Source organism: Triticum urartu, chromosome 3A, assembly GCF_056163025.1.
Source record: "Triticum urartu cultivar PI428250 chromosome 3A, HENAU_Tu73, whole genome shotgun sequence".
NCBI lineage: Eukaryota > Viridiplantae > Streptophyta > Magnoliopsida > Poales > Poaceae > Triticum > Triticum urartu.
Window position 1 is genome coordinate 500,554,150 of NC_141875.1, and position 71,790 is coordinate 500,625,939.

At 45.6% G+C, this 71,790-nt stretch overlaps 4 protein-coding genes and 1 non-coding gene across 6 annotated transcripts; 2 read left to right on the forward strand and 3 right to left on the reverse strand.

Moving 5' to 3' along the window:
- Positions 1–35,439: 35,439 nt before the first annotated feature.
- On the forward strand, positions 35,440–36,781 carry LOC125544645 (6-phosphogluconate dehydrogenase family protein). The gene has a single exon (XM_048708386.2). It carries the CDS (start codon positions 35,497–35,499, stop codon positions 36,523–36,525), a length of 1,029 nt encoding a protein of 342 aa, XP_048564343.1. The 5' UTR covers positions 35,440–35,496; the 3' UTR covers positions 36,526–36,781.
- A 10,801-nt stretch (positions 36,782–47,582) lies between these two features.
- Positions 47,583–49,569, forward strand: LOC125544646 (tRNA/rRNA methyltransferase (SpoU) family protein). The gene has a single exon (XM_048708387.2). The coding sequence runs from the start codon at positions 47,708–47,710 to the stop codon at positions 49,481–49,483; it is 1,776 nt and encodes a 591-aa protein (XP_048564344.1). The 5' UTR covers positions 47,583–47,707; the 3' UTR covers positions 49,484–49,569.
- Positions 49,570–56,068: 6,499 nt separating this feature from the next.
- On the reverse strand, positions 56,069–59,189 carry LOC125544647 (auxin-responsive protein IAA6). 2 transcript variants are annotated; one of them, XM_048708389.2, is made up of 7 exons: positions 58,965–59,189; positions 58,060–58,444; positions 57,782–57,959; positions 56,924–57,186; positions 56,654–56,801; positions 56,493–56,556; positions 56,069–56,374 (listed from the first exon to the last, which is right to left on the reverse strand). In XM_048708389.2, the coding sequence occupies exons 2-7, from the start codon at positions 58,394–58,396 to the stop codon at positions 56,339–56,341; spliced, it is 1,026 nt and encodes a 341-aa protein (XP_048564346.1). In that variant the 5' UTR covers positions 58,397–58,444; positions 58,965–59,189; the 3' UTR covers positions 56,069–56,338. The 2 variants fall into 2 exon arrangements, with proteins under 2 accessions (XP_048564346.1, XP_048564345.1); XM_048708388.2 differs by having other exon boundaries at positions 58,060–58,453.
- A 5,167-nt stretch (positions 59,190–64,356) lies between these two features.
- LOC125546910 (uncharacterized) lies at positions 64,357–70,706 on the reverse strand. Its single transcript, XM_048711004.2, has 2 exons — positions 70,022–70,706; positions 64,357–64,917 (listed from the first exon to the last, which is right to left on the reverse strand). The coding sequence occupies exons 1-2, from the start codon at positions 70,670–70,672 to the stop codon at positions 64,357–64,359; spliced, it is 1,212 nt and encodes a 403-aa protein (XP_048566961.2). The 5' UTR covers positions 70,673–70,706.
- On the reverse strand, positions 69,070–69,204 carry LOC125549702 (small nucleolar RNA Z247). The gene has a single exon (XR_015600062.1). It is a non-coding gene; the product is annotated as a small nucleolar RNA Z247 (small nucleolar RNA).
- Positions 70,707–71,790: the final 1,084 nt, after the last annotated feature.

Consider the following 71,790-nt stretch of genomic DNA (forward strand, 5'->3'; position numbering starts at 1 on the left):
CTAGAGAGTTCTTGAGGGTGACTCCGCCAACATACTTCACTCTTATCATCTTGGCAAGGACAAGTGCAAACAACTTCCACATATTGCACTAGTTCAAGGAGTCACAAACCCTCTGGTTGGTAAGACAAGGGACAAGGTAACCTAATGCTTTCATGGACATCATCCAATGTGAACATCACTCTATATCTGTGGATATCCTTGTTTGTTCCTTGAGGGACTAACCCGTGTAGGTATTGAAAGTGCAACTCACTCCAAAGGATTGCTCCGAATGATCTACATCAACATTGAGCATCTACATCTTCAACACCTACATGAAGTCATCATCGACAAAACCCAAGGTTAGTTCATCCCTCTTAGGGGGGATATCACATCTAAGGGGAGCTTTACTCTAATCAATTGAGCTAAAGCAACTCTAATGATGTGAGCACAACAATGCTTTATGTAAAAGTGGCAACCCCACTTGTGCTTAAACGATGAGTATGATTATGATCAAATGTTCTCATTTGACTCCTAAGTCAATATACTCATATATAGATGACCTAGTCATCGCCAAATTGCTTGATAGATGCTAAAGTGATTGTGCATGCTTTGTCACATATTTCATTTGTCATTTTATTGTGTGAGCATGTTGGATGCATATTTTACTCATTTGAGGACATCCATTTGTTGCTTTGATTCCTTGCCTTTTTCTCTTTTACCAAATGGATGGGCAAGAATGCCTAAGAACTCCCTCTAGCTATCTATACTTTTCACGTCTCAAACTCTATTCATGCTACATCACAAAGTTTGATCAAGTCAGATTTGAACCACTCTGTGTGAGGAGCACTTGGAGTCCTTGATTCGTCATAGACTTAAACTTCCAAAACCTCTTTGTGCATTTTGGTACGACCGAGTCATCCATTTCGGTCACACCGAGATCACTAAGTTGATCTAGGTTTTCAATCTCGGTGCAACCGATTAGAACTTTTCGGTCACACCGAGTTGCAATAATCGCTTGCGATTCTGCATCTCGGTGCCACCGAGTTGTTCCACTCGGTCACACCGACATGGTCGGGATATATAAACCCACGGGTGAGATTTTGGAAATTTCTTTGAAACCTCTCAGCCCGCGCGTGTCCTGCTCTACTGCCTCGGGTATTCGGATCATCCTCTCGTCGCCAGCGACTTCCCACCGCTGGTTTCCATCGCCGTCAACGGATTTCTGCCCCTCCGTTGCCTCCGTAGTGAACTCCGCCGAATTAGGGTATGAGTTCGACCCTTTGTGCTATTCTTTTAACTCCAATTCATAGCACATTGCATTGCCATGATCATGACCACGTATGCAATCAATCTATCCACTGAAAACATCCTTTAGATTAGATTGGATTTGAAAATTTAGGGTTAGGTCTCCGCCGAACTCATCTCGGACCGACCAAATTGTAGAAATCGGTCTCACCGATTTGGCTTAGGCCATTGCAGTTGCACTTTTGGTCTGACCGAAAACTGCAAATCGGTGTGACCGAGTCCGATTCTTTGTGAAACCCTAGCAGTCTCGGTGCCACCGAACTATGACTCAGTCTGACCGAGTTCACTAGTTTAGGTTCCAAAAGCTGCTTCGGTATCACCAAGTTTACAAATCGGTAGCTCCGAAATGCTTTATGTGAAGAACTAAAACTAAGTTTTTAAGTCATCCTTTTTGCAAAAACTCTGCACTTTGTGATGCTCATCCACTCTACCTCATCTATATCTATTCACAGGGTCTGCTGTCAGTAAGTTTCCAGAGATGTCTGATCAAAGTGACAGTCAGAACAGGTCTGAGGAACATGTGCAGATGAGTGAGGGCTCAGATCCCTCTAGCACTTCTGATGATGGCAGCAGGAGTACACCAAGTAACTTGCCCAAAGCAGCCACCAGGTCAAGGGAGAAGAAAACCTCTGATTTTGAAGATGAGGATTATGTGGCTGTTGAGGAGGAAGTCAGCTCCAAGAAGAAGGGGTTGAAGAAGGAGTATGGCACAGTTGCATCAACTAAGCCTGGCTTGCACAAGATGGCCCCTGCCAAGAGGGTGCCAACCTTAAAGGTGAGAGCCTCAACTGCTGAAACCTCCAAACCAACTAAAGAGGTTGTTGGAGAAGGAAAGAAGAGGAAGGAAAGGGTCAAGAAGACCACTTCCAGAGTGCTTGGTAGATCCTCCATTATGAAAGATCCAGAGGAAGAGGGGGAGGAAGAGGATGCTGCACCAGCTCCCAAGTCTCAGAAGCTTATGGGAGATGCAATTAAGTCAGGGGCTGCTCCATCTAAGCCCAAATCTGCTCCCAAGGTTGCTGCTTAGAAAACCCCGAAACCCAAGAGAAACACCAGGAGTATACCTGCTGAGGAGAAGAACAAGGCCCCAGTGCCTGAAGCTGAAGAAGAGGAAGATGATTCTCTTGTTTTGAGGAAGTTGAAGCCCAAAATTCCTGACCACAATGATGCCCATCCAGTCGCTGAGGACATGCACATCAGGAAAGATGCAGGACTGAGATTGTGGTGACAGTCTGATCCCTATGTTGTTAGGAGGAGGACTGCAGTTGACTACATGTTCTATACAAAGGAACAACAAGACTTCTATGAGACGATTTTGCTTGACAAGAAGCCCATTGTGTGTGACATGAAATGGGTGGATTGGGAATACATCCAGGAGAATGAAGATCACTTCCCAGGAGTATATGATAGCTTTAAGGCATGTGGAGTAGATGAGTTCGTTGGACAAAAGCTCACAAAATGGAATGATGAGCTGATCATGCAGTTTTACTCCACTGCCCACTTCTATCCAGATGGAAGGATAGTATGGATGTCTGAGGGTACTAGGTACCAGTCCACAGTTGAAGAATGGGCCAAGCTAATCAATGCCCCCGAAGAACATGAAGATGACTTGGATGTGTATGCCACCAAGAAGAAAGACCACAACTCCATGGCAAACATGTACAAAGAGATCCTTGATAAGGCTTTGGAAACACACAAGCTTGGATCTGTACACTTCTTGTTGTCTGGTCTGCCTACCATTAACTGGATCTTAAGGCACACATTGCTACCCAAGTCAGGAGATCACAAGATGATCATAGGACACTCCATCAACATGCTGCAAATCTTTGATGTCCCTCAGAAGTTCAAAGTTATGAGTTTGATTGTAGAAACGATCAAGAGGACTGTTGCTGATCAAAAGAGGAGTTGTGGGTATGCTCCACATATTCAGGAGCTCATCAATTCTAAGATGGGCACAGAAATTTATTTGCTGGACAAGGAGCATCTACCCTTACGCCCTGAATTTGAAGACAACACTGTTGTGATTAATGAGGAGGAACCATCATCAGCTCAAGTCCAGGAGAAGAGAGCCAAGGCAAAGGCTGAGAAAACTGCAAGGATGCCAAGTGCAGAAGAAGCATCTCAAGTTTTCCTGAAGAGCAAGCAAGATCAATTAGGCTATCTGATTCGAGCTACACTGGGGATTGAGAAGGGCTTGTCCACCCTGACTCAAAATCAGGATTGCGGAGACAAAATTCTATGATCTTGATCTGAAGGTGACTGAGATTCAGACTGCAGTTGAGCAGCTTTAGGAGGAAGCAGAGGAGAGGAAAGGAAAGGCAACTACTGATGCTTTTCACCATGTGCCACGAGGTCCAAGATCTGCTACAGTGCCAGTTTCAGATGCTAGAGCTATAGTGTCAGCACCAGCAGCTACAGCTCCAGTGCCACCTCCAGCTCCGACTCCACCTCCATCAGCTCCAACTACATCATCGGAAGCCTTTGTTCTTGGAGTTCTCTCTACACCACCTCCCGAAGACCAAGCCTGAGAGATGTATAGCACTATGCATTTTCGAGCTTTTTGGTAACTTGTTGCCAAAGGGGGGGAATATGTATAGATCATAGGCTTCGAGAGAGAGTGTCTTATTTTTTATCTCTCTTGCCTTTGGTTGAACTTTTTTGTGTGTGCTTGTGTGAGATACTTTATGTCCTTGTGAGATACTTATGTGATCATGTGGTTGATCATATGCTACCTTAATGCTTAGTTGGATGATACTATCTTTTATATCTCATATATGATCATTCACTTGCTTGGTGATGAGTGCATGCTTTTAATTTATATCATTTTGAGCGCTCCACCAAGATGTATGTGACATGGAAGAATAACCCATGATCCTAATTGATTGTGCATTCGCATTCAAAAGCAAATTTTAAATAATGCACAAATTTAGGGGGGGGGGCTCTTGCTTATCACATACTTCTCAAAGCGACGATGTATTCCAATCTTATTATCCTTTGTCGAAGCTTTGATCTATATGTTGTCATCAATTACCAAAAAGGGGGAGATTGAAAGTGCAACTATCCCTGGGTAGTTTTGGTAATTCCTAACAACATATAGCTCATTGGGCTAATGCTATTTCAAGATAAATATTTCAAGAAAGCTCAATGATTGGCATGGCATGGATTAGAAAGTGGACCCCTCAAAATGCTAAGGACAAAAGATTGGCTCAAGCTCAAAGCACAAGATTCTACATTTTACTTTTAGTGATCGAAGATCACATTTAGTCCATAGGAAAAGACAATACTATTAAAAGGGGATGAGGTGTTACTTAATGAGTTACTTGCTCAAAATGCTTAGTGATATGCTCCAAAAACCCTCAACTACTTTCTCATATTCACATATGTCCCAAACCAAAAGTTAAACTCGGCCCCACCGAAATCTTCTATCTGGCGCCACCGAGTTCACTTGACATAGACACTGCCACAAACCCTAGTCACTTCGGTCTCACCGAGATGGGATTGCAACCTCTCTGTTTCCCTTCGTAACGTTTCGGTCTAACTGAGATGAGCGATCGGTCCCACTAAGATTGCAATGCAAACTCTCTGTTTCCCCTTCATAACATTTCGGTCTAACCGAGATGAATGAATCGGTCCCACCGAGTTTGCCTGACCAACTCTCTGTTTGCCTATTACCAAAATCGGTCCTACCGAGTTTTTGTAATCGGTCTCACCGAGATTACATTATGCCCTAACCCTAATGGAATCAGTTCCACCGAGTTGACATGTCGGTCCCACCGAAAATCCTGACGTTCACATTTTGAACTAAATCGGTCTGACCGAGTTTTATAATTCGGTCCCACCGAGTTTGGTGATTTGTGTGTAATGGTAAGATTTTGTGTGGAGGCTATATATACCCCTCCACCCACTCTTCATTCGTGAGGAGAGCCATCAGAATATGCCTACACTTCCAACATACATTTTCTGAGAGAGAACCACCTACACTTGTGTTGAGGTCAAGATATTCCATTGCAACCACATAAATCTTGATCTCTAGCCTTCCCCAAGTTGATTTCCACTCAAATTATCTTTCTTCCTAATCCAATCCTATGAGAGAGAGTTGAGTGTTGGGGAGACTATCATTTGAAGCACAAGAGCAAGGAGTTCATCATCAACACACCATCTATTACCTTTTGGAGAGTGGTGTCTCCTAGATTGGTTAGGTGTCACTTGGGAGCCTCTGTCAAGATTGTGGAGTTGAACCAAGGAGTTTGTATGGGCAAGGAGATCACCTACTTCGTGAAGATCTACCCTAGTGAGGCAAGTCCTTCGTGGGCGATGGCCATGGTGGGATAGACAAGGTTGCTTCTTCGTGGACCCTTCGTGGGTGGAGCCCTTCGTGGACTCACGCAACCGTTACCCTTCGTGGGTTGAAGTCTCCATCAACGTGGATGTACGATAGCACCACCTATCGGAACCATGCCAAAAATATCCGTGTCTACATTGCGTTTTCTTCCTCCAAACTCCTCCATTTACCTTCATATGCAATTGTTTTACATTCCACTACTATACTCTTAGAATTGCATGTGTAGGTTGATTACTTGTATTGTGCTAAGTTGCTAAAATCTGCTAAGACTTAAAATTGGAAAAAGGCTAGATTTTTATTTGGTCAAGTAGTCTAATCACCCCCCCCCCCCTCTAGACATACTTTCGATCCTACACCCCTCCCTAGTCCAATTCGGACTCCCTATGGTAGGGGGCGCGGCCAGCCCTTGTGGGCTGCCTCCCCTCTCCCCTATGGCCCATGTAGGCCCAATACTTCCCCGAGGGGGGTCCAGTAACCTCTCGGTGCTCCAAAAAATACCCGAACCATTCCTGTGTCTGAATACTATCGTCCAATATATCAATCTTTACCTCTTGACCATTTTGAGACTCCTTGTCATGTCCGTGATCCTATCCAGGACTTCGAACAAATTTCGGTCACCAAAACACATAACTCATAATACAAATCGTCATCGAACGTTAAGCGTGCGGACCCTATGGGTTCGAGAACTATGTAGACATGACTAAGACACATCTCTGGTCAATAACCAATAGCGGAACCTGGATGCTCATATTGGTTCCTACATATTCTATGAAGATCTTTATCGGTCAAACCGCAATAACAACATACGTTATTCCCTTTGTCATCGGCATGTTACTTGCCCGAGATTCGATTGTCGGTATCCTCATACCTAGTTCAATCTCGCTACTAGCAGGTCTCTTTAATCATTCCATAATGCATCATCCCACAACTAACTCATTAGTCACATTGCTTGCAAGGCTTATAGTGATGTGCATTACCGAGAGGGCCCAAAGATACCTCTCCGATACTCGGAGTGACAAATCCTAATCTCGATCTATGACAACCCAACAAACACCTTCGGAGACACCTATAGAGCATCTTTATAATCACCCAGTTACGATGTGACGTTTGATAGCACACAAAGTGTTCCTTCAGTATTCGGGAGTTGCATAATCTCATAGTGTGAGGAATATGTATAAGTCATGAAGAAAGCAATAGCAATAAAACTTAACGATCATTATTCTAAGCTAACGGATGGATCTTGTCCATCACATCATTCTCTAATGATGTGATCCCGTTCATCAAATGACAACACATGTCTATGGTTAGGAAACTTAACCATCTTTGATTAATGAGCTAGTCAAGTAGAGGCGTACTAGGGACACTTTGTTTTGTCTATGTATCCACACATGTATCAAGTTTCTGGTTAATACAATTCTAGCATGAATAATAAACATTTATCATGATATAAGGAAATATAAATAACAATTTTATTATTGCCTCTAGGGCATATTTCCTTCACTCACGCCATGAATGTCGCTACTGGGGTGAAGGAGAACATCCAGCTCATGAGGGGGCTTTACATGGTCGCTGATATCCAATACCTTCATTATCGTGAGGCATGTGGAAGTGCAAGAGGGACTACGAGGAATCACAGAAGTACAAGGAATGGAAGTTCATGTTTGAGAAAGCAAATATTGCACATGAGAATTGGTAGTAAATAAAAAAGTCAACGATGTGCCAAAATGCTATTATGGAGATGTGAATTGTGATCCATGCCTTTGTACATAGCAGTCGGTCCAGTCACTTGTAAGTGCCAGTTTGTTCGTTGCACCATCTTATTTCGCGCCATAATTTACACTTATGTTTTATGTGGAGAGACAAAATTTTGTTAATTCATCTCAGAACCATTTTTTGTTCATAGCCGGTTGGCTTAAGAATGTTTGATTATTTTGTTAAACATCAAATTAAGAAATGCATCAACTTCTTGCTATAATTTACATTGCTACATTGTGTAGTTGTGATGTGTTTAATGATGAAAACAAGTGTATGGGCATATCTCTATGAAACCACAAATACATCAGGCCTAACTTGGTTGTGTATACTTTCCTTGACATCAAAAGCACTTGCTCCAGAAAAAAAAGGAAGCACTTGCGCCATCACATGGTGTGCGCTGTATGTGCACACTTACAATTGAAAGATTTTCTAAAGTTTTACCTCATACTAATTGCAATAGTTTTGTTAACAATGTTTGCACTGAACCTGACTTGAGAACATGACTTTCTTTTAGCTTGTTGATAGTGGTTTCCATTCCAACCTGACCACCCTGAAAAGACAATCATTTTTGATGTTTTTCCATGTCAATTAGTTGTACATATAGAGAGTATTACCATACAATATAATTTAAATTTGAACAAAAAAATCTTATGATTTTTCTATTTATAATAGAGACGTGTTTTTCACGTGCAAGCTTACTAGTGTTAAAAATGATAATTGTTTTCGTGAGCGCAAAAGTTTCTGTTTTTCAGCAAGATCAAATCAACTATCACCATAGGCTATCCCATGGGTCTTACTTGGCACAAACACTAATTAAAACACAAAATCACATCTAACCAGAGGCTAGATGAAATATTTATTGCAAAACAGAACCTAAAAGGCAAAAACTAAAATAAAGTTGGGTTGCCTCCCAACAAGCGCTATTGTTTAACGCCCCTAGCTAGGCATAAAACACGAATATATCTAGGTGATCTTTGGCATGCAATCCATAAGTGGCTCTCATAATAGATTCATAAGGCAATTTAATTTTATTTCTTGGAAAGTGTTCCATGCCTTTCCTAGACGGAAATTGAAATGTAATGTTTCCTTCTTTCATATCATTAATTGCACCAATCGTTCTAAGGACAGGTCTACAAGGAATAATAGGACATGTAGGATTGCAATCTATATCAAGAACAATGAAATCCACGGGCACATAATTCATATTTGCAACAATAAGAACATCATTAATTCTTCCCATAGGTTTCTTAATAGTGGATTCCGCAAGATGCAAATTTAAGGAACAATCATCAAATTCACGGAAACGTAACACATCACATAAAGTTTTCGGAATCGTGGGAACACTAGCACCCAAATCACACAAAGCATAGCATTCATAATCTTTAATTTTAATCTTAATAGTAGGTTCCCACTCATCATAAAGTTTTCTAGGGATAGAAACTTCCAATTCAAGCTTTTCTTCAAAAGATTGCATCATAGCATCAACGATATGTTTAGTACGAGCTTTGTTTTGATTATAAGCATGAGGAGAATTCAAAATGGATTGCAACAAGGAAATACAATCTATTAAATAAAAATTATCATAATTAAAGTCCTTGAAATCCAAAAGAGTGGGTTCATTTCTACTTAAAGTTTTGACCTCTCCAATCACACTTTTATCAATTTTTGCATCAAGATCTAAAAACTCTGAATCATTGGGACGCCTTCTAACTAAAGTTGACTCATCTCCAGTCCCATATTTATCAAGATTTACATTGGAAAACAAAGATTCAATAGGAGTCATATCAATTACTTTAAGATCTTCATCATTATTTTCACGGAAACTAGAAGAACACGCTTTTATAAACCAATTTTTCTTAGTACGCATCTTAGCGGTTCTTTCTTTGCACTCATCAATGGAAATTCTCATGTCTTTGAGAGACTCATTTATATCATGCTTCATTGGAATAGATCTAAGTTCCAAAGAATCAACATCAAGAGAAATTATATCCACGTTCCTAGCCAAGTCATCGACCTTATGCAATTTTTCTTCAATCCAAGCATTGAAATTCTTTTGCAAACTTATAAATTCTTTAACGCTATTCTCAAAATCAGAGGGCATATTATTATAATTTCCATAAGAATTTTTGTAGGAATTACCATAATTATTAGAGGAATTACTAGGAAACGGCCTAGGAAAATTACCTCTATACACGTTATTACCAAAATTGTTCCTACCAACAAAATTCACATCCAAAGGTTCATTATTGTTTTCAATCAAAGTAGACAAAGGCATATAATTAGGATCAATAGGAGCACTCTTATTAGCAAAAAATTTCATAAGCTCATCCATCTTTCCACTCAAAACATTAATCTCTTCAATTGCATGCACTTTTTTACTAGTGGAAGATCTTTCGGTATGCCATTGAGAATAATTAACCATAATATTATCTAGGAGTTTAGTAGCTTCTCCTAAGGTAATTTCCATAAAAGTGCCTCCCGCGGCCGAATCTAAAAGATTTCTAGAAGCAAAATTCAATCCAGCATAAAAATTTTGTATAATCATCCACAAATTCAAACCATGAGTAGGGCAATTTCTAATCATCAATTTCATCATCTCCCAAGATTGTGAAACATGTTCATGATCAAGTTGCTTAAAATTCATAATATCGTTCCTAAGGCAGATGATCTTAGCGGGAGGAAAATACTTGGAAATAAAAGCATCTTTACACTTGTTCCATGAATCAATACTATTTTTAGGAAAAGATGAAAACCAAGTTTTAGCATGATCTTGAAGTGAGAACGGAAATAGATTCAATTTATCAATATCATTATCCACATATTTTTTTCTTTTGCATACCACACAAATCAATGGAATTATTAAGATGACATGTGGCATCTTCATTGGGAAGGCCGGAAAATTGATCTTTCATAACAAGATTCAGCAAAGCGGTATTAATTTCGCAAGATTCTGCATTAGCATCGGGAGCAATCGGAGTACTAATAAAATGATTGTTGTTGGCATTGGAAAAGTCACACAATTTAGTATTATCTTGAGCCATCGTGACAAAGCAAGCAATCCAACACACGAGCACACAAAAAGCAAGCGAAGAAGACGAACGGGAGAGGGGTGGAGAAAAGGCGAGTCTTTTCGAAAATCGTTTTAGAAGTGGGGGAGAGGAAGACGAGAGGCGAATGGCGAATAATGTAATGTGAGGGATGAGAGTTTATGATGGGTACTTGGTATGTCTTGGCTTGGCGTAGATCTCCCTGGGAACGGCGCCAGAAATCTTTCCTGCTACCTCTTGAGCTTGCGTTGGTTTTTCCCTTGAAGAGGAAAGGGTGATGCAGCAAAGTAGAGTAAGTATTTCCCTCAATTTTGAGAACCAAGGTATCAATCCAGTAGGAGACAACACGCAAGCCACCGAATACCTGCACAAACAAACACCAACTTGCACCCAACACGATAAAGAGGTTGTCAATCCCTTCACGGTTATTTGCACGTAAGATCTGATAGAGATGGATAAACGACAAAGTAATATTTTTGGTTTATGGAACGGAAAGTAAAAGATTGCAAAGAAAGTAAATCGGAAGCTAAAATTGTAGATCGGAAACTTATAAGATGGAAAATAGACCCGGGGGCCATAGGTTTCACTAGAGGCTTCTCTCAAGAAATGAATTATTACGGTGGGTGAACAAATTACTGCCGAGCAATTGATAGAAAAGCGCAAAGTTATGACGATATCTAAGGCAATGAACATGAACATAGGCATCACGTCCGTGTCAAGTAGACCGAAACGATTTTGCGTCTACTACTATTACTCCACACATTGACCGCTATCTAGCATGCATCTAGAGTATTAAGTTCATAAAGAATGGAGTAACGCCTTAAGAAAGATGACATGATGTAGAGGAATTAACTCAAGCAAGCTGATGAAAACCCCATCTTTTTATCCTCGATGGCAACAATACAATACATGCCTTGCTACCCCTACTGTCACTGGGAAAGGACACCGCAAGATTGAAACCAAAGCTAAGCACTTCTCCCATTGCAAGAAAAACCAATCTAGTTGTCCAAACCAAATTGATAGTTCGAAGATACTTGCAAAGATATCAAATCATGCATATAAGAATTCAGAGAAGATTCAAATAATATTCATAGATAAGGAGATCATAAATCCACAATTCATCGGATCTCGGCAAACACACCGCAAAAGAGTATTACATCGAATAGATCTCCAAGAACATCGAGGAGAGCTTTGTATTGAGAATCAAAGAGAGAGAAGAAGCCATCTAGCTACTAGCTATGGACCCGTAGGTCTGTGGTAAACTACTCACGCTTCATCGGAGAGGCAATGGTGTTGATGTAGAAGCCCTCCGTGATCAAATCCCCCTCCGGCGGGATGCGGGAAAAGGTCCCTAGATGGGATCTCATGGGTACAGAAGGTTGCAGCAGTGGAAAAGTGGTTTCGTGGCTCCCTTGGAAGTTTTTGGGGTATATGAGTATATATAGGAGGAAGATCTAGGTCAGGGGGTCACCGAGGGGCCCGCGTGGTTGGGGCGCGCCCTACCCCCTAGGCGCGCCCTGCACCCTTGTGGCTGCCTCGTGGCTCTTCTGACTTGCACTCCAAGTCTCCTTGGTGTCTTCTGGTCCAAGAAAAATCATCGCGAAAGTTTTATTCCGTTTGGACTCCATTTGGTATTCCTTTTCTGCGAAACTCTAAAACAAGGAAAAAACAGAAACTGGCACTGGGCTCTAGGTTAATAGGTTAGTCCCAAAAATCATATAAAATAGCATATTAATGCATATAAAACATCCAAAACAGATAATATAGTAGCATGGAACAATAAAAAATTATAGATACATTGGAGACATATCAATGATCAATGTCGCACACTCACTCTACCTTCGGGATTAGTGTTGAACCTAAATAAATGTTATTTGGTGTTTGCGTTGAGCATGAATATGATTAGATCATGTTTATTGCAATATGTTTATTCATTTAAGTTAGAGAATAATTGTTGTTCTGTTTACATGAATAAAACCTTCGTCTCTGGTCATACACCCAATGTGAATGGTTTATTGAATCTCGATCATAGTGATACACATATTCATAATATTGATGCCAAAAGATGCAAAGTTGATAATGATAGTGCAACATACTTGTGGCACTGCCGTTTAGGTCATATTGGTGTAAAGCGCATGAAGAAACTCCGTGAAAATGGACTTTTGGAATCACTTGATTATGAATCATTTGATACTTGCGAACCATGCCTCATGGGCAAGATGACTAAAACTCCGTTCTTAGGAACAATGCTAATGACTTATTGGAAATAATACATACCGATGTATGCGGTCCGATGAGTGTTGAGGCTCACGGCGGGTATCTTTTTTTTCTGACCTTCACAGATGATTTGAGCAGATATGGGTATATCTACTTAATGAAACACAAGTCTGGAACATTTGAAAAGTATAAATAATTTCAGAGTGAAGTAGAGAATCATCGTAACAAGAAAATAAAGTTTCTATGATCTGATCGCAGAGGCGAATATTTGAGTTACGAGTTTGGCCTTCATTTAAAAAAATGTGGAATAGTTTCACAACTCACGCCACCTGGAACACCACAATGTAATGGTGTGTCTGAACGTCGTAACCATACTTTATTATATATGGTGTGATCTATGATGTCTATTACCGATTTGCCACTATCATTTTGGGGTTATGCATTAGAGACAGTTGCATTCACGTTAAATAGGGCATCGAATAAATCCATTGAGATGACACCGTATGAACTGTGGTTTGGCAAGAAACCTAAGCTGTCATTTCTAAAAGTTTGGGGTTGCGACACTTATGTCAAAAGGCTTCAACCTGATAAGCTCAAACCCAAATCGGAGAAGTGTGTCTTCATAGGATACCCTAAAGAAACAATTGGGTACACCTTCTACCATAAATACGAAGGCAAGATCTTTGTTGCCAAGAATGGATACTTTCTAGAGAAGGAGTTTCTCTTGAAAGAAGTGAGTGGGAGGAAAGTAGAACTTGATGAGGTAATTTTAACTTCTCTCGAATTGGAAAGTAGCTCATCAAAGAAATCTGTTCCTGTGATGCCTACACCAACAAGAGAGAAAGCTAATGATAATGATCATGAAACTTTAGATCAAGTTACTACTAAACCTCGTAGGTCAACCAGAGCATGATCCACACTAGAGTGGTACAGTAATCCTGTTCTGGAAGTCATGTTACTAGACCATGATGAACCTATGAACTGTGAAGAAGCTATGATGAGCCCAGATTCCTATAAATGGCTTGAGGCCATGAAATCTAAGATAGGATCCATGTATGAGAACAAAGTGTGCACTTTGGTGGACTTGCCTGATGATCAGCGAGCCATAGAGAATAAATGGATCTTCAAGAATAAGACTGACGCTGATGGTATCGGGTACATATAGGGTCACCGGAAAGGGTCCCAAGCACCCCGGCAAAGATATGGGCTTAATGGGCCAAGGGAGGGACATACCAGCCCACAAGGGGCTGGTGCGCCCCTCCACCAGCCCTAGGGAAAGGAAAGGGGGGATGGCAAGTCCCTCCTTCCTTCCCCTCCTCAAGGGAGAAAGGAAAAGGGGGGCGCCACCTCCCCCTTCCTTCCCCTGGTGCCTATACAAGGAAGGGGGTGAACCAGGGAAGGATCCCAAGTGGGATTCGGCCCCACTTGGGGCGCCCCTTGGCCTCTCCCCTCTCCCTCCTACCTATATACATGAGGAGGGGGTGCCTAGAACACACAACATCAATGGTTAGCCGTGTGCGGCGCCCCTCCACAGTTTACACCCTCAGTCATATTCTCGCGGTGCTTAGGCGAAGCCCTGCGCGGATCACTTCATCATCATCGTCATCATGCCGTCATGATGATGAAACTCATCTACTACCTTGACACCTTGCTAGATCAAGAAGGCGAGGGACGTCACCGAGCTGAACGTGTGCAGAACTCGGAGGTGTCATACGTTCGATACTCGATCGGTGGAGCGCGAAGAAAGTTCGACTACATCAACCGCGTTGTGAAACGCTTCCGCTTATGGTCTATGAGGGTACGTAAACACACTCCCCCCTTGTTGCTATGCATCTCCTAGGTAGATCTTGCGTGAGCATAGGAAGTTTTTCGAAATTGCATGCTACATTTCCCAACAACAGCAACTAAGCACTAGTCCACCCACATATCAAATTATCAAAGTAGTGAACACAAATCAAACCAACATAATGAAAGTAACTAGATGAAATTCCCGTGTACCCTCAAGAACGCTTTGCTTATCATAAGATATCGTTTTGGCCTATCCTTTGCCTCAAAAGGATTGGGATACCTTGCTGCACTTTTGTTACCATTACCATTACTTGCTCGTTACAAATTATCTTGCTGTCAAACTACTCATTACTTATAATTTCAGTACTTGCAGAGAATACCTTGCTGAAAACTACTTGTCATTTCCTTCTGCTCCTCGTTGGGTTCGACATTCTTATCGAAAGGACTATGATTGATCCCCTATACTTGTGGGTCATCAAGACTCTTTTCTGGTGCCATTGTCGGGGAGTGAAGCGCTCTTGGTAAGTGTAAATCGGTAAGGAAAAATTATTACTACGTGCTGAAATTTATTGTCACTTGTTACTATGGGACACCTGAGAGTCTGACCCAGACCTTCTCCGATGGTATCCCCGTTGGCTCAGGTTTTTTGCATTCGTCAAACTCAAGAATGCACTTACTCCCAGGCACCTTACTCGGCCCACACTTCAGCAGGTGATTAAGATCCTCCCTACTAGGGAACTCCACTCTAAAAACCTGATCCTCCGACCTGACAGGTGACCAGTGAAAAGACTTACAAACTAGCCGTCCGAGCTGCCGACACACCTGTTCATCTGTCAAAGTCCCCTAAGTACCTTGACCAGACCAAACTTCGAGCTCTCCAAAGCAGGGTCACCAATATCGTGCGTGGAGTCTCAAACAACACTAGACCATGATGGCGCGCGTTGATGCGCCCGTCCATTTACCCAATAGGTTGATACGCATTTCTATAAATACATGGAGGCGTGAAATAACCGAATTCCATTTTCTAGTGAAAGTTTTAAAGTTCTGATTCAATTCATCATTCAAACTAAAACAATGGTCATCTGATCTTATATTTTTCAAGTTATTTTTAATGTAGATCACAAAAAATCAATTGGAAAAAATGCTTCTAAAGAAAAATGTGTTCACTTGCTACTGGATGGCCTAATGATCCACCTAGCTAGATGGTGAGAACATTTTAAGAACAATATCTATTTACTTTCACATACTTCAAACATGCTAAAATATTCATGCAAAACATTATGGAAATTCATGTGCACAAATCTTTGAATAACAAGTAAATCTATACTAAAAGGTCTCATAGTGACCTAAACTGAATTCATTCTATAAGAGAGACATGGATCAAGAATGAAAAACCTTGTCTATAGTCTTCTCTTGTTTGTAATACCCTGGTTGAACGTCAAAGAGAGATCAGAGACAGGCTGTTTGGAACTTCTTGATGCCTCCTGTGTTAGCTCCTTCCCTATTTTTGGCGGAGAGAGATCATGATGAACATTATTAATTAGAGGGGCATGCTCTCCTTATGAAGTTATGATACGACAATGAAGTATGGAGAAGTGCCTATAGAACCCTTTAATATAGTTCTTGTATGTAAATATGTTGGTAACTAAGTTCCTGTAGATCCATAATCTGCTATGTTGATAGACCAGAGGTACTCAGTCTGGAAGAACATTGCCAACCAGTAGGTCTTACAAAAGAACCAAATACAACATAGAAGTTCAGAGATATTTCTTACTTGTGCCTGCAAAATTAGAGCTAACAAATGTTCACACCATCTATAACCAGAGCAATTCTTACATAAGAATTGTTGGTGCATTTTATAACGCCTGGTGAATGCCACTTTGTTTCATCAGCCAAAAATACCTGCATATCCTCGTCCTTTCAATGGGTAGAAAGATATTGACTACAGAGACAATTATTGATTAGATGGACTACTTAGCTCCTTCAGTTGCGAGGTGTTTCACCAACCATTATTTGGGTCATGAACTTTAATGATCAGTTACTCCTTTTTCTGTAGCCATACAAATTAGCATGTCTTCTCATCTTGGTATCCTACAGATCAAATATAGGTGCTTGCATAAATAACGAGGAGGACAAACACATAAACCATCAAAACTAAATCATCAAAATTGAGGAAAAAAGGCGAAAAACACATAAATGACTCATTGATGGGCAAATCCACAAACGCAGGGTGGGTGAGCTAGGTTGAAGATGATATGGTGATTCACAATTTCCGGCAGAGTTGCTTTACACTACATCTAGATCGGAAATATGAAACAAGAATGCAGATCATAAACCCAAGAAACAAGATCTAAAACTGATTTACTTTTAGTAGACCTCAGAAATTCCACGAACAGCTCTTGCACCCTTTCGATTACCATTTTGTTAGGACTTTATAGTCGCTCATCATCCTGCAACTACCAAGAAACGCCCCCAAAAATCCAAATTAAAACTGGGCATCCAAAGTTTGTACCCTCAAGCCTGGCCGACTTCCAGGGAGTGCCCCCCACCCACTTGGAGGTAGCCGCCTTTCGACACCGATCATGTTGGTGCTGCCGTCGATCAAATTGGAGCATCGCGATGGACCTCGGAGGCGACAAAAGCAGTAGTGGTGATGCATCTAGGTTTCACCATAGCTCGTGATCAGGGGGATGGTGTGTTGCGCGTGAAGGTGGGCATGATGGGAATTGGGGCCGGGAAGTGAAGGCAGCGGCGGAAGGAGAGGCAGGATCTCACCGATGGTGGCGGCGCAACTAGGGTTAGTCCCCTTTGCATCGCCAGATCGATAGAGATGAGGAACCGACGAAAGAAGAGAAGCTCTGCAGCAGCGAGGAGGACAAGAGGTGACGAGGACATACTTGAAAAGTGAGGGGAGCAGCGAGGATGGTGGTGGCGGTGCCACAGGTTCGTTTCCCAAGTCGGGAAAGGATGATGTGATAATACGACCACTTAGGGGAGCTTGACGAAGGGTGGTCGACTAACGAACTGTCACCTACCCAAGGGAACCACGCAAAGCTCTACTATGCTTCCTGATGGGACGGTTCCTTTGGCCCAATCAACCAGAAACCAACAATTTTTCTCTCGGAGTAGCTTCCCCCAGGACAGTAGGCCCAGGAAACGCCAAAGGTGGCGCACCGATCAAATCTGACGGCCAGGAATAGTTCGATCGAGAGAATAGATGGCCAGAAACGCAAATCGCTGAGAGGGCTCGCTTTAGGCTCGGTTATACTGTCCTTAATAAGCTTGTTGTTGCAGACACCGTAAATGGTCACCACATGCTTAGGTACCAAAAGCAGCAGACAATCATCAGATGAGTGTACAGGCTTCAGACAAATTCACATAACACCGCCGTGCAATCAATCACAAAGTGACTTGGCACACCGCAACAATAACAAGTCATCTTTTCTTTCTTACGGGCCGCCTTATTAGCCCGCACATTATCAGCTTTGTCGCTCCCTTTGTCACTCATCCCATCTCTGTCATCAGTAGGTGTCGCGGCTGGAACAAACACCGTCGCCAATGCCTTAACCGTCACACTGCTGCCTCGGGCAGAGGATGATGTCTACTATACAACCTTCTTCTTGTAGACGTTGTTGGGCCTCCAAGTGCAGAGGTTTGTAGGACAGTAGCAAATTTCCCTCAAGTGGATGACCTAAGGTTTATCAATTCGTGGGAGGCATAGGATGAAGATGCTCTCAAACAACCCTGCAACCAAACAGCAAAGAGTCTCTTGTGTCCCACAATGGTAAATTGTATAGGTGCACTAGTTCGGCGAAGAGATGGTGATACAAGTGCAATATGGATAGTAGATAATGGTTTTTGTAATCTGAAAATATAAAAATAGCAAGGTAACTAATGATAAAAGTGAGCACAAACGGTATGGCAATGCTAGGAAACAAGGCCTAGGGTTCATACTTTCACTAGTGCAAGTTCTCTCAACAATAATAACACAATTGGATCATATAACTATCCCTCAACATGCAACAAAGAGTCACTCCAAAGTCACTGATAGCAGAGAACAAACGAAGAGATTATGGTAGGGTACGAAACCACCTCAAAGTTATCCTTTCTGATCGATCTATTCAAGAGTCCGTAGTAAAATAACACGAAGCTATTCTTTCCATTCAATCTATCATAGAGTTTATACTAGAATAACACCTTAAGACACAAATCAACCAAAACCCTAATGTCACCTAGATACTCCAATGTCACCTCAAGTATCCGTGGGTATGATTATACGATATGCATCACATAATCTCAGATTCATCTATTCAACCAACACAAAGAACTTCAAAGAGTTCCCCAAAGTTTCTACCAGAGAATCACGACGAAAACATGTGCCAACCCCTATGCATAAGTTCATGAGGTCACGGAACTCGCAAGTTGATCACCAAAACATACATCAAGTGGATCACATGATATCCCATTGTGACCACATATAAGCATGTGCAAGACATACATCAAGTGTTCTCAAATCCTTAAAGACTCAATCCAATAAGATAACTTCAAAGGGAAAACTCAATCCATCACAAGAGAGTAGAGGGGGAGAAACATCATAAGATCCAACTATAATAGCAAAGCTCGCGATACATCAAGACCGTACCACCTCAAGAACATGAGAGAGAGAGAGAGAGATCAAACACATAGCTACTGATACATACCCTTAGCCCCGAGGGTGGACTACTCTCTCCTCATCATGGAGAGCACCGGGATGATGAAGATGGCAACCGGAGAGGGATTCCCCCCTCCGGCAGGGTGCCGAAACGGGTCTAGATTGGTTTTTGGTGGCTACAGAGGCTTCTGGCGGCGGAACTCCCGATCTATTCTGTTCCTTGATGTTTTTAGGGTATATGGACATATATAGGCGAAAGAAGTCGGTCAGGGGAGCCATGAGGGGCCCACGAGGGTGGGGCGTGCCCAGGGGGTAGGGCGCGCCTCCCTGCCTCGTGGCTTCCTCGAAGCTTCCCTAACGTCTACTCCAAGTCTCCTGGGTTGCTTCCGTTCCAAAAATAACTCTCCTGAAGGTTTCATTCCATTTGGACTCCATTTGATACTCATTTTCTTCGAAACACTAAAATAGGCAAGAAAACAGCAATTTGGGCTGGGCCTCCGGTTAATAGGTTAGTCCCAAAAATAATATAGAAGTGTATAATAAAGCCCATAAACATCCAAAATGGGTAATATAATAGCATGGAACAATCAAAAATTATAGATACGTTGGAGACGTATCAAGCATCCCCAAGCATAATTCCTGCTCGCCCTCGAGTAGGTAAATGATAAAAACAGAATTTTTGATGTGGAATGCTACCTAACATATTTCTCAACGTAATCTTCTTTATTGTGGCAAGAATATTCAGATCCATAAGATTCAAGACAAAAGTTTAATATTGACATAAAAATAATAATACTTCAAGCATACTAACAAAGTAATCATGTCTTCTCAAAATAACATGGCCAAAGAAAGTTATCCCTACAAAATCATATAGTCTGGCTATGCTCTATCTTCATCACACAAAATATTTAAATCATGCAGAACCCCGATGACAAGTCAAGCAATTGTTTCATACTTTTGATGTTCTCAAAATTTTTCAATCTTCACGCAATACATGAGCGTGAGCCATGGACATAGCACTGTGGTGGAATAGAATGGTGGTTGTGGAGAAGACAAAAAGGAGAAGATAGTCTCACATCAACTAGGCGTATCAACGGGCTATGGAGATGCCCATCAATAGATATCAATGTGAGTGAGTAGGGATTGCCATGCAACGGATGCACTAGAGCTATAAGTGTATGAAATCTCAAAAGGAAACTTAGTGGGTGTGCATCCAACTCGCTTGCTCACGAAGACCTAGGGCATTTTGACGAAGCCCATCATTGGAATATACAAGCCAAGTTCTATAATGAAAGATTACCACTAGTATATGAAAGTGACAACATAGGAGACTCCCTATCATGAAGATCATGGTGCTACTTTAAAGCACAAGTGTGGTAAAAGGATAGTAGCATTGCCCCTTCTCTCTTTTTCTCTCATTTTTTGCCTTCTTTTTTGGCCTTTTTTTCTTTTTTTTCGTCCGGAGTCTCATCCCGACTTGTGGGGGAATCATAGTCTCCATCATCCTTTCCTCACTTGGGACAATGCTCTAATAATGATGACCATCACACTTTTATTTACTTACAACTCAAGAATTACAACTCAATACTTAGAACAAAATATGACTCTATATGAATGCCTCCGGCGGTGTACCGGGATGTGCAATGACTCATGAGAGACATGTATGAAAGAATTATGAACGGTGGCTTTGCCACAAATATGATGTCAACTACATGATCATGCAAAGCAATGTGACAATGATGGAGCGTGTCATAATAAACGGAATGGTGGAAAGTTGCATGGCAATATATCTTGGAATGGCTATGGAAATGCCATAATAGGTAGGTATGGTGGCTGTTTTGAGGAAGGTAAATGGTGGGTTTATGGTACCGACGAAAGTTGCGCGGTACTAGAGAGGCTAGCAATGGTGGAAGGGTGAGAGTGCGTATAATCCATGGACTCAACATTAGTCATAAAGAACTCACATACTTATTGCAAAAATCTATTAGTCATTGAAACAAAGTACTATGCGCATGCTCCTAGGGGGATAGATTGGTAGAAAAAGACCATCGCTCGTGCCGACCGCCACTCATAAGGAAGACAATCAATAAATAAATCATGCTCCGACTTCATCACATAACGGTTCACCATACGTGCATGCTACGGGAATCACAAACTTTAACACAAGTATCTCTCAAATTCACAACTACTCAACTAGCATGACTCTAATATTACCACCTTTATATCTCAAGATAATTATCAAGTATCAAACTTCTTATAGTATTCAATGCACTCTATATGAAAGTTTTTATTATACCCATCTTGGATGCCTATCATATTAGGACTAGTTTCATAACCAAAGAAAATTGCCATGCTGTTCTAAAAGACTCTCAAAATAATATAAGTGAAGCATGAGAGATCAATTATTTCTATAAAATAGAACCACCACCGTGCTCTAAAAAGATATAAGTGAAGCACTAGAGCAAATGACAAACTACTCCGAAAGATATAAGTGAAGATCAATGAGTAGTCGAATAATTATGCAACTATGTGAAGACTCCCTAACATTTAACAATTTCAGATCTTGGTATTTCATTCAAACAGCAAGCAAAATAAAATAAAATAAAATGACGCTCCAAGCAAAACACATATCATGTGGCGAATAAAACTATAGCTCCAAGTAAAGTTACCGATGAACGAAGACGAAAGAGGGGATGCCATCCGGGGCATCCCCAAGCTTAGGCTCTTGGTTGTCCTTGAATATTACCTTGGGGTGCCTTTGGCATCCCCAAGCTTAGGCCCTTGCCACTCCTTATTCCATAGTCCATCGAATCTTTACCCAAAACTTCAAAACTTCACAACACAAAACTAAATAGAAAACTCGTAAGCTCCGTTAGTATAAGAAAATAAATCACCACTTAGGTACTGTTGTGTACTCATTCCAAATTCATATTGATGTAATATCTACTGTATTCCAACTCATCTATGGTTCATACCCTCTGATACTACTCATAGATTCATCAAAATAAGCAAACAACACATAGAAAACAGAATCTGTCAAAAACAGAACAGTTTGTAGTAATCTGTGGATTTCGAATACTTTTGGAACCCCAAAAATTATAAAATAAATTTCTGTACGTGAGGAATTTATCTATTAATCATCTGCAAAAATAATTAACTAAATAGCACTCTCCATTAAAAAATGGCAGCAAATATCGTGAGCGCTAAAGTTTCTGTTTTTTACAGCAAGATCGCAAAGACTTTCCCCAAGTCTTCCCAAAGGTTCTACTTGGCACAAACACTAATTAAAATCATAAAACCACATCTAAACAGAGTCTAGATGAATTATTTATTACTAAACAGGAACAAAAAGAAAGGAACAAAAATAAACTTGGGTTGCCTCCCAACAAGCGCTATTGTTTAACGCCCCTAGCTAGGCACGATGATTCAATGATGCTCACATAAAAGATAAGAATTGTAACATAAAGAGAGAATCATGAAGAATATGACTATCACATTTAAGTCTAACCCACTTCCTATGCATAGGGATTTTGTGAGCAAACAACTTGTGGGAACCATAATCAACTAGCATAGGAGGGCAAAACAAGCATAACTTCAAAATTTTAAGCACATAGAGAGGAAACTTGATATTATTGCAATTTCTACAAGTATATGTTCCTTCCTCATAGTAATTTTTAGTAGCATCATGAATGAATTCAACAATATAACCAGCACCTAAAGCATTATTTTCATGATCTACAAGCATAGAAAATTTACTACTCTCCACATAAGGAAGATTCTTCTCATTCGGAATAGTGGGAGTATCATAAGAAACTCGAATACTATAAATTGTTTCCACATTAAAAGAGTAAGGTTCATAAAAAGGGTAATCATAATCATGAAAAGTTTTAATATAATCATCACTACTTTTTATAGCATACGTGTCATCACAATAATCATCATAAGTAGCAACTTTGTTCTCATCATAATCAATTGAAACCTCTTCCAAGATAGTGGAATCATTACTAAATAAAGTCATGACCTCTCCAAATCCACTTTCATAATTGTCAAAATAAGATTCAACATCCTCCAAAATAGTGGGATCATTACTTCCTAAAGTTGACACTCTTCCAAACCCACGTTCATCAATATAACCATCATAAATAGGAGGCATGCTATCATCATGATAAATTTGCTCATCAAAACTTGGGAGACTAAAAATATCATCTTCATCAAAAGTAGCATCCCCAAGCTTGGGACAAACATTAATTGCAGAAAATACATTCTCAAACATGTCATTCTCATCAAACATAGCATCCCCAAGCTTGGGCCTTTTCATATCATAAGCATAATCACTCTCATCATTAATAGTATGGATAGCACCAATAGTATAGCAATTATCATCATCACAATGAGTAATAGGGGCAACATCATTTGGGAGGGATACCTTTTCACCTTTACTTCTCCGTCTTTTCTTTTTCTTCTTCACATTATGTGTGGGTTCAATCCCCTTTTTGGAGCTCCTTATTGATGAGATTGGTTTAATAGAAGGCTCCTCCTCGTTACCTGATTCATCATAAGAAATAATAGGAGGATATTGGGAAGCCTCTTCCCTTTCATTAGTATTCTCTTCATCCTCTATTTGTTTTCTTTTCTTTATGTAATTGACAATATAAGGATTTTCAATGCAATTCACCGCGCAATACATAAAAAATTCTTCTAGATCAATATCGAGGAATTTCTCAAGGTTATATTCTGGAATATGCTTAGTTATACGTTTCATTTCTTCATAACCCAAAAGCAAACTAAGTTCATTATGATGTGCAAGGGAAATCAAATCATCACAATTTTTGGACACGATACGATCATGAAACAATTTGCATTTGAGATTTAAATGACCATGTTCATTGCAAAGTTCACAAGTATGGTGAAGAAATTTTAAATTTTCAGCACAAACATCTAGTCTCTCTTGCAACCATTTAGTTTCTAAATACTTATGCCTCTTGCAAAATCTACCTTCCCTATTTGGTATGTACTTGCAAACTCTATGCACTGCACAAAAGTTGACATGCTTATAAGAGACATTTTCATCATGACTGGTGCAATCATCATTAGTACTATGGATATTCAAGGAGTTCATATTAACAACATTTAAATCATGCTCATCATTCATAGATTTAGTGCCAAACATTTTATAGACTTCTTCTTCTAGCATTTGAGCACAATTTTCCTCTCCATCATTCTCACGAAAGATATTCAAAAGATGAAGCGTATAAGGCAAACTCAATTCCATTTTTTGTAGTTTTATTTTATAAACTAAACTAGTGATAAAACAAGAAACAAAAAGATTCGATTGCAAGATCTAAAGATATACCTTCAAGCGCTAACCTCCCCAGCAACGGCGCCAGAAAAGAGCTTGATGTCTACTACACAACCTTCTTCTTGTAGACGTTGTTGGGCCTCCAAGTGCAGAGGTTTGTAGGACAGTAGCAAATTTCCCTCAAGTGGATGACCTAAGGTTTATCAATCCGTGGGAGGCGTAGGATGAAGATGGTCTCTCCCAAACAACCCTGCAACCAAATAGCAAAGAGTCTCTTGTGTCCCCAACACACCCAATACAATGGTAAATTGTATAGGTGCACTAGTTTGATGAAGAGATGGTGATACAAGGCAATATGGATAGTAGATAATGGTTTTTGTAATCTGAAAATATAAAAACAGCAAGGTAACTAATGGTAAAAGTGAGCGTAAACGGTATTGCAATGCTAGGAAACAAGGCCTAGGGTTCATACTTTCACTAGTGCAAGTCCTCTCAACAATAATAACATAATTGGATCACATAACTATCCCTCAACATGCAACAAAGAGTCACTCCAAAGTCACTAATAGCGGAGAACAAACGAAGAGATTATGGTAGGGTACGAAACCACCTCAAAGTTATTCTTTCCAATCAATCCGTTGGGCTATTCCTATAAGTGTCACAAACAGCCCTAGAGTTCGTACTAGAATAACACATTAAGACACAAATCAACCAAAACCCTAATGTCACCTAGATACTCCAATGTCACCTCAAGTATCCGTGGGTATGATTATATGATAGGCATCACACAATCTCAGATTCATCTATTCAACCAACACATAGAACCTCAAAGAGTGCCCCAAAGTTTCTACCGGAGAATCATGACGAAAACGTGTGCCAACCCCTATGCATAGGTTCATGGGCGGAACCCGCAAGTTGATCACCAAAACATACATCAAGTGAATCACGTGATATCCCATTGTCACCACAGATACGCACGACAAGACATACATCAAGTGTTCTCAAATCTTTAAATACTCAATCCGATAAGATAATTTCAAAGGGAAAACTCAATCTATTACAAGAGAGTAGAGGGGGGAGAAAACATCATAAGATCCAACTATAATAGCAAAGCTCGCGATACATCAAGATCGTATCACCTCAAGAACACGAGAGAGAGAGAGAGAGAGATATCAAACACATAGCTACTGGTACATACCCTCAGCCCCGAGGGAGAACTACTCCCTCCTCGTCATGGAGAGCACCGAGGTGATGAAGATGGCCACCAGAGAGGGATTGCCCCCTCCGGCAGGGTGCCGAAACGGGTCTAGATTGGTTTTCGGTGGCTTCTGGCGGCAGAACTCCCGATCTATTGTGCTCCCCGATCGTTTTAGGGTATATGGATATATATATAGGAGGAAGAAGTACGTTAGGGGAGCCACGAGGGTGGAGGATGCGCCCAGGGGGGTGGGCGCGCCCCCTATCTCGTGGCTTCCTCAAAGCTTCCTTGACGTGGACTCCAAGTCTCCCGGGTTGCTTTCCTTCCAAAAATAAGTTCCGTGAAGTTTCAGGTCAATTGGACTCCGTTTGATTTTCCTTTTCTGCGATACTCTAAAACAAGGAAAAAAACAGAAACTGGCACTGGCACCGGGCTCTGGGTTAATAGGTTAGTCCCAAAAATTATATAAAATAGCATATAAATGCATATAAAACATCCAAGGCTGATAATATAATAGCATGGAACAATCAAAAATTATAGATACGTTGGAGACATATCAGCATCCCCAAGCTTAATTCCCGCTCGTCCTCGAGTAGGTAAATGATAAAAACAGAATTTTTGATGTGGAATGCTACCTAACATATTCATCATGTATTTCTCTTTATTGTAGCAAGAATGTTCAGATCCATAAGATTCAAGACAAAAGTTTAATATTGACATAGAAATAATAATATTTCAAGCATACTAACTAAGCAATCATGTCTTCTCTAAATAACATGGCCAAAGAAAGTTCATCCCTACAAAATCATATAGTTTAGTCATGCTCCATTTTCGCCACACAAGAATGCTCTCATCATGCACAACCCCGATGACAAGCCAAGCAATTGTTTCATACTTTAGTAATCTCAAACTTTTTTCATCTTTCACGCAACACATGAGCGTGAGCCATGGATATAGCACTATGGGTGGAATAGAATATAATGAGGGGGTTATGTGGAGAAGACAAAAAGGAGAAAGTCTTACATCGACGCAGCTAATCAATGGGCTAGGGAGATGCCCATCAATTGATGTCAATGCAAGGAGTAGGGATTGCCATGCAATGGATGCACTAGAGCTATAAATGTATGAAAGCTCAACAAAAGAAACTAAGTGGGTGTGCATCCAACTTGCTTGCTCACGAAGACCTAGGGCACTTGAGGAGGCCAATTGTTGGAATATACAAGCCAAGTTCTATAATGAAAAATTCCCACTAGTATATGAAAGTGACAAAACAAAAGACTCTCTATCATGAAGATTATGGTGCTACTTTGAAGCACAAGTGTGGAAAAAGGATAGTAGCATTGTCCCTTCTTTATATATATTTTTATTTGGCCTTTTTTTATTTGGCCTTTCTCTTTTTTTATTTGGGACAATGCTCTATGAATGATGATCATCAGACTTCTATTTATTTACAACTCAATGATTACAACTCGATACTTAGAACAAGATATGACTCTATATGAATGCCTCCGGCGGTGTACCGGGATATGCAATGAACCAAGAGTGACATGTATGAAAGAATTATGAACGGTGGCTTTGCCACAAATACTATGTCAACTACATGATCATGCTAAGCAATATGACAATGATGAATGTGTCATGATGAACGGAATGGTGGAAAGTTGCATGGCAATATATCTCGGAATGGCTATGGAAATGCCATAATAGGTAGGTATGGTGGCTGTTTTGAGGAAGATATAAGGAGGTTTGTGTGTGAAAGAGCGTATCATATCACGGGGTTTGGATGCACCGGTGAAGTTTGCACCAACTCTCAATGTAAGAAAGGGCAATGCATGGTATCGAAGAGGCTAGCAATGATGGAAGGGTGAGAGTGCATATAATCCATGGAATCAACATTAGTCATAAAGAACTCACATACTTATTGCAAAAATCTACAAGTCATCAAAAACCAAAGCACTACGCACATGCTCCTAGGGGGATAGATTGGTAGGAAAAGACCATCGCTTGTCCCCGACCGCCACTCATAAGGAAGACAATCAAATAACACCTCATGTTTCAAATTTGTTAGACAACGTTTACCATATGTGCATGCTACGGGACTTGCAGACTTCAACACAAGCATTTCTCAAATTCACAACTACTCAACTAGCATGACTTTGATATTATTACCTCCATATCTCAAAACAATCATCAAGTATCAAACTTCTCTTAGTATTCAATGCACTTATATGAAAGTTTTTATTATATCCCTCTTGGATGCCCATCATATTAGGACTAGTTTCATAACCAAAGCAAATTACCATGTTGTTTAGGACTCTCAAAATAATATAAGTGAATCATGAGAGTTCATCTATTTCTATAAAATAAAACCACCACCATGCTCTAAAAGGATATAAGTGAAGCATTAGAGCAAATGACAAACTACTCCGAAAGATATAAGTGAAGATCAATGAGTAGTCGAATAATTATGCAACTATGTGAAGACTCTCTAACATTTAATAATTTCAGATCTTGGTATTTTATTCAAACAGCAAGCAAAACAAAATGAAATGAAATGACGCTCCAAGCAAAACACATATCATGTGGCGAATAAAAATATAGCTACAAGTAAAGTTACCGGTGAACGAAGACGAAAGAGGAGATGCCTTCCGGGGCATCCCCAAGCTTAGGCTCTTGGTTGTCCTTGAATATTACCTTGGGGTGCCTTGGGCATCCCCAAGCTTAGGCTCTTGCCACTCCTTATTCCATAGTCCATCGAATCTTTACCCAAAACTTGAAAACTTCACAACACAAAACTTAACAGAAAACTCGTAAGCTCCGTTAGTATAAGAAAATAAATCACCACTTATGTACTGTTGTGAACTCATTATAAATTCATATTGGTGTAATATCTACTGTATTCCAACTTATCTATGGTTCATACCCTCCGATACTACTCATAGATTCATCAAAATAAGCAAACAACACATCGAAAACAGAATCTGTGAAAAACAGAATAGTCTGTAGTAATTTGGACCAAACGTATACTTCTGTAACTCATAAAATTCTCAAATAAATTTCTGGACGTGAGGAATTTATCTATTAATCATCTGCAAAAATAATTAACTAAATAGCACTCTCCAATAAAAAAATTGCAGCAATTCTCGTGAGCGCTAAAGTTTCTGTTTTTTATAGTATGATCGCAAAGACTTTCCCCAAGTCTTCCCAAAGGTTCTACTTGGCACAAACACTAATTAAGAGAATAAAACCACATCTAAACAGAGGATAGATGAATTATTTATTACTAAACAGGAGCAAAAATCAAGTAACAAAAATGAAGTTGGGTTGCCTCCCAACAAGCGCTATCGTTTAACGCCCCTAGCTAGGCATGATGATTTCAATGATGCTCACATAAAAGATAAGGATTGAAACATAAAGAGAGCATCATGAAGAATATGACTAACACATTTAAGTCTAACCCACTTCCTGTGCATAGGGATTTTATGAGCAAACAACTTATGGGAACAATAATCAACTAGCATAGGAAGGCAAAACAAACATAACTTTAAAACTTTAAGCACATAGAGATGAAACTTGATATTATTGCAATTCCTACAAGCATATATTCCTCCCTCATAATAATTTTCAGTAGCATCATTAATGAATTCAACAATATAACCAACACCTAAAGTATTATTTTCATGATCTACAAGCATAGAAAATTTACTACTCTACACATAAGCAAGATTCTTCTCATTCGGACTAGTGGGAGTATCATAAAAGACTCGAATACTATAAATTGTTTCCACATTAAAAGAGTAATGTTCAGAAAAGGGTAATCATAATCATGACAAGTTTTACAAATATAATCACTACTTTTTATAGCATAAGTATCATCACAATAATCATCATAGGTAGGAGGCATGCTATCATCATTATAAATTTGCATATCAAAACTTGGGAGACTAAAAATATCGTCATTAAACATAGCTTCCCCAAGCTTGGGACAAACATTAATTGCAGATAATATATTCTCAAAAACATCATCTTCATCAAACATAGCATCCCCAAGCTTGGGACTTTTCATATCATAAGCATAATCACTCTCATCATTAATAGTATGGACAACACCAATAGTATAGCAATTATCATATTCTTCCAAGCAAGTGCCAAAAAGATTTTCAAGATCATAAGAAGTATCATTATCTTCCACAATTATATTTCCATGAGGCACAATAGTAATAGGAGCAACATTATTTGGGAGAGATATCTTTTTACCTCTCTTCCTTTTTCTTTTCTTCTTCTTCACCACATCATGTGTGGGTTCAATCCTCTTTTTGGAGCTCCTTATTAATGAGATTGGTTGAATAGGAGGCTCCTCCTCGTTACCTGATTCATCATAAGAAATAATAGAAGGGTATTGGGAAGTCTCTTCCCTTTTGTTAGTATTATCTTCATCCTATATTTGTTTTCTTTTCTTTATGTAATTGACAATATAAGGATTTTCAATGCAATTCACCGCACAATACATATAAATTTCCTCTAGATCAAAACCAAGAAGTTTATAACGGGCAAATTCTGGAAGATAGTTAGTTATACGTTTCATTTCTTCATAACCCATAAGCAAACTAAGTTCATTATGATGTGCAAGAGAAATCAAATCATCACAATTTTTGGACATGATTAGATCATGAAACAATTTGCATCGGATAGCTAATTGACCCTGTTCATTGCAAAGTCCACAAGTACGGCCAAGAAAATTTAAATTTTCAGCACAATCATCTAGCCTTTCTTGCAACAATTTAGTTTCTAAGTACTTATGCCTCTTGCAATATCTATATTCCCTATTTGGTGTGTACTTACAAACCCAATGCACTCCACAAAAATTGACATGTTTATAGGAGACATTTTCATCATAAGTAGTGCAATCATCATTAGTACCATGGATATTCAGGAGTTCATACTAACAACATTGCAATCATGCTCATCATTCAAAGATTTAGTGCCAAACATTTTAATGCATTCTTCTTCTAACACTTTGGCACAATTTTCCTTTCCATCATACTCACGAAAGATATTAAAAAGATGAAGCGTATGAGGCAAACTCAATTCCATATTTTTTTAGTTTTCCTTTATAAACTAAACTAGTGCTAAAACAAGAAACAAAATGATTCGATGCAAGATCTAAAGATATACCTTCAAGCTCTAACCTCCCCGGCAACGGCGCCGGAAAAGAGCTTGATGTCTACTATACAACATTCTTCTTGTAGACGTTGTTGGGCCTCCAAGTGCAGAGGTTTGTAGGACAGTAGCAAATTTCCCTCAAGTGGATGACCTAAGGTTTATCAATCTGTAGGAGGCGTAGGATGAAGATGGTCTCTCTCAAGCAACCCTGCAACCAAATAACAAAGAGTCTCTTGTGTCCCCAACACACCCAATACAATGGTAAATTGTATAGGTGCACTAGTTCGGCGAAGAGATAGTGATACAAGTGGTATATGGATAGTAGATAAAGGTTTTTGTAATCTGAAATTATAAAAACAGCAAGGTAACTAATGGTAAAAGTGAGCGTAAACGGTATTGCAATGCTAGGAAACAAGGCCTAGGGTTCATACTTTCACTAGTGCAAGTCCTCTCAACAGTAATAACATAATTGGATCACATAACTATCCCTCAACATGCAACAAAGAGTCACTCCAAAGTCACTAATAGCGGAGAACAAACGAAGAGATTATGGTAGGGTACGAAACCACCTCAAAGTTATTCTTTCCAATCAATCTGTTGGGCTATTCCTATAAGTGTCACAAACAGCCCTAGAGTTCGTACTAGAATAACACCTTAATACACAAATCAACCAAAACCCTAATGTCACCTAGATACTCCAATGTCACCTCAAGTATCCGTGGGTATGATTATACGATATGCATCACACAATCTCAGATTCATCTATTCAACCAACACATAGAACCTCAAAGAGTGCCCCAAAGTTTCTACCGGAGAATCACGACGAAAACGTGTGCCAACCCCTATGCATAGGTTCATGGGCGGAACCCGCAAGTTGATCACCAAAACATACATCAAGTGAATCACGTGATATCCCATTGTCACCACAGATACGCACGTCAAGACATACATCAAGTGTTCTCAAATCTTTAAAGACTCAATCCGATAAGATAACTTCAAAGGGAAAACTCAATCTATTACAAGAGAGTAGAGGGGGAGAAAACATCATAAGATCCAACTATAATAGCAAAGCTCGCGATACATCAAGATTGTATCACCTCAAGAACACGAGAGAGAGAGAGAGAGAGAGAGAGAGAGATATCAAACACATAGCTACTGGTACATACCCTCAGCCCCGAGGGAGAACTACTCCCTCCTCGTCATGGAGAGCACCGAGGTGATGAAGATGGCCACCGAAGAGGGATTGCCCCCTCCGGCAGGGTGCCGGAACGGGTCTAGATTGGTTTTCGGTGGCTACAAAGGCTTCTGGAGACGGAACTCCCGATCTATTGTGCTCCTCGATCGTTTTAGGGTATATGGATATATATACAGGAGGAAGAAGTACGTCAGGGGAGCCACGAGGGGCCCACAAGGGTGGAGGGCGCGCCCAGGGGGGTGGGCGCGCCCCCTACCTCGTGGCTTCCTCGAAGCTTCCTTGACGTGGACTCCAAGTCTCCCGGGTTGCTTTTCCTTCCAAAAATAAGTTCCGTGAAGTTTCAGGTCAATTGGACTCCGTTTGATTTTCCTTTTATGCGATACTCTAAAACAAGGAAAAAACAGAAACTGGCACTGGGCTCTGGGTTAATAGGTTACTCCCAAAAATCATATAAAATAGCATATAAATGCATATAAAACATCCAAGGTTGATAATATAATAGCATGGAACAATAAAAAATTATAGATACGTTGGAGACGTATCACCCCTATGCATAAGTTCACGAGGTCACGGAACTCGCAAGTTGATCACCAAAACATATATCAAGTGGATCACATGATATCCCATTGTCACCATAGATAAGCACGTGCAAGACATAAATCAAGTGTTCTCAAAGCCTTAAATACTCAATCCAATAAGATAACTTCAAAGGGAAAACTCAATCCATCACAAGAGAGTAGAGGGGGAGAAACGTCATAAGATCCAACTATAATAGCAAAGCTCGCGATACATCAAGATCGTACCACCTCAAGAACACGAGAGAGAGAGAGAGAGAGAGAGATCAAACACATAGCTACTGGTACATACCCTCAGCCCCGAGGGTGGACTACTCCCTCCTCGTCATGGATAGCGCCGGGATGATGAAGATGGCCACCGGAGAGGGATTCCTCCCTCCGGCAGGGTGCCGGAACAGGTCTAGATTGGTTTTTGGTGGCTGCGGACGCTTCTGGCAGCGGAACTCCCGATCTATTCTGTTCCTCGATGTTTTTAGGGTATATGGTCATATATAGGTGAAAGAAGTCGGTCAGGGGAGCCACAAGGGGGCCCGAGGGTGGGGGCGCGCCCAGGGGGTAGGGCGCGCCTCCCTGCCTCGTGGCTTCCTCGAAGCTTCCATGACGTCTACTCCAAGTCTCCTGGGTTGCTTCCATTCCAAAAGTAACTCTCCCGAAGGTTTCATTCCGTTTTGGACTCTGTTTGATATTCATTTTGTTCGAAACACTGAAATAGGCAAGAAAAAAACAATTTGGGCTGGGCCTCCGGTTAATAGGTTAGTCCCGAAAATAATATAAAAGTGTATAATAAAGCCCATAAACATCCAAAACGGGTAATATAATAGCATGGAACAATAAAAAATTATAGATACATTGGAGACGTATCAGAGGAGCCGTGGAAATAGAAGTAGTGGACGCGACCGCCTTCGCCACCCCACTGGTAGTCATCGCCGGCTTGATCGTCAGATGCTTAGGATAAACCTTGGGGACATACGGGCGACGTGGATGAGGGTTTCGGCAACCCCCTCCCCAACCACCCCGCTGACGATAATGAGGCCCCGTGGCACCCTCTAGGAACTCGCCGGGAGGAGGGTTGAAGTTTTGTTGCCACTGGTTGCCGCCAAAACCTCTTCCTTCCCCGTATTCCACGGATTCCATCCAGTCCGATAGCCCTGATAGCCACCGTCATTGCCGCGGCCAACACCATAACCACCGCATCTGCCGTTCAAACCACCTTGGCCCGCGCCATAGTCGCCGCAGCCGCCACCTCCAGAGGCAGCTCCATACTCGCCCCGCCCCGCGCAGCCGGGGCCAGCGAGCCCCGTGGCTTGGACCTGCCTGACATCAGCAGCCCCGCGCCGTCGCCGCCGCGTGGTGCGGCCGACAACTGCGGCAGATGCTGCACTAGGAGCCGCGGAGGCGGCTGTGAGCCATCTCACCGGCCAGCCATGCTTGCCGCCGGGACTCTGCAAGCTCTACCACCGCGCCTAGGAAATCCCGGCGCAGCACTCCGCCGAACCTTAGCAGCAATCTCGGCACAAGAACGATCGCTACGATCGATTGGTGCCTCGATCAATAGATGATTGATCAAAACCGAAATAGGCTCGACCGGATCAGTCAGGGCCATATACCCAACAGACTCCGGCCCACACTTCGGCCGCTTACACTGGGCCAAATACCCAGCCGAAGCCCGCCCAACTGCCGTCGTTGGCCCATCCGCACCCAGGAGACATTTCAAACGAAGCGCCCTGGCGGTTCCGATCCCGATCCCCGGGATTTTCGGCATGGGCCCGCCGGCGCTGTCGGCGCCCGGCGACCGTTCTTCCTCCCAACGACCAAGTCCAAGATTTCGGCCAAAGCAAATCGAACAAGGTGAGTTTAGGCATATATACCTTGGGGATGGGGCCCTTCCATGGCCTAATCGCCGCCGCCGCCCTCCGATGAACGACCCGCTGGACCATCTCCGTCTTCTCCCCCGAATGTAGTTCTGCCTTGGCCGGATCGTCCGAAGGGAGCACCTCCTCAACGATCTCAGCCACTTCCTCATCATCGTAGCCTGAAATCAATAACTCGCAGATCATGTCGGAAGGCGTCGAATGCGTCTCCGGCGAGCCGCCGTCCGCCTCCCCATCCTCCTCGTCGTCGGCCAGCCCAGAAGCGCCCACTGAACTACCGTCGTCCGCTCGGGGTGGAGGCCGAAGTGCACGCATGGGCGTTGGTCGCCCCGGCGGTCGCCTTACCCCTCATGTTCACCTTATCCTTCCAGGGCGGGCCTAATTTAGAGCAATGACACATACTGTTGTTTTTACTAAAAAAGACATTTTGAACAAGAATACTAGATAAAATCTTGATATATTCTCTCAAACATATCTACGCATCATCTGATATATCATTCGATATCCGACATCCGATATGTTCAAGACAAACAAATATAAACACAATAGGAGGGGGGGCGAATTCAAGGAACAAAAGTGATGGTTCAGTTTTGACGTACCGTATGAGTTTGAGGTTTGGTTTAGACTTTACTTAATACTAGTATTAGTAAATGAGCATGTGCAATGCACGTTGATATCAGGGAGAAAATCAACTACACGTTGATATTAGGTAGGATATCAGTTACATGTTAATTGATATCAGTTACATGTTAATTATAAAATTAATATAGATGTTGATATATGGTATGCTATCAATTTGCACGCTAAACATGTTGAGAGCTCACCATTAGAGCAATCTAGGTTGTTGAGTTGACATGATTTGATGGCTGAGATTAATTGGATCTGCCCCTTTGAATCTTTTTATATTGATGATATAGATATAGATATAGATTCATTTAAACCTCAACAAAGTACATAAAAATGACATTTCTCCAGATGGACAGGAAGTACCTGGCTGCTATTATGGCCTCACGCGAGGTGCCCCTTATCCGCTGATGTGGAGGGCATTTGGGACAATTCATAGCACGTCCAGATAATTTTATCAATTATCAGGCCGGCACTCCGCCCCCAAATGCTCGCCTCCATCTACCGATCTCTCGCTCGCCGCCGCTCGCACCTTCCGCTTGCCACCGCCGCCGCCACAGCAGCCATGTCGTCGTCTGACACCGCCAGGAGCGTCTCCGAACGTCCGATCTCTCCGGATACCACACGCATCGGCTGGGTGGGGACGGGCGTCATGGGCCAGTCCATGGCCGGCCACCTCCTCGCCGCCGGCTACGCGCTCACCGTATACAACCGCACGCCCTCCAAGGCCCAGGGCCTCGTCTCTAGCGGCGCCCGCCTCGTGGACAGCCCGCGCGCCGCCGCGGCCTCCGCTGACGTCATCTTCCTCATGGTCGGCTTCCCCTCCGACGTCCGCTCCACGTCCCTCGACCCCTCGACGGGCGCTCTCGCCGGCCTCGCGCCAGGCGGCGTCCTCGTCGACATGACCACCTCCGACCCCACCCTCGCCGCCGAGATAGCCGCGGCCGCGGCGGGGGCCGGCTGCGCCGCAGTCGACGCCCCGGTGTCAGGCGGCGACCGGGGCGCCCGCAACGCCTGCCTCTCGATCTTCGCCGGCGGCGACGCGGCCGTGGTGGCCCGCCTGGCGCCCCTCTTCAAGCTGATGGGCAACGCCCTCTACATGGGCGGGCCGGGCGCGGGGCAGCGCGCGAAGCTGGGCAACCAGATCGCCATCGCGTCCACCATGGTGGGGCTGGTGGAGGGCATGGTGTACGCGCACAAGGCCGGGCTGGACGTGGGCAAGTGGCTGGAGGCCATCTCGACGGGCGCGGCGGGGTCCAAGTCGCTGGAGCTGTACGGGAAGCGGATGCTGGAGCGCGACATGGCGGCCGGGTTCTACGTCCGGCACTTCGTCAAGGACCTCGGGATCTGCCTGTCCGAGTGCCAGACCATGGGGCTGGCGCTGCCGGGGCTCGCGCTCGCGCACCAGCTCTACGTGTCGCTGCTCGCCCACGGCGAGGGCGGGCTCGGCACGCAGGCGCTGATACTGGCAGTCGAGCGGCTCAACAACACCTGCCTTGACAAGAAAGGGGAGTGAAACTGTGAAAGCCTACGAGAGTTTGGTTGATGCAATGCAACATGGGAGAATTGTCTCCTGCTGTTGTTCCCTGGTGTATATGGGATTTCTGCATGCTCTGTGTGTTCACGCTTTACAGTGCTCAAAGGTTCAAATAAGATTGCAAAAGTGAAGTTTTTCACTTGCATTGATAGTATTCAACTACTGTATTTGGCAAATCAGCCTGTGGTGATTGTCGATCAACCTGGCAGTGAAACAAGAATATTCAATGAGCTCACCCTTTGTTAACGGGTTATATCTGCATCAATGTGTTTTTCTTGCTTCAGATGACATCCGTACCATATCAGACTGACGCCATTGCCGCACAAGTAAACTGCCGTTTTGTCAATGACTGATATTCTCAGCCTTGAAGAAGCAGATCTTTCAACATCTCCAACAAACAACATGAGTTCAGGCAACGCTGGCACAGGGCTTAAGGATGCAAATTTGGAACCTACAGGATACCCTCCAACCCTGTTTATATTCAACTAAATGAACTAAAATTTCAGAATTCACCTAATAACTTCAGTAAAAATAGTTCATTTGGTTGAAGGAGGGTATCCTCTAGGTTCCAAATTTGCAACCCTGTCAGGGCTGCGCTTCACCTTGCATCTACCAGGAAAGTTACTAGAACCACATATCTTTAACTAAACTACAAAAGCACCAAGTACTCGAGTAGGGCGTTTTGGTGACCGAGCTCCATGGAGCCCTTTATTTTTGAAAAATTCAAAATTCAAACTTTTTGACTTCAAAAAATTCTGAAAATAAATATGTAACTATACACGGATGAAACGCATGTGTGTGTAAAAATTCAAGATGAAATACTTCGAAATGCGACCTATAGAAAAAAGACAAATTTCTGGACTTTGAGGATGAATAGTAACATGTGTTAAAAGGCCTCAGATTTGTCTTTTTTGCACAGCCTTCATTTCAACGTATTTCGTCCTAAAAATTTACACACATGTGTGTTATGCCTCCATGTATATCTGTAATTTTTTTCAGATTTTTTTGAATTGTAAAAATATGAATTTTCATGATTTTGGTGTTTTTCAAAAACCGGCCTCCATGGAGGCCGAGCTCCAAAAGGCATTTTCGCAATTACTCCCTCTGTAAACTAATGTAAGACGTTTTAAATCACTATTAGTTTACGAAGGGGGTATCTTCATATACTGGAGGAGGGGGAATCTTCATATACTGGAGTGCTGGTTTATTAGCTTCGGAAGGAGCGCGCATGCTGTGAAGATGTACATAATAGTGCATACGTATAAACACCAAAGTTAAAAACAGAGCAAAACCCATCGCAGCCAGCGAAGCAAAATAGTCAGCTTACATAAGTTCAAGAGTGCATTACAAAACCAGCATATATATAGTATAACACACTCAAAAGGAATGTACCATTATGGGAAAGAATTTTCACCACAGAACAATTTTCCTTATATCAGGAATTTTTTACTTGTGAATTGGGCTCAGTGCCTTTGAAATATTTGCACCTTTCTGTTTCTGATGTTAGAATTAGAAATAAACTGTCAAAAATTATGACTAGAAAAATTGAGAAAAGGTGTGCTTATTAGCAGGGGAGGTTGTCGAACATAGCTCAGAGAGTTACACTGGTTCAGTCATGTCTGACTAATATACCAATTTATATAATGTCCTTTTACAGATGATGCCTTTAAAAAAATCATGGTAGTATAGAGAACACTAGAGGTGATAAAAATTACACCAGGTCCATGTGTCGGCGTTCTGGGAACGGGGGTCCCAGGACTTGCCTGCCTGCGGCCTGCGGCGTGGCTCAAGGGGGGCCCAGCACGGCCCGTCTTCACCAACACAAACTCAAGACCCTCGCGAGGGGCCAAGCCTTGCGAGGCGGACGACGCGGAGCTTCCTCAGGCACGGCCTCGTCAGGCTGACTCACGAGGAGGCGGAGAGATCAAGGCGGGGTACCTCACGAGGTGCCCGTGACGCAAGCCATGACGACTCAGGGCGCCAGGCGGGTGCCAGCCCGCGCAGCGTCCTCCTTTCCTCTTTAGTGCAAAGGGGGCAAGCGCAGCCGCGGAGTACCGAGGCATCAGGCAAAGGTTGCCATTTCGGTGCAACGAGACCAAGACCAGGAGGACTACGAGACGGAGGTCATCGTGGAGCCCAAGACGGTGTCATCACCAGAGCTTTGCGCAGGCGAAGACTACTTTTGTCAGGATAGCTGATACCAGCTGTCCTCCTTCAAATTAGCCCGCCATTGTTGGCTCCCTTCCCGCTCGATATTTGGGAAGAGGACCAGGGCCTCTATAAATAGGACCAGCCACCCACAGAGCAAAGGGGGCGGAGGGGGTTCGGTCGGTTTTGCTGGAGGCGGAGAGAGAGAAGGTGACTGAACTCCTCCGACCAGTTCATCGCCCTAGCCAAGAACAAACCCTCACGAGGTTGTTCTTCCTTGTATTGTTCATCATCATCAGCCCAAGAGGCAATCCACCACACCACACACTGGAGTAGGGTATTACACCACAACGGTGGCCCGAACCAGTATAAACCCTGTGTCTCTTGTGTTGTTCTTTCCGTAGTTTTAGATCCTAGCATGGCGGAGGGGTGCAGGTAGATAGGAGGCGAAATCTCCGCGCGCACCCCAGTGTTCAAACCTCAAGGGTCTGCCGGAACCCGAAATTCGACATTTGGCGCGCCAGGTAGGGGTGCGCCGGAATTCGTCTTCCACCGCTCCGTGCCCCGTCGCGTCGTCATCACCATGCCCGGCGACAGGGAGGGCAACCCAGACCCATGGGCGGCATGGCCCGCCCGCGCAGAGCCGCTCGCCTCGGGCGACCCCATGCCCCAGGCAGCTCGCGGTCCGTAGGGCGCTGCAGTCCGCGGGCGACGCGGACAGGCTTCGACAGCTCTCACATCGCGGTAGGCGCGGTCGGCAGCAAGGGCCTCCAATCACGCCGCGACTACGACACCGTACGCCCGCCGGGAGCAAGCGAACTCGAGGGCCGCGCTCACGGTGGCCCGAGAGCTGCTGCAGTGCAGACTGCTGGAGGGCAGCCGCGACGTGCTGCTGGAGCGAGTGGCAGAGCTCCTGGGCTTCGCCGCCTCGGGGGCTCACCCCTTCTACACCCAGCTCCCATCTCCAACCCAGGGCGGCCCGCGCGGGGGCCCCGCGCGCCCGCGGGCTCCAAGGCTACTCCAACACCAGCGAGGCTGTCGGCACCGGACCGGCGGCGGCGCAGCCCCCGCTCCTGGTCCGCGAAGAAGAAGGACTCGACGCGACCCGCGGCCCCAATGGACAGCCGCGCTGCCACCCCACGGTAGGCGCGTCAGGCAGGACCGCGTGGCACGCAGAGCACTACGCGCGTGGCCTTCGGGGTAACGGCGCCAGAGGAATACGTGCCCCTCATGATGGACCAAGGACACCCACACGAGGGCGAACAAGGCTCGCTCCTCAGCCCAAGCTGGGGGGACGAGGCGCCAGAAGCTGAGCCCTTCCAGGAGTCTCGGGACGGTCCCACTGGGCACGCTGGAGGCAATGATTATCGGGTACCGCTAATTCCTCAGCAGGCATACGCTAACCATGGATCGCAGGAGGTGCAGGTTGCCACGGCGGGCAGTTGCCCCGCTCCCACAGTCTCCTACCCCTCGGGAGGAGGGTGCAGGGGGCTGCAGGAGAGGGGCAGGGATTTGACATCACCACCGCGGTGTTCGGAGAAAGGTGTTCTCAGGAGGTAGGCCCTCCGCTAGGGAGGTGCCCCAGGGCCTGCCCCCGGCGGAGGACCCATGGTCGTCGGGGGAACCGCTGGCGACCGCTCTACCCCATCGGCGGCGTCCTGGTTTCCGGTCGTCGTTGATGGCACTAGAGTGTGGCGCAAGGCGGGGCCCTCATCTGGCGATATGAAGCAAGGCCAGTACCTGTGAAGAAGGCCCAGTGCCTGTGAAGCTCGCCGCCCCGTGACACTCTCACGTAATAATGAGTGGGGTTGTACACGCCCCGGAGTCTCAGGGGTGCCGGCCTCAGGCCCTGGGGCTTCCTCCCATGCCCAGTGGCAGCACTTAGCTCCGCGCTGGTGAGAAAACGTCTAAGACTAGACTAGGTACCGGACGCGGTCTTTTGTTTGCTTTTGTTGCTCTTCCCCTTGGTTGTCGCTTCCCCCCGCTGGATTCAAGTTGGATTCGAGTTTGAGATTTGCGTGTGTTCGGGGAAGGGGTGCTTAGTCTCGTTCGAGCAATTTCTCACGTTTTGGTTACCACTTCGCCTCAGCCGCCTCCCCTCGCGAGCCCCTCGTGAGCCGGGTCAGGCCTAGCTTGCGCGCAACCCAGATTGCCGCCGCCGCGTCCTCTCAGGAGGGTGTTTTACTGCAGATCCTACGGATTCAATCAGGGGACACTCAGAACACCACGACCCCCCGCGGGCTGCCTCAGGGCCAGCACGGAACGAAGGTAAACTAACCGACCAGCGCGTCGCTTAAGCCAGCCACCTGGCGCGAGCGCATGGGCGATGTAGCTTCTACTGATACGATAAACACAAGTTTTACATGAGGGGGCCCCCTCCAAAATGCTCTCACAGCTATCAGGCCAAAACCTGAGTTCTATTCATGCAGGGTGAGGAAGTAGGAATGATGCATAATCAGTTGGATGAATCCCCCAATGCGTCCTCAGGAGCACCACCAGAGCCGTCCATCACGCCGCCCTCGTCAGCCGCCACGATCACGTCGTCGTTGTCCGAGGCGAAGGCCCTAATAAGAGCGTCCACGTTGTCTTTCACCCAGTGCGCCAGCTCGCCTCGAATGGCCTGGGGGACTGGGGCGATGGCAGCGTCAAAATCAAAATGGGGATCCATGTTCCGGAGGTGGCTGAAGACGCGAGAAAAGGCGCGCCTGAGCAGGGCGCGACTCCTCTCCTCCACCAACCTGTCAGCCCTGATCGACCGCGCCTCCAGCTGCGTCACCACGTCAGTGAAGAACTGAAGATTGTCAGCATAGTTGACTGCGTGCGGCTCGCCGACGGCCTCCTTGCAGATGTTGCCCAAGGCCGCATTGGCTCTCTCCCGAAGCATGGTGAGCATGGGACCGTGCTCGTGCTCCAGGATCCGCCGCTGACGTATCTCGTCCGTATTCTGGCGCGCGACGGCCTCAGCCTCCTCCACCCGCTGGCGAAGAAGGAGCACCTCGGCCTGGAAAGTGGTTAACTCACCTTGCGCCACCTCAAGGGCGGCCCGGGAAGCATCGGCCCGCCGCATCACCTCCTCCAGCTTGGATCTCAAGGCGGTAGTCCTGCCTTCAACTTCGTCCCGGATCAACCCCAGCTTCTCTTCGAACTCGTGCTCGAGGTTCAAATGCGCCATCGCCACTCGACGCCCAACCTCCTCCAGGACGCGGGCTTCCTGTGCAGCAACATCATCCTCCGCCTGCGTCACCAAGTGCTCCCTCGTCTCCAGACGCTCGTACTCGCGGGTACGTTCGGCGGCTTCCAGCGTCAGCGCCTTCTCACGCTTCTGGAGCTCTGCTGAGTCGCCAGAGGCCGCCTTCATCGATGCGAGGGCTGCCTCGTGCAGCTCCACCTGCTCCTCCAGCGAGTGGCACCAGGCCAGAAGCTCCCGAGCCCGCTCCTCCGCAGCCGTTCGCCGCCGGTCAGCTTCCCGAGCCTCCTCAGAGGCCCGAGACCGGGCCTCCCGAGAGGCCACCAACGACGCCTTAGCCTCTGCTTCATCAAGATCACGCTGACGGCGCGCAAGGGTGATGGCGCCCTCCAGCTCGCGCCTCTCTGCAGCCAGGCGCAGGCCCTCGGCCTCAAGGCACGCGTCTTCATCAGCAAGCTCCTCACCAAGCAGGCTCACTGCGTCAGTCGCCCTTCAAAGGAATCCTTGGCGGAGAGCGCGACGCTCCCGAGCGCGACGCTCCCGAGCGCGCTCGAGCATGTCTTCCACACCATCATCTGCCCCAAGTAAGCGCCGGGGGCCGCGAGTCAGCACTCCCCCTCCGGACTGGGGGCTGGGGGCTGGCACCCTCGCGACGGCCGGGCACGCCGCGTCAGAAGCCCGGCCTGGGGCCAACCCGTCCTCAGGAGAAGAGCGCAGGAAACGCCTCAGCCAACCGCAGTCCACGACCAGGCGAGAAGCCCATGGCAGGCTAGCTATGCCACGAGAAGGCCCGCGAAGGAGGATCACGAGGTGAGCGGGGCCACGATATGCCTCAGGATGGTTCGCCTCTTCAATTGCCCTCACCACAAGGGCTCCGCTGCTCGGAGCACTTGAGGACGGTGGAGAGGGCGAGGTCAAGAGGGACGGCTCCTCAGCCGTCTCCGCAAGCTCGGCTAGAAGGGGCCTGCGGAGCAAGGGTCAGTACAAGTAACAGAAGGATCGAAAGCCGGGAAAGGAGAAGGCTTACTCATCAGTGGCGAAGTACTTCCTACGCTTCAGCAGGAGACAAGGGTAATCGTCGCCCAGGGCCTCCCTTCTCTTCCGGAGAGCCTCGAAGTTCACGCGGAAGCGGCCCAAGAGTTGGGCGCATGGATCAACCTTCGACGAAGACAGAGCGTCAAGGCGATCTGCGACAGGGGCGCCTGCCTGATATGCGCTGCCAATCGCCTCCCCAAGAGAAGCAGCTGGAACCTCAGGGGCCCCAGTCGCAGGCACTGAGGGCAGCTGCTCGTCACCCTCAGCCTCAGCGGCACGGGCCCCAAGAGCTGCTTCCTCATGAGCCTCGCCCGGCGCTGTCACCGTGCCGGGAGCCCCCTCGGCCTCTGGCGCCTCGTACCTCCCTGCTCCGCCACTCAAGGATGAGTCGCCTTGGCCGACTGGAAGGGCAGTCACCACCACTGGGTTCTCGCGAGGCCCCTGAAGGCCGGCGGGGCGCGGCCCCCACTCATCAAAGACAGGCATCTGCTTCACAAAGTCGCCCCTGCTCTGGCAGAGGTACAACAAGGCCCCTCCCTGCCGGACGCTGTCGGGGTTGGGGTCCCCAGCCAGGGTCAAGAGTGCCGTCCTCAGCACCTCAGGAGTCAGGTCCTCTTCCTGGAGCCTCATACGATCCTCGCGCCCACGGAAGGCCCACATCCGATGAGAATGGCGTTGAAGAGGAGCAACGCGGCATAGCAGGAACTCCTTCACCACCTTGGACGCTGTCACGCCAAGCGACCTCAAGAGCGCGAAGCGGCGCCAGACGAAGACGAGCCGGGGGCTCTCAAGCGTCTCCTGGCCCCAGCCCGAATTGGGGACAACAGGTGAGGTCGGCTCCGATAGCAGGGGGCTGGGCACCCCTGCGTCCACATACAGCCACCGCTCGCGGAACCCAACCACGGGCAGGGGGAGCTTGAAGTCAATCCCAGAGGCCGCAGTCTCGGACGCGGCAACGAAGTTCACGCAAGCCCAACATTGGGTAGGGTCGACAAGATGCAACAAGAAGAAGTGGCGCAGCAAGGCAACCAAAGGAGGGATGCCCACCATAGCTTCGCAAACAAAGGCGAAGACCGAAAGGAGGGTGATGGATTCAGGACCCATATGCATCATGTGGATCTGATAGTGGGAAAGCACGGCGTTGAAGAAATCAGAAAAGGGAGGAACCAGACCCGCCCACAGGGCGTCGGCAAGATACGGGACCTCGGTGGCTGTCCTGTCGATGGAGAAGTGGGACGCGGGCCAGGCTGTCGTCCTCCTGCATTCATTGAAGATGGTGGCCAGAGCCAAGCTGACCTTGCCCAAGCCCTCGGCGGGGGCCGCCGACGGCGGCGGGCAAGGCGGAGACACGGGTTTCTTCCCTCTCCCCTTCTTTGTCGGAGCCATGGCGATGGGAAGGGGGGGAAGGTTATAGATCAGGTTGAAAACAGAAGCCAGAGTTCGAGCGGAAGGAGGACAGAGGGCACTCGAGCAACAGAAAAGGGAACGGCTGTGTACGACTACGGGTCCGCCTAGCGTGGCGCAAAATAAGGAGGGCGTGGGGGAACAGTGCCGCCCATGACCAATCAACCGCCGCGCGACGCCTAAGGCCGCAGGCTGTTAGGGCCCGCGGCGCTTCGCTCTTGCCCTTCCGCCTCCCTGCACGGCCAAGTTCGAGCGCGCCTTGGGCCCGGGGGCTACTGTCGGCGTTCTGGGAACGGGGGTCCCCAGACTTGCCTGCCTGCGGCCTGCGGCGTGGCTCAAAGGGGGCCCAGCACGGCCCGTCTTCACCAACACAAACCCAAGACCCTCGCGAGGGGCCAAGCCTCGCGGGGCGGACGACGCGGAGCTTCCTCAGGCACGGCCTCGTCAGGCTGGCTCACGAGGAGGCGGAGAGATCAAGGCGGGGTACCTCACGAGGTGCCCGTGACGCAAGCCATGACGACTCAGGGCGCCAGGCGGGTGCCAGCCCGCGCAGCGTCCTCCTTTCCTCTTTAGTGCAAAGGGGGCAAGCGCAGCCGCGGAGTACCGAGGCATCAGGCAAAGGTTGCCATTTCGGTGCAACGAGACCAAGACCAGGAGGACTACGAGACGGAGGTCATCGTGGAGCCCAAGACGGCGTCATCACCAGAGCTTTGCGCAGGCGAAGACTACTTTTGTCAGGATAGCTGATACCAGCTGTCCCCCTTCAAATTAGCCCACCATTGTTGGCTCCCTTCCCGCTCGATATTTGGGAAGAGGACCAGGGCCTCTATGAATAGGACCAGCCACCCACAGAGCAAAGGGGGCGGAGGGGGTTCGGTCGGTTTTGCTGGAGGCGGAGAGAGAGAGAGAGAAGGTGACTGAACTCCTCCGAGCAGTTCATCGCCCTAGCCAAGAACAGACCCTCGCGAGGCTGTTCTTCCTTGTATTGTTCATCATCATCAGCCCAAGAGGCAATCCACCACACCACACACTGGAGTAGGATATTACACCACAACGGTGGCCCGAACCAGTATAAACCCTGTGTCTCTTGTGTTGTTCTTTCCGTAGTTTTAGATCCTAGCATGGCGGAGGGGTGCAGGTAGGTAGGAGGCGAAATCTCCGCGCGCACCCCAGTGTTCGAACCTCAAGGGTCTGCCGGAACCCGAAATCCGACACCATGGACCACCTAGCAACGACCACAAGCACTGGAAGGAGTCGAAGGCACGCTGCCATCATCGCCCCTTCCTCATCGGAGCCGGACAAAATTTATTATAGTAGACAGCCGAGAAGTCGACGTGCTAAGGCCCTAAAGGACAATCACACCAGAGCAGCGATCATCGTAGATGAAGAGAGTAGTAGATGGGAAAGGTCAAACATGTAACCACATGAATGAAGACGAGTAAAACCTGCATCCGAATAGATCCACCGAAGATCAGCACCGACCGAACCCCACGAGATCCGATGGAGACACACCTCCAGACATCGTCCGACAGCACTATACACACCATCGGGACGAGGATCAGACGTGGGAGACATTATTCCTATCAAGGGACATCGCCACCGCCCCACAACCTCAACCAAGAGGTTGAACCTAACAAAAACAAGAACGGGCCCCTCCCATCGAAGGCGGGGCGGACCAACGGCGACGCCGAGGGAGGAGGAAGAAGACTTTTCTTGAGAAGGAAAGACAACCATGTATGGGGCACAACAAATGGGCGTCTAAGCGGCACATTAACGTACTTTTGTGTGAAAATGGTACGAAATGTGGCCAAGAATATATGTCGTCATGATCAAATTTAGAGTTTGTCCCCGAATTTAGAGAGAGGAGTGGTCTGCTCCTTCAGCCCCTTCCTCTTGCGGATATCGACTACACATCAATCGTGTTTGCGTTCTCTTTCCCGTGCTCTTACTTTTTTTTGCAAGTTTGGCTTCCGCATTCTTATCTTGTTGACTGTTGCAAACTTGCAATAGTAAGCTTAAAACTTCACAACTAAAATTGTTTTTTTATAACAGGTCTATTCAACTCCCCCTAAATATATTCCTTGATCCTACAATGACACATTGCCAAGTTCAAGGGGGGAGTTAGCCAAGGAGTATGGGTTCAGGGTCACCCGAACCGGTTTCGACTAGGCTTTGACAATCCCATATGTGCGAAGGCTGATGCCTCAAATCTAATGTTAATGAAACCGAAATTTTTGATGTTGCGTATGGCGTTTCTACATGTTGCAAGTTTGTATGGTGGCTGTTATGTACAGACGAGCCATGTGTGGCAACTATTCCGGACATCTGTTGCGCATGGTTGACTTTTTTATCTTGCAAATGTATTTATCCGTCGTTGTCTGTGTTGATTTGTTGCATGTGCTTGTCTTTCACGTTACTTGTCTTGTGACCACTTTTTTTTTCCCTGCTGCAAAAAATGTGTATTTGTCGTGTGCCGAGGATTTTTGGTTTCATGTGGCATGTTCAAATTTGTCACAACGATTTTTGGCAGGGTCATGGGAGAAAATGTTGCCACAATGCCGCATACATACAACGATAACGTTGCTGACAGGTGCAACATTGGGGTGTGGAATCTATGGACTTAAGAAAGAGTTGGCCTGTGGAGTTGTCTAGAGTTGTAGAGTTGATTGTAGTTGCTTGAAGATAAAACTTTTGATCTATGAATTTCAGGACTTGCACGGAGTTGATTGCAGTTGCTTGAAGCTATCATTTCACAATAGGAGTGTATTCACAACAACCACGGTTTAAGTGGGCTCCACCCTTGCAGGAAAAGTAAGTCCAACACCAACATACTTCCTCTGTTTCAAATTAGTTGACTCGGATTTGTCTAGATACGGATAAGTATCTTACAATCAATAGTTGTCGACTAGGCCGATCCATGCTCAAGAAATACCATGGGTATTATTTCTTCTATAAATGACCCTTTTCTAAGCTTAGTTGCTTCACTGATCTCTCCAAAAACTTGTACCCACATCTGGCTTTTTAAAATCGTGTCAAACCGTTTGGCATGTCTAATACACGTAATGACGGTTCAGCGCCACTTTGAGGGGGCAAGTGGTGTGCTTAATAAGTTTTTAAAAGGGCTACTCAGGGATAAGAATCTTATTGTGGATTTGTGGGGGTGCTAGTGAGACATGTGACAAATGTACAAAATAAAATTTGCTCGATGGCCCTAAATATGGATCCACTTGACAAATTAATAATGGTAAACTGTGGGGTGGCTCGCCAAAAACTGCCCCTTTCTCATCTCAGCGCGTCATCCTCGCCGAAGCATTTCGTCGAGCGAGGGCCGCGCGCCGCCCAAAACCCCACATCCCAAATCAAAACCCTACGCTCCGCCGCCGCGCCATGCTCCACTCCGGCCTCTCCAAGTCCCAGCCCCTACCGCTCCTCGCGGGAGCGTCTTCGCCTCGCCGCGCCCTCCTCGCCGGTCTCCTCCGCGCCGGGTACTTCTCTAAGTCCGCTACCTCCTCACCCGCGCTTCGTCCGTCCGCCACCCGTGCGAGCACCAGGGCGGCGACTACCCCGCGAGATCCCTCGCGCTTCGGCCTGGGACACAGGGTCTCGTTCTCCACTGCACCAGATGGTTCTGATTCGGTCGGCGGCGGGGGGAGGTCGCTCCCTTGGCTAGCCGCCGGGAGCGTCGATAGCGGCGTCCCCACCTCAAGGACTAGCGCCGGACGCTCCTCCTCGTGGGAGAGCTCCGCTGATAAGTTCTTCTCTAAAGGCGACCAAAGTGCGCGAGTAGAGACATTGGAAGATAGCGTTTCATACAAGGAGGGGGGAATTGGAGGGGAGGAGAATGAACCGATTGACAATCCCAAGTGGGGGCGGATTAAGGATAAGTTCCGGCGAAACGTGGCAAGGGATGAAGGGTCCCGTGACCGTGGTGAGAGGTTTGAAAATCCGGATGTGAGGCGGTGGAACAAGCAAGAGGACCGTGGTGAGAGGTTTGACAAGCCGGATGTGAGGCGGTGGAACAAGCAAGAGGACCGTGGTGAGAGGTTTGACAAACCGGATGTGAGGCGGTGGAGCAAGCAAGAGGACCGTGGTGAGAGGTTTGACAAGCCGGATGTGAGGCGGTGGAACAAGCAAGAGGACCGTGGTGAGAGGTTTAGAGGGGAGAGGTTCAACCAGCCAGATGTAAGGCGGTGGAACAAGCAAGAGGACTGGGGCAGGAAGACATGGAAGGAGGTAGGGGAATCGACAGTGCCAAAGATGGTTGGGGAGGGGGTTTACGGTGTTGGGCCGGTACTTGCGGCTCTCACGGCTGGGAGGAGGGAGTTTTATGCATTGTACACACAGGAAGGAATGGATTTGAGCAGGAGCAACAAGAAGAAGAAGGACAAAAGGGGGATTGAGAAGGTGCTGCTGATGGCAGAGACTATCGGGCTTAAAGTTATTGAGGCGTCAAAGCATGACCTCAACATGGTGGTGGATAACCGTCCACATCAAGGTCTGGTGCTTGATGCATCACCCTTGGAAATGGTGAATACTAAGGAGTTGGAACGAGTCAGGGTTCGTGGTGGCAAGGCACCAGTCTGGATAGCTTTGGATGAGGTTATGGACCCTCAGAATTTGGGAGCCATAATTAGATCAGCCTACTTCTTTGGTGCGGAGGGTGTTGTCTTGTGCGCTAAGAACTCTGCTCCATTAAGTGGAGTAGTGAGCAAAGCTAGTGCAGGCTCGCTTGAGTTGATTGAGCTGCTTTCATGTAGGAATATGATGCAGTTTCTGTCTTCATCAGCTGAAAATGGGTGGCGAGTTCTTGGTGGTACCGTCGCTCCAAAAGCTATACCTCTCTCTGAAGTTACCACAGGGGAGCCAACAATTCTGGTGTTGGGCAGTGAAGGCACCGGTCTGAGGCCCCTGGTTGAGCGATCCTGCACACATTTGGTCAAAATTGCTGGTAATGCTGATGGATTTGTTGTAGAAGAAGAAATAGATGCCACAGATGCAGATATAGGGGAAGAAGGTGATAATTATTCAGGTAATCAAGATATGAAATCATTCCTTGCAGTAGAGAGCTTAAATGTTAGCGTGGCAGCAGGAGTTTTGCTTTATCATCTGGCTGGAAAGAATGTCCACCCTGTAACTGAGAAGCCTAGCATCTCTCCTGTGTAAGGATGTTCCATGTTTCATCCATACCATAGTTACTAATATTTGTTTTCTTGTACTCCCATTAAGGATGAACTTTTGTTTCTGTTGCATGCTTTGAATTTGCTGGTTTGACTAATAATTTATTGCATAGGTGTGAGGGCAACTTCTTTGAGAAATAGCTTATTTCACCAGGCTGAGTCAGATTCTATGCATGTTTGTTTCAAGGCTAACCATGCCATAGCTAACCCTAGTTAATTTGTGGTTTGCCGCAGAAGTGTGGCAAAAATGTCTATGATGTATGGGCCATATGGATAAAAAAGTGTGGCAAGTCACAGTAGCTAGGAATGTATTTTAGAAGAGAACACGGTAGCTAGAAACCAAACACACACCTGAAAAACAGTGGCGAGCCTAAGTTAGGCGTGTCAAATTGTGTGCAGGAACAAAACAGCCCCTGGACCTGTCAATTGCAGATACATGATTCCTGAGCATATATTGACACCATCATATCACTTAGTACTTATTTTGGTGTAATCTGGAACACACATTAAAAGAGGATGACTACTGCAAGACCATCATTCTGTTGTTATCATATTTACTTACATATAACAAGCTAGTTTGTTGTGTCACTGGAAGTCTGAAACATCTCTCTGCTAAGAGGTGAAATATTCTGCTTGATTGTTGAAGTTCATATCACGGTATCATCATTTGCTTTCAGACTTGATCACCGATCCTGTTGAGTGTTGAAACTTCCAATTGCAGTGTAATGTACCTTGAGCCATCAAAGCTATTTATATGTTGGTATATCCGTATATGATTAGGTAGTACTAGTCAACTGAGCCAACAAATATGCAATTGCATTTGCAGTTTTGAACCGTAGCAACAAACTTTCTGCTTCTTTGGTGAACTGATAAATGACCTTACTTAATTGAACGTTTCCAGCTGTTGAAGTGGTATCCAGAATTTTTTTCTGATTAGTCTGTTAATCCCAATTTATTGTAGTAAGTAAACTAAACTGACCGACCGACCGTTAATAGTAATCCCTGGAAGGATATCAATCTTCACCAGCGGATCAATTAATTGGGGATGACTATAGTTCTTTGACATGTCATGGTTACCATGCAGAGATGGACACAACTCTTGGTCTGTTACTCTGTTTAGGCAATTGGACAAACATTTATGTGGAATATATGCATGACTGTCCTTTGCATAACATGTTGTATAATCTTGAATTAAGCCTCCGTTTCCAGCTCAGGTTCATTCAGTAAAGTTATTTTTGGTGAATTATAGATGTGGTATTGAAATACTTTTGCTTTCTATTATCTCTGGAGATAAGTATACAAATGGGATAATTCAGCTCCTCGGTCACTTCATTCTGTATTAGTTTATTTATTATCAAGAAAGATTGTACCCAGTCACTGAGTGTTTAGCTATGCTATACTGCTATCTAATGGATACAGGACCAGCAAAGAGTCAGTGCAAACCTAAATATCCAAAGCGGTCAATAGTTGGCTAAAGTGACAAACTGACACTTGAAAGTTGTAGGAGATGATTTAGAGTTGAGTGTTCTAATTATGCTGAAGGGCTCATGAAAGATCTTCAAAGTCATCTTCAGTTTCTTCATAATATATGCCGCAGGTATTCAACAATCTCAATCATTCAATCTTTATACTTGTTGACAACCAATTTATGTAGGATGAAGCTCAAATATGCAATTCTTAGTTGCTCCAACCAACCTTTAGTGACATATTAGTTCGACACTCTGTAATTACAGTTGAGAATCATAAGATTAGCATTGATAGAAAAGTTGACATTAACCAGTCTTCTAGGTGAGTGCCGGGAGGTACTGTGTCACAAGAGTATGACTATTATTTCATGTTATTTTGGAAGAACTGTGGATTTATTTATTAATTTATTACTACAGGAGAACCACCGGGATTCAGTTTGACCATTTACCGGCTCATGTTTTCTCCTTTTGGATATATGCTTTCTGTCCTTGTTGCTGTCTAAAGTATTAATTTTAAGCTGCATTTTGATTTCAACAGCATTACAGGTTAGGAAGTTAAAGTAAACTATCATAAATCTTCTTTGGTGCCCATAAATGTGGATTAGTCAGAGGCTGCTCGTTTAGCAGATGTTTTTGGTTGTCAGTTGGGGAAACTGCTGTTCACATATTTGGGTCTGCCAGTGAGTACTACCAGACCTAGGATTGCTGATCTGATGCCTTTAGTGGACAGGATGGAACGTAGGCTCATTGCTAGTTCTTCCTTTCTGGCTCAGGGTGGCTGTTTGCAACTGCTGAACTCTGCTTTGTCACCAATTTATTATTTTTGCAGCCTCCAGCTCCCTCCTGGGATCCTGAAACAGCTTGAAAGAATTCAGAGACAGTGCCATCGGAGGGAAAATTGTCTGGATCCAAAGCCATCTCTGGCTGCTTGGGAGTTAGTCTGTCGCCCCAAGTCGAAAGGAGGTTTGATCCTCAACCCACGTATTCAAAGTGAGGCTCTGCTGCTGAAACATGTCAACAAGTTCTATAATAAACTTGATATCCCCTGGGTACAATTAATTGGAATTCTTACTATCATGGTATAGTACCACATGCTACTGCCCTCTGCGCTTCTTATTGGTGGAGAGATATCTCCAAATTGATGGATGATTTTCGGGCTGTCACTTGGGTTCAGGCCAATATGGGGGATTCTATTCTGTTTTTGGAATGACAGTTGGCAGTGTGGTGGATCAATCCTGCCTATGAATCTTCGCCTCCCCTAGGTTATTCTCTTATGCCCTTGCTGATAGTGCTTCTGTTCCTGATGTCCTGGATTGTGTGGATAGTTCTGTTCTTTCCCACCTTCCTCTTTCACGTCAAGCCCATTCTGAGTTCCAGACTATGTAAGGCTGGAGGTGCATCATTTTGATAGAGGGCAGAAGGATGTTTGGCATTGGAAGGAAGGCGATCGAATATACAGGGCTATAAGTTATTATAATTTTTTGCACAAGTCTTTGGTTTACGACCCTTTGCTTACATGGATCTGGAAAAGTTGTTGTATCCTAAAGATCAAGGTGTTTGCCTGGTTGCTCATCATGGATTGGTTGAATTACTAGAGACATGCTTCAGAGGAGGAATTGGAAGGTCACTGAGGATATGCATTGCGAGCTCTGCTCCTCAGGGGCCAGGGAAGACAGAAACCATTTGTTCTTCCAATGTAATGAACTGACTATGGCTCTAGAGTATGGGCTTATTTGCAGATTACTTGTCCTTTTGTTCAGGACATGAGTGACATTGCCATGCAAGCTAAGAGAGGTTTTGGTCAACCTTTCTTCAGTGAAGTGGTGTTTCTGGCCTGGTGGAATATCTGGCTAATTCCAAATGCTAAAATCTTCGACAATGAAAGACCTACCTTTGTCAAGTGGAGGAGTGGTTTTATTCATGATATTTCTCTTTTGGCTCATAGGATCAAAGTGAAACACAGGGATATGTTGCTTAGATGGATTTCCTTCCTCCCCCCTTAGGTCTGTATTTCTTTATATCCTGTTGCTATTGTCTATAAACCCCTGTAATATTGTTTGACTTGGAATAAAGAGGAGGCGTGGCCCTACAGTGTACAGTTAAAAAAGATTATCACGACAGTTTAAAAGAAGGTTACTACTAGCACGCTTTCGACTTCACTGTCATTTCAGGGAATAGCTGGTCTGTTCAATAAAGACTAAACTATAGTATCTGACCCTAGTTTACATCTCTTCATATACATTCATGCACTGGAGTGGCTTCATTTTGTTGTAGTGACCTGTTCTAGTAACAGTGTTCTTTTGGTAAACATTAGCTGCATTTTTTTTTGGAATATTGTAAAAGCAGGCTGTCCATTCATATGACACATGAAGGTGTACTAATGCACGACAACTACATTGTTTTCTTCTCAAAAGAAGAACATAGCTGAAGTGTCAATTGTCAATTGTCGGTTACTGGGGTTTGATCTGATAGATCGTAAAGAAATTGTTTTTATAATATTCCTGACCAAATCATACTTGACTAGAGAGAAGAGGAGACAAGAACAAGAAACAGAAACCTAATATATATCTGAAACTGGACAACCCGTTACAAATAATATATGGGAATATTCCACATGTCAGTGCACATGAATAAAGTGGGTACCTATTGCTGCCTTGTGTCGGACAAACGCAGGTAAGGCTTGGGAGCTTTTTTAAGTAGTATGGTTTAAGAAACTATATCAAACATTGTCTACTTTACTGCACCCTGATCCTACTTTATGAACTAGGTGTCACAATCAGGTTGGATCAATCAGGAGTGGAGCCTGCAAGGTGTGGTGATGTGGTTTTGAACTGTACTTGACCTTTCCTTTTAATATAATGGTATTACTTTTCGCCATTTTCTTTTAAAAGAATTATGTGGTCCTGTTCTTGGATGCAGCACAATAATTGGATCACTGTACCTTTTTACTCAGAGAGGTGCCTTGCTGATTTATTTGTTCTTTGCATAGCTAGTACCTGCAATTTTGATGTAAGATGTTAGGTGAATCCATGCTAGACGCCTTCGTGCTGCACATTCCTGGTGCGTCCATTCCCTGCCTTCTGATAGAGTATATTCTCTGGTTATCTGATTGCTGCTCTTTTATCTATGTTTGTTCTCTTATTTGATCCATCCACCTGAATAGTCGATGTGCCATCTAGTATCTTTTGATGAATGATGATGATAACATCATAGCAATGCACGTATCGACACATGATCCAGTCAGCTGCAGCTCACATGTGTGGAACTGTGAACCCATACACTTGAATATGTGATTAGTTAGTGTTGGTACAGAAGGTGAATCGATATTGTAGAACATTCTTCCCGAACTGCTACACAGACTCTTTTGATGCATGAGCCCCTTGTGGGCTGAAGGTGCGTCTATGGGATGTGCACATGTCCCATTGCAAGTTTGTGACTGTAGCATTAGGAATTAGCGCGCACATTACAAGACATCTCTTGCTCATGGGCTCCCAACATGTGAAACTGCTGGTGTCCTCAGTTACGTGTGTGCCTTTACACTTCTGTAGTCTCTTCGATTGGCAGGTTGATTTTAAGTACTCCCTCCGATCCATATTACTTGTTTTAGATTTGTCTAGATACGGATGTATCTAACACTAAAACGTGTCTAGATACATCCGTATCTAGACAAATCTAAGACAAGTAGTAATATGGATTGGAGGGAGTATCGAGAAGTAAACAACTAGTAGTGGCATAGTGGAATAGAAAATTCACAGTTGGGTGCTTGAAATAAGGTTGGCTTTGTCATTCTGCATTATCTTATCACCTTTTCTGGCTTTCACCGACACCAAAAACACCGTGCTTGCAAAAGCGCTACCGTTTTTTAGTCCATATTAGTAAAACATACATTTGCACACTGCAAGTGGCAACACATGAGTGCACAACACAACGGGGATAAAGATGTCCGGTAAAGACATTACGAAAGGGCTAAGATTCTTTGATAAATCCACCCCACCTCTGCTACTTTTCCTACTGTCTGGAATTTAGCGATGGTCCAGTGACAAAGACCCTTTCTTTGCCCGCAATTTCAAAGTTGTGAGCATCAAGGTGAATATCCCCTGTACCACAAAAGCTTTTCTCCTCTCAGTCTCCTTTACCATCAGCTGACCCGTAAGCTTGTTTGGTGCTCGTATGCTTCATTATACAGATTTATGTCAACACACATACAGGTGTTACTCATCTGTCGAAACAGCTGACCTGCCTGCATTGTAGTTGTTTCATTGACAACATCCTGCACACTGAAGGAGGAACAAGTATGCACGTACTATAATAAGGTATGCTTCGTAACGACCAAACACAAATGTCCTCCTATTGGTGTCTATTGTACAATCTAGTTGCATGGGCTTGTCTTGGTACTGTACTGTATATAAGTATTTCAATTTGCTTTCGTCAGTTTGGCTTCTTGTATTGTGGGGCGTTGCTAAAATCCGCTCTAGAAGTGATATGATCAAGTTGGCAAGTTGAAGCCAGTGTGCAGTTTCTGTCATCCAGAAAGAACCAATGCCACCTGTTTTTAATCTTGACTTTGTCAAGAGCCTTTTGATATGATCATCAGAGCAGTATTGGGATAACTTCTAGGTTTGGCAAGTGGTGCTATCAGATGGGTATAATCACTAGCGCACCTAGAACACGTACTCGTATAAAAACAGTACATACTGTTGATTCTTAGCATCACAGAGGCGAAAGGATGAAAAGGTTGGCCCTCCTGTGTGTAGTCATGATCTTGCCTCTATGAGGAGCGATTGGTAGTTTGATGCCCAGCCAGTATGAAGGCATCAGCACATATTTTACTTTCGGCAATTTTGTGGTTTGGTCAAACCTTTCTCATGGTTTTCGTGACCACAAATTTAGAAAGGGGTGTGGTTGGAAAGATAATATTGAATTAACAACTCAGCTACTGGACCCTTCAGCCTTTTTATATCCTAAACTTCTATAGCATATTCCACATGAAGTTGCTACTCCATATATATCGTTCGGTGGTGTGATGCTATCAGGACAGGCCAGGTGCTGGTCCTCTTTTGTCATGAACAGATTTGCATGTCAGGTTACAAATTTGTCAGAGAAAATAGGCGCCAAATCTATGTAACTGAATCGAGAACTATAGCGTTAAATACAAGGTAGCCTAATTTACAAAATGGGCAGGATATCTCCATGCATCTGCGGTATGCTAATTCATCTCACTACAAGAAAAAAAGGTTACCGAACTACTAATCCTCAAAAAGGATAACGATCTCCAAACTGACCACAGGATTTAGGTCTCCCCTGCTTCTTAGGAGTTCCTTTAGTTTACGGCTTCAGTGAGCAACATTCCAAATGGTTGAAAAGGTGTCACCATTTCAGCCATTTGCTGCTCTCTCAGGAGTAGCTCCAATCTGAAACGAAAGGAAAAAAAAACAGAATTTGAAAGAGTCAGCTGTGGCTCAGTCTGGGCAATCCAAACATGTACTTGATATCGGCACAGATTAACAGAAAAGTGCAGCTGTTGCTTACCAGATCATGGGAAAGCTCTGAGCTTCTCAGAACCCTCAGCCTTTTAGCGGTCGAGACAAACACACTGCAGTAGTTATTATGTACAAGCAGTTTAGATGGTGTCGAGGAGCTTAACACAAATAATTTTGGAAAACTGTATATGATGGAACAATCAAGCTTACTTCCAAGGGACATCCCCAACCAGCATCCTGTCTCCTTCACTGTCTTCGTAAACTAGAGTATATTCACCGGATCCGTCTAGCAACTGCGAAAATATTTTTTCATCTGCTCCTTGCTGTGTACGGTCAACCTTAGACGGGTCCCTTTGCACTGCAACATGGTCATGTGTAAGTTGTAATAAAAACGAAGATATCAACCTAGTTTTGATATGAATTGACAGTTTGAAACTAAATCAAAGTACTTATTTTATTTGGATTATTGTTAATTCGTACCTTGAAGAAACCCGTGGAAGAGATCTTTGACAGCCAATGAAAGTCTCCCGTAGCTGTCACATGCTGCAAGATCAACTTTCCTTCCAATGGGGATCCCATCCATGTTGATTTTCACAAGAGGGCTTTTCTTGCAGTCAAGCACGGCCTTGGCATCGGCTTCACCGATTTGTGGTTCAGGGGGCTGTTTGGATGCACTAGTGCTTGCAAGGTTTCTCCTGAATGACCGGATTGGAGGCCAGCCGACCACTGGAGCTGCAGCCCCTCTGTATCAGATTAGAGCACGGTGAGTTCTTCTGTGAAAGGCCAGCCAAATAAATACTTGCATGCTAGTTTTATTGGACTAAATAGTTGGATATTTATGGTCACTCTAGTATTCACCCTTTCTATTTGCACTGCACTTGGTACCAAAATACACACACACACACACACTACCACTACTTTACTAGTATAATGTTAACAATCCAAAGGTAAGCGCCACAAGACAGAAACTGTAAAGAACAGCAAAATAATACAGTGCCTACAGACTTGAGCAAAAAAGGCAACCATCTTTTAAACAAAAAACTAATATAAAGTAAAGCAAGCTTTTGGAAAGGAAACCTGTGAGCCTTAGAGCCTCATGTTGACCAACTAAGAAGAACCGACCTTACGCCACTGCAAACTACTCCCTCCGTTCATACAAATACAAGATATTCTAATCTTTTTCTGAATCAGATGTATATAGACACGTTTTAGTCCGTATGTAGTCCTCGGATGATCATGGAGGAACAATCCTTGAATGAACTATCAAAGCAAACGCAGGCGTAGTTCCTTGGTGAGAGCAGAAAAGATGGCAGAGGCACCATGCAGGGGTATCATTACCTTCCCCGCGCCTGCGGTCTGTTGCCGATGTTGCGCGCAGGTGTAGCAGGAGGGGCATGTGCTGGTGGTGGTGGGGGACAGCACCCTTTCTTCCTCTCACCGACGGCCTCTGTATTTTCCTCCTCCATCGCCAGTTCCTTCCCACATGCTGCTGCTCTCGCCTGCTCCTTCTCATAACCTTTAAACAACAGAACAAAGAGTATGTTTAGTTCACTGCTTCGACGGACCTGCTGTTACCATGTTCCAAGCGCAAAAGCACAATAAAAGTTGCTTGTTACCTTGTGCTTTGGCCTCAACCGTGTCCAGGAACCCCCTCTTTGCTCCGGTGGTGGTCGTCGTCGTGGTGGCCGTGGAGTGTCTAGGGGGGTACCCAAGGGAGAGGGCCGGGCTCTCCTGATGCACCCTCTTCTCTCTTGAGCTGGCCGCTGGCTCCTCTTGTACGAGGCCTGGAAGGCCAAGCTTCAGCTCCAGTTTCTCGTCCTCGTCGCTCCCGAAGCCTGTGTTTTTTGACCTGCCCTGCCCTGGCGCTCCTCCTCTCAGGCTCCATTCTTTCTCGTCCGGGATGAGATCCAGGAGTCGAGGCATGGCTTCTCTTTTCATGGAGCTTTCTTCCATAGGACTCGTTCTTGGCGAGCCAATTCAAAGTCTCCGAGACTCCAAATGCTACACCAGCTAGTAGTATAATATTAGTAAGAATTGGTGTCAATGATATGAGAGGAGACAAGTTCAGTTGTACACTCAACTTAGCCTAGCTAAAAGTGCGAAACCAGCGGGAAGCGTATGCTGAGGTCAAAGCGGCGAACACGCGGATGAAAGAGAGGGAGAGAGAGCAAGGGGAAACGGGAACTTGAGATCAAATCAACCAGTTTCTACTTTCTAGCGAGGAAGACAGAAGGTTTTGCGCGACAAGACAAGACAATAAGGAAGTAAACATGAAGGACACGGAAGCAGAAAAGCTCATGGCTAGAAACAGAAGAATGGCTAGCGAGCGTGCGTTGGCTGGAGGAAATACTCCAAGCAGTCAAGTCAGAGATCATGTCAAACAATCATATCAGCTAGCTCGTGTTAAAACCGTTTGAGGCAAGAAAAGAAGAAGCCGCAGCCTCTTTAATTGGCAAACGCACTTTACCCTTAGCAAAGTAGACCAAAATAACCAGAAGCCACAGTTAACACAGAAACTCACCAGGGGATGAGCTGAGAAGAGCAGGCAGTTGAAGCGAGCCTTAGGCCAAGCGATGCTGATGAGCTCCGGAAGCAAGCAGGATGTGGGATGGGAAATGGCCAAGTGGAAGCGGATGGGTAGCTAGCTAGGAGAGGTATGTGGAGAGGGGGGTCGAGAAATGGCACCTTGGCTCTGTTACCGACCAGGCTTTGAGCGCGAGCGTGGCGTGGGTGCCTCGAGCTCCTTGCACGCCGTGCCTTTATAGGCTTTCTTCTTTCTTTTGCCCCTAGAGCCGGCCGGCCGGCCGGCTCTCCTTTTTATCCCGCCGCTTTTTCGCTCCGTTTATCTGGACCGGACCGGTCCGGACCGGAGGAGGGCGTGAGTGCGTGCATCGCGCGTCCGTCGGCGACGGATTAGGTGTGTGGCCGGGGAGATTTGCCACGTGACACATTTAGAGAGAGATTCCGTTTGCGTTGCGAAAGAGGACGGACGGACGATCGCGATGACCTGGTCACGGGGGAGTCGAGTTTGCGTGTCTCCCGTGAGAGCGTGCGTATATCGTTCGTTGGCGGCCCGGATGGATGATGATGGTGCGGTGGGCTGGGGCGGGCGAGGCGTGCGTGCTCCAACTCCAGCTCCAGCTCCAGGCCAGGACAGGAACATCCATCGGCACGCACGCCTATCCGGTCCGGGCAAGTGGGGGTGATGCGACGGGTGTGCCTCCTCGCCTGCATCTCTCTCTGTGCGCGTGTGGTGCTGTTGCTCACAACAGCTCGGCTGGGTGCCGTATGGATTGGCTCCACTGCTTCTTCCCTCCTGTTCACACCTGGCCCGCCCGGCCGACCGCTGGGGGGACCGTTGTGGATGAGGAGGATTTTTTTCCTTTGTTTCCGCACCCACTTGTTGATGACCAGTCCCGGAGCTCCCGCGCCCCAACTCTTCTCTGTTCATCTAAAAAAGAAACGGAAAAAACAACTCTTTTCTGTTAATGTTTGGCAGGAACAGCCGATTTGTGGGATCATGTTGGTGGTTGACAAAACTGTGCTTGTTGAGTTATACTGACTGATACTACTAGTGTTGGAACACGTCTACTCCCACGTCCTCCATGCCGCCAGCCCGCCCGGGTCCTGCGCCCACGATGGCTCGTCCCGCACGTAGCTCACGCTCCCATAGGACTATCTAGTTCAGTTGCAGTCTAGGGCATGCACAACGCTGTTGACTCAGCTGTCTGTAAGACATGCCACTTAGGATTCTAGAGATGAGTTGGATGAAAGAGAAACAAGAGAGAGGAAGAGGTCGTATATAATTCTGCTGACGGTCGAAACTCGGTGGCTAACGACGACTCTTTTCCCGTTGCGTCGAATGTCGCCTGTAACGATGGCACGATGGTCGTTGAGATTTTTTCAGGCGGACGTGGGTTTCTATAGACAACGAAACAGACGACCTGTTGTAGGAGGGAGGGCGTATGGAGTACTGTCTACAAGAGACGGGTGTACATGCCCTTATCCTGCCGTTGTATGTCCGTGTATATATATGTGTAACACTGTGCAGTCATAATATACAAAGAGTTTCACTCTGCAACTACTAGTTGGCTCTACCGGGCGCATGCGTGCGCGCGGAAATGGAGGGCAAGATAATGTTTGCTTACTGTGCCAAGTCATTGACGATCAAATTTTCAACTGTTTGAGCATCCATCCACCGTGCAAGTTGATCGGGATGGATGTTAGCTAGCAGTTGGCAGCACCTTTGACCCCGGGGCGTCTGAGCCTTGCTGAATTTGCTTTCTTCTTGCCTTTCCATACGAGTAAAATAATAGTAATAGTGAACCAAGTTTGTTGACTGTTGCGTGTATGGCCGAGTTTTGACAAGGGCGTGAGGCAACAGTTTATACTCTACTTCCAACGTGACTGAGCAAACAGCCTTCCCCCTGAAAATTCCAAATTTGTTGGCAATCACTGTTCATGGGCTCTCTGCCGCGCCCTTCGCCTCGCATAGCATCCAGCTGGTAGGGTCTGCATGCATGCAGTGCAACGCAGTGCCTGCAGTAGCATGTGTACTTTTCTTGCCCATCATCAGCAAGATGGATCAAAAGTATCTTTAGGGAAAGAAAAAAAATACTAGTACCCTTATGCTCAAAGCAGGTCAATTTCACGCCGAATCATTAGCCCCCTAATCGAGGTTAAGACCCAATCAGTGCTAACTCCCATCCATTATTGTTTGCTTTAGCAATGCTGCCTCTTGGGATCTAATCATTTACGGTCTAGTCACTTGCATGGGTAGGTAGTTCACGTTGTTGTTTTTGTAATCACGATAAAACAATACAACATTTATTCCTTGAATGCCCACTCGCCAAATTGCTTTGGAGAACGATTCATATAGCCTTCAACATTAACCCTTCAGTTGACATCGAGTCGTTGTTTGAAACGTGGTTAGTTGGGGTTGAACATACTATTGCGGCTCGTATTCGGATTGGAATATGTGCACTTCTATGGGTTATATGAAACTGTCGGAATGATTTTATTTTTAACAGACGATACTATTTAAATTTCTTGTAGGTCATCTTCAGAGCTACCATATAGATCTGTATGTGGTCCTTACTCACTTCTATGGACTCTATGAAGCCTTTGGTTATTGGGTGCAACCAGTGGGAGATGGTAGCACGAGCTATATTCAACTGGTTCGGATGGCGGTCGCATAACAGGATAGGAGTTTAGAAAGCTTATCCTTCATATTGCTGTACCGGTTATGATTGTCACCATGTATTTTTCTTTCTGCTTAGCTCCGCTTGTGCGTTGTAATACTTTTTTGACGTTGTAATACTTCGTGGATCTTTTAATAAAATGGCCGCATACATCATTATGGTGTAGAGGCCGGGGGTACGTCTTCATTTCCAAAAAAAAGTCACTTGCCAGCTCCTCTATTGCAGAGCTAAGAAATGGTATACAGGAACATTGTAGCAAGGGCGGCCACCAATACCAGGCCCTGTCATACTGATATTTGGTACTATACCTCTCCCCTATCAATTGAATCTCAGTTGCACATACATAATAATATCCACTTGAGTGTACAAGAAACAATAGCACCTAAGTATAATTCACCAGCAAACGGAGGCAAGTCTTTATTCAACACACGTAGCTAGGTGCAGCGAACACAGGTAGCAGGTACGTATAGCCCCGGAGAGAGGCCAACCAAGTGACACTCAAGCATGAGCAACGCTAGGAGACGAATTTGCGATTGTACGTAGAAGACTGAAGCATATACAACCATCTAGCCAGTGATGGGTGCGTGCGTGGCTTGGTAAGAAGAGAAGAAACTCCGCATGAGCCAGGCACGTATATCGGCATATGCATGGCGCGTCCCAGGCGGGTGGCCCGGCCCTTGTCGTTCGCATCATTGCTCACCATTCCCCAGCCATGGCCATGACGTTCGCGTATATACATGCATGCATGGTCCAATAGTCCCAGGAGCGTCGCAGACACAGCGGCAATGCACGCAAGATGATGGAGGGAGGCGCGCAGGGCAGGGCGGCAGGCTGCTGCCAGCCGGCGACGGCCAGGGCTGGCTAATTGATGGGCATGGGACAAAACTGGGGATCCATCGAGCGATCGACCAGCCGGTGGCGACGTCTCCCTCCCTCGCATCGCCCTCCGCTCGCTCAGGCCTGCAACTGCCATGGCCTGAATCACCTGATCGACGCGCAGCCGTGCATGCATGCGCCATGCGCGCTGACGCCGCCGGCGACGCCCGGCGCCCAGTCCGCTAGCTAGCAGGAGCAGTAGCAGCAGCAGGCCTGGCCGCGGTGCTGCTCAGCTCGGCTCAACTTTACTTTACTGGGGCGGCGCGCACGTTTGGTCAGTCCATCATCGTTGTCCGTGCGGGCTCTGGAGTCTCCGTGGTTTTTTACGTTAGGAACAGTAGAGCTGCCTGCCTCGGTCGCAGGAGGCATGCAGAGCGGCTGATATGGAAAGTTTACTGCTTGCATTCCCGTCGGCATCTCCTGGTAAATGAGCGCCAGAGCGCGACCACTTCGTTCATAATGCGCGCGCGTCCTAGTCACAGCAAGCACAGGACAAGGACGCGTCAAACGCCAAGGCAGGCCCAGCGCTGCTGGGCGAGGATATGGCCGGCCTTCGGGGGTTGGAACTTGGAACGGAGCGAGGATAGAGGAGAGCTCCATGCATGGTAAAACTCCATTGTTCTAGCATTAGTAGATGGTTCCGGGCGATGCTGCCGTATATGTGTGTGCTGCCACCTTCTTTGAAGCACCGTGTTGGTGCCCGCCATGATTGTCTTGACTACATGTGTTCATGCCGTTAGCTGTAAGAAGAGTAGCACCATGTGGCATTGTTTCCGATGTTAGTCGTGGCGTGCTGTGGTGGCATGGGAGCTTTGAAACAAGCGGAATGCGAGTGTGCCGTCAACCATAATCATGTCTAAGATACGGTGTGAGGCGAATAATTGGAGGCTTGCGGGCGCAACCCATTTGTATAATACCATGCCCGAGTTTTTTTTAAGACTGGGCAAAAGATTTGCCACTTTCCTTGTATAAGAAGGTTTAGAGGTTTTTGTCCAAATGCCGAATTACACCATATTACTCTCGCAGCATCATATTCGGAGCTAGCATTTATACAATGGGTGTACAAACTCCCTAATTCACAGCTTTACTCAATGCTTTTTTGGCAAAATAATGGGTGTACATTTGTACACCCAAGTGCCCTTGTAGCTCCGCCCATGATCACATTACTCAAATACTTTGCCACCGCGAGACAGCACTATGGTGTCATGGAAGACACGGGCATTTCTCTCTCTTCAAATTTCCCACGAGATAAGCATAATAAGAGACATTATCGTCCGCCTAGATTGCGATGTTGGAAGCAATTAGGTTCAACCGAGTCTTCACCGAATCTACAACCACCCTAGCCGAAGGGTGCACATCAACCATGCCGAAGAGTTGGCAAAATAATCGGTTGTTGTTTTGCCTTTCCTAAGCCATCTGGCCTCAGCGTGTCTTGAACATCATCTGAATAGCATTTTTCTCTGCATAGCAAGATGCACAGAGAATTTGGTTCGCATGAAACAAAGGAACTGAAAGAAAGCAATGATCTAGTTGAAGCTACCCACGGGATGTTGTAATGTTGTTTGGAAAATAAGAATATGAATATTAACTCAATTCTTTTAAAACACGAAGAACAACTGTATACGTTAATGATTCATGGTGTAAAAATTCAGGACCCAAAGTTTTTGGAAGCCATTTGGAATCGCACAATCTATACTCCCTCCGTCCGAAAATACTTATCATCAAAATAGATAAAAAAAATGTATCTAGAACTAATATACATCTAGACACATCTTTTTTTATTTATTTTGATGACAAGTATTTTCCGGTATGAGTGTTATCCGTCAAATTCTTGTCCTAGCAAACCTTAGCACACGTTGTATTTTCAAAGGGAGGCATTGGAACGGGGGCACTGGACCTTAGCATCAACAGCCCGAACAACGCATCCGCCATTTCCTCCCCAACCGCCTCAACTATCTCAGCCCTCGTCACCTCCCTCGCCACGGCTTTGCCCTGACTCACATGCCCACCCGCAAGCTTCTTTGATCGCACCGCCTTGGCCGGTGCCTGCCCCTTCTTCTGCTGGACCGGCCGCGGCACAAACTCCCTTTCTTCCTCGCCGCCGCCGCCGCGGTGGACGTCCCTGCTCTCGTCGTGATGTAATCGGAGGAGAAACCCGAGGGCGCCGTCAGGGTGGCCCTGCAGCCCCTCGATGCCGGGAACCTTGGGCTGCCCGGGCAGCTCCGGTGACCGGAACGCCCACACCTCGACGACAAAATGGAGATCGTCCTTGACCAGCTTGTTCTTGGCCACGTAGTCGTTCCAGCCGCGGCCGATGAAGTGGTACCTGCCGTTCGAGTCGAGGTACTTGAGCGTGAAGTTGAACTGGTTGTCGTGGTCGTCTTGGGCGACCACGCTCTGTAAAACTAGATGGAAGCGTTGAACCCTTTGCTCGGGCCGCGGTTGTATATATATGATGGGTGCCGTGGCTTACAAGAATAGATCGAGAGGAGATAGATCACGTTCGGTACAGGAGGTTTGAGGAGATAGATCAGAAGAAGAGATAAGAAGAGATACAAGTTAAACACCTTTCCTTTCCCTATACAACATCTTCTAACACTCCCCCTCAATCTAAACCTCAAGGAACTTTTGCAAGGTTGAGATTGTACTTGAACTCATCCAATCTCCTCATGGTGAGAGGTTTTGTGAAGCCATCAGCAAGTTGATCTCCAGTAGGTACAAACCGAATATCAAGGAGCTTTCGAGCTACCCTTTCTCTGACAAAGTGGAAATCAACTTCAATATGTTTAGTGCGTGCATGAAAAACAGGATTGCCTGAAAGATAGGTTGCAACAATATTACCACACCATAATCTTGCAGCTTGTGGAGCCTTGACTCCAAGCTCATAAAGCAAAGTCTGTATCCACATCACTTCAGCTGTAGCATTTGCCAAGGCTTTATATTCCGCCTCTGTACTTGATCGTGAGACAGTAGCCTGTTTTCTTGCACTCCAGGATATAAGATTAGTTCCTAGAAACACAGCAAAACCACCTGTGGATCTTCTATCATCAGCACACCCAGCCCAGTCTGCATCAGAGTAAGCAGTAACAAGCAGAGATGGAGATTTGGTAATTTGAAGTCCAAGTCCTTCAGAAAACTTAAGATGCCTTAAAATCCTTTTGACTGCAGTCCAGTGAGTTGTTCTAGGTGCATGTAAATACTGACATACCTTATTCACAGAATAAGAAATACCAGGACGTGTAAGAGTCAAATATTGCAAAGCACCCACAATACTTCTGTAATTAGTTGCATCCTCTGGTCGAAGAGCTTCTCCACTTTCAAGAGTAAGTTTCTCAGAAGTTGAAATTGGTGTGCTTACAGGCTTACAATGTTGCAGTCCTATTCTTCTGAGTATGTCAGTAGTATATTTTTCCTGAGTAAGAAGAATACCATCCTTAACCTGCTTGACCTCTATGCCAAGGAAATAGTGAAGATCTCCCAAATCCTTGAGAGCAAACTCCAGTTTAAGATCTTTAAGCAAACAAGTGGTAGCATCTGAACTTGAACTTGCAACAATTATATCATCAACATAAACAAGTACAAATATAGTAATATTACCCTTATGATAAAAGAACAATGAAGTATCTGCTTTTGATGGTGTAAACCCAAGTTGTTGTAACTGCATGCTCAACCTTGAGTACCAAGCTCTTGGGGCCTGTTTCAAACCATACAGAACTTTATCCAACTTACAGACATAATTTGGCATGCTTTGACTCTCATATCCAGGTGGCTGCCGCATGAACACTTCTTCCTCAAGAACACCATGAAGAAACGCGTTCTGAACATCTAGCTGTCGTAAACTCCAACCTCTGGAAATAGCAATAGACAAGACAAGTCGAATGGTAGCTGCCTTAACAATAGGACTAAATGTATCTTCATAATCAATACCAAATCTCTGTTTAAACCCTTTGGCAACTAACCTAGCCTTGTATCTGTCTATGCTTCCATCAGATTTTCTTTTTATCTTATAGACCCATTTGCAATCTATGACATTGATGCCCTTCCTTGAGGGTACTAAGTGCCAAGTTCTATTTTTCATGAGCGCATCATATTCATTATCCATAGCTGCCTTCCATTCTTTGTGATCTAGAGCATCATGCAAATTAACTGGTTCCCAACACTAGTAAGAAAAGCACGTTTGACACGATCATAACGTACCGTACCATCATTGTACTCTTTATTTTTGACGATACCTGACTGTGATCGAGTGTGTCGACGAGGAGCCTGAGAACAAACTGCTGATGTAGGCACAGAAGATCCAGGAGCATTTGGAGCAGAATTATCCACAGAAGATCCCAGCACCAGATCCAAGGAGGATTCTGCACCTGCTTCTGATCCTGTCGGCACAGGCGCATGCGATCTCCTATCGCCAGGCGAATCAGCCATCGCGTCCCGCGCCTCGTCGTCCTGCGGACAAGTGGCGCGCAGTCCTGGGCTGGCGGGGTCCACCTGGTGGGGGCTGTCGGCCACGCGCGTGCGTGCACCCGCGCCTGTGCTGGCAGCCTCAGCCAACCGCGCATCGGGACAGGCAGGGTCCACCCGGCCGGCCACTGGCATGCGAGGAGAAGCATGCAGGGGAGGGCTATCCTCCTGGGATCGCGCACCGTCAGGTGCAGCAGCGTTGACGTGCGAACCTGCATGGGATCCGACGCCGCTGCCAGCCGAATCAGTGTTGGATCCTGTGCCGTTTTTGTCTGGACCTGCACACATAAAATGACGGCCAGAATCTGCAGAAAAACAATTTTCTGTGGAATTTTTCACATGATCAGCTTTAGTTAATTCACCCCCGTGATCAGGAAGAAGGGCTATTTCAGCACGAAGGAGAGCGCCTGCATTTGGATGAAGCTTGGCGAATGGAAAGAGATTTTCATCAAAAACAACATCTCTAGAAATATAAATACGTCCAGTAGCAATTTCTAGGCACTTGTAGCCTTTGTGGAGATTGCTATAGCCAAGAAAAACGCATTGAGTAGAACGAAACTCAAGCTTATGATGATTGTATGGACGAAGATTGGGATAGCATGCACACCCAAAAGTTTTGAGGGAATTATAGTCTGGTTTTTGATGATAAAGACGTTCCAACGGAGTAGAATTTCCAATAACTTTGCTAGGCAGACGATTAATAAGATATGTGGCAGTGATGAAAGCTTCATCCCAATACTTAAGAGGCATGGAGGCATGAGCAAGTAAAGAGAGGCCAACTTCAACAATATGGCGATGTTTACGCTCGGCAGAGCCATTCTGTTGATGAGCATGGGGACAAGACACATGGTGTGCAATGCCTATACTACGAAAGAAGGAGTTGAGCTTCTCATACTCCCCTCCCCAGTCACTTTGGACTGTTAAGATTTTTCTGTCAAAGTGTCTTTCAACAAGTTTTTGAAACTCTTGGAATATAGAAAAGACTTCAGATTTATACTTAAGTAAATAAATCCAAGTAAACTTGTTGTAATCATCGATAAAGCTGACATAATATTTTTTTCTGCCAAAGGAATCTCGGGCATGTCCCCATACATCACTGAAAATAAGCTCTAAAGGAGCATGAGAAACACTACTAGACTTAGGATAGGGAAGTTGGTGACTCTTGGCACATTAACAAGCTTCACAAACCGAATCACTAATAGGACTGTGTGACAAGGAAAGTTTGCCTTTATTGACTACTTGCTTAACTATGACCGAGGAAGGATGTCCTAAACGTTGATGCCACCTTGCCAAGGAGGGCTTGATGACGGAGTAGACCTGACGATGCTTGCGACTAAGTGCTCCGGATGTGATGGGGTAGAGGCCGCCAATGCATCTACCGTGGTGTAGAAGTTCCCTCGTTGCCCGATCCTTGATAAAGAAGTAACGAGGGTGAGTTTCAAAGAAGACATTATTATCAGTGGCTAAACGAGACATAGAGGCAAGGTTTTTATCGGCTTGAGGAACATGAAAAACATCTTTTAAGACTAGATCACGTTTAAGCATAGGGGAATTAATCAAAGCTTGACCAATGTGTCTAATATCCATACCTCCACCGCTTGCGGTGTGAATCTGATCATTGCCGTGGTATTTTTCACGGAGAGCAAGTTGCTCTAGCTCACTTGTGACATGATCCGTGGCGCCGGAGTCAACATACCACACTCCTTCTCCTCCTTGATCACGCATAGCTGCAGCAACCTGACGAGAATCTGGAACGAAGTCTTCATCATAGCGGTGCCAGCAGTCCATGACCTCATGGCCGGCCTTCTTGCAGAGTTGGCAGCGAGGGCGACCGCGAGAGGAGGAGGAGGGGCGGCGGCTAGTGTTGTTGTTGAAGCCACCACCCCCTGTTCTGTTGGAGGAGTTGTTGTAGCTGCCACCTCCTGTGTTGCCGTAGTTGTTGGTGTAGCCGCTGTCGCCCTGGGGGTTGTCGCGCCCGCGCCCACCGCCGCGTTGCGCGTGGTGACCGCGCCCACGGCCGCATCCGTGCGAGGCGGCGTTGGCAGAAGATTGGCGAAAAGCTGCGCCATGAAGGAGACTGAGGCGGGCGTCGAAGCTCAGGAGCTGGCTATATAGCTCCTGGACGGTGATCGGCTCCACCCGAGCAGCAAGGGCCGAGACAACTGGATTATAATCCATGTCCAGTCCGGCCAAGATCTTGGATACAATCTCCGGATCGGAGAGCGCGGCGGCAGTGCATGCAACTTCGTCGGTGAGGCTCTTAATCTTGCCAAGATACTCTGCCATAGTCATGTTACCTTTTTGCATGTTCGTAGGCTCGATGCGAGTGTTGATGGCTTGCGCTTGGCTCTGGGCGGTGAGCATGTCGTGGATGGCGCGCCAGACTTCTGCCGGCGTCTGGAGCGTGGCCACCTGTGCAAGGATGTCGCGGGAGAGGGAGCCCATCAAGTAACCTTGGAGTTGTTGCTGCTGTGCGTACCAGAGGGATCTGGCAGAGTTCACCACCCGTTTCTCTTTGCCATCCTTGGTAACGGTGAGGGTGGGCGGCGGCGCTGGGGTCTTCGCGTCAAGATGGTGCTCCATCTGCGCGCCCTTGATTTGGGGTAGGACGACGGCCTTCCAGAGAAGGAAGTTGCCTCTCGTCAACTTCTCTTGCGGCGGCGATCCGAGGAAGGAATTGGTGGGGGTGGAGGTGGACGAAGATGCAAAGATGGAGGAGGAGGCGTTGGTAGTGAGGGCACCCATGGTGCTCGGCGTCAGGGCGGCGGAGGTGGTGGACATAGTTGCGGTCGCCTGGGGTAGCTAGATGCAATCTCTATTCGATCTGTCGAGGAAGAGGCTCTGTTACCATGTAAAACTAGATGGAAGCGTTGAACCTTTTGCTCGGGCCACGGTTGTATATATATGATAGGTGCCGTGGCTTATAAGAATAGATCAAGAGAAGATAGATCACGTTCGGTACAGGAGGTTTGAGAAGATAAATCAGAAGAAGAGATACAAGTTAAACACATTTCCTTTCCCTATAAACATCTTCTAACACGCTCAGCCCGCGGTCCCGATCGTGCACGAGGTACGTCTCCCTCTCGGCTAGGATCCCGGTGATGGGGTGGCCCTCGAGGAACTCGCGCTTGCACGAGAAGAGCAGCCGGTTCTGGTTGCGGTCCACGTCGCTCATCTGGAGGCTCTTCATGATGACGAACTGCGGGGCCGTGGCGCCGAGCGTCTCCAGGTGCTGCCGCTGCGCCTCGCTGAGGCGCAGCGGCCTGTTGACCAGCGGCGCGGCGTCGCGCACCGGCCGCGGCCCGTTCTTTCTACTGCCATTGCTATTCCTGTTCCTATTCCGGTTCTTCTTCGCCCCGGCCGCCGACGACGTCCCGGCTTCCTCTTCCTCCATGCTCACGTACGCAACGTTGCACGCCGCCGTTCGCCTCGGCCGGCTCTGAACCGGGATCGCGCAGGAGCCGGTGGTGCCCTCGCCCACCGTGTCCACCGCCCGTCTCTTCTTCGGCGGGACCACGAATGAATCGTCGGCGCTGCTGCCGTCGCTCGTAGTCGTCGCCCTCTTCTTAAGCTGCAAGAGATATCTCTGGAAGATGCCATCAGGAGACGTCGGGATTGGGTTCGATTGCGCGGCATGGGCGTCGGCGTGCAGGAAGCCCGGCGAGAAGGGGTTTCTTGGGGCCGGCGTCATCGGATCGGAGTTGGGGATGCGAGATTTGGAAGACCTAGATGGTTTTGGGGAGGTTTTGCGATCGCAACCGAGGGGTGAAGTTATATATGACTGACGGCCGAAAAAGGAAGGAAGAGATGGATCGGGAGTTCGGGACTTCAACTCCGCTTCAGATACGGCACGCGGTCCGTGCCGTGCGGGCCTTGTCTTGAGAGAGAAGAACTGGGAGTTTTTGGTGTAGGAACAGGCCCTCGGGTCCGCTTAAGATACGCACCGGCTTGGAATAGGCAGGCCGTGGATCGTGCACTTTACGAAAAGATGGCTAAGAAGTGGATTTTTGGTGGCACAAGGCGGTGGATGGGTCTACAGCCCATATTGCTTCCGCCCTTTTCCCGGTCCTCTCTCTCCGGCATGTCCTATTTGGCGCAGATGTTCGCGCAGGAAAAGAAAAATAATACTTCCTCCGTTCCAAATTAGATGACTCAACTTTGTACTACCGAAGCGGGATTCGATCCCTACTCGCCACTCCACCAAAATCTCACTCATGATAAGTATGAGACGCGTTCTATAGTTGAGACGAGTGAAGCCAGTTTTTCATTTGTTTTCATCCTTTTTCTATTTTATTTTCTTTTTTTCTTAGGGATTTTTGTTTTCTTTTCTCTTCTTTACTTCTTGTTTATTTTTCCTTTTACATTTTCATTTTTTTGCTTCCGTTTGTAATTTTTCTTCTCCGGATTTTTCTTCCTTTCTCCATTTTTCCTTCAAATGCTTGCTCAATATTTTCTCAAATACTTGTCAATATTTTCTCAAATACTTGTTCACAATTTTCTTGAATAATTGTTCAAAATTTTCCAAATACCAGTTCAGCATTTTTATATAGATGATCAACATTTTTTTCAAATACTTGTACAATATTTTTTAAAATACTTGTTCAACATTTTTTAAACATTTGTTTAACATTTTTATATACATGATCCACAAATTTTCAAATACTTGTAATATATTTTTTCAAATACGTGTTCAACATTTCTTAAATGATTGTTCAACATTTTTATATACATGATCAACAATTTTTCAAATACGTGTTTAATATTTTCCAAATACTTGTTCAACATTTTTAAATACATGTTTATAATTTC

Excerpts from the sequence above, each read along its gene's own strand:
- LOC125544645 (XM_048708386.2), top strand. The coding sequence starts at position 35,497 with ATGCTCGCCTCCATCTACCGATCTCTCGCTCGCCGCCGCTCGCACCTT.
- LOC125544646 (XM_048708387.2), top strand. The coding sequence starts at position 47,708 with ATGCTCCACTCCGGCCTCTCCAAGTCCCAGCCCCTACCGCTCCTCGCG.
- LOC125544647 (XM_048708389.2), bottom strand. The coding sequence starts at position 58,396 with ATGGAAGAAAGCTCCATGAAAAGAGAAGCCATGCCTCGACTCCTGGAT. Across the intron at positions 57,187-57,781 it reads AGACCGCAGGCGCGGGGAAG|AGGGGCTGCAGCTCCAGTGG; the intron begins GTAATGATACCC and ends AATCTGATACAG. Across the intron at positions 56,802-56,923 it reads CTTCCACGGGTTTCTTCAAG|TGCAAAGGGACCCGTCTAAG; the intron begins GTACGAATTAAC and ends ACCATGTTGCAG.
- LOC125546910 (XM_048711004.2), bottom strand. The coding sequence starts at position 70,672 with ATGACGCCGGCCCCAAGAAACCCCTTCTCGCCGGGCTTCCTGCACGCC. Across the intron at positions 64,918-70,021 it reads ATCGGGACCGCGGGCTGAGC|AGCGTGGTCGCCCAAGACGA; the intron begins GTGTTAGAAGAT and ends CTAGTTTTACAG.